At 54.1% G+C, this 69,213-nt stretch overlaps 2 protein-coding genes across 2 annotated transcripts in view; both read left to right on the forward strand.

Moving 5' to 3' along the window:
• The first annotated feature begins 4,485 nt into the window (after positions 1 to 4,485).
• PADI1 (peptidyl arginine deiminase 1) lies at positions 4,486 to 43,479 on the forward strand. Its single transcript, XM_044237269.1, has 16 exons — positions 4,486 to 4,577; positions 23,289 to 23,469; positions 24,648 to 24,720; positions 25,317 to 25,378; positions 26,703 to 26,820; positions 26,937 to 27,062; positions 28,808 to 28,980; positions 29,136 to 29,239; positions 30,224 to 30,347; positions 30,749 to 30,856; positions 32,178 to 32,329; positions 37,468 to 37,612; positions 38,387 to 38,480; positions 39,504 to 39,583; positions 40,376 to 40,501; positions 43,246 to 43,479. Exons 1-16 carry the CDS (start codon positions 4,486 to 4,488, stop codon positions 43,477 to 43,479), a joined length of 1,992 nt encoding a protein of 663 aa, XP_044093204.1.
• Positions 43,480 to 47,459: 3,980 nt separating this feature from the next.
• Positions 47,460 to 69,213, forward strand: part of PADI3 (peptidyl arginine deiminase 3) — a 29,080-nt gene continuing 7,326 nt past the window's right edge. The window contains exons 1-13 of the mRNA XM_044237268.1: positions 47,460 to 47,568; positions 55,216 to 55,396; positions 57,697 to 57,769; positions 59,132 to 59,193; positions 60,152 to 60,269; positions 61,029 to 61,154; positions 62,821 to 62,999; positions 63,204 to 63,307; positions 63,415 to 63,526; positions 64,825 to 64,932; positions 66,120 to 66,271; positions 67,662 to 67,806; positions 67,915 to 68,017. Coding sequence (XP_044093203.1) covers positions 47,477 to 47,568; positions 55,216 to 55,396; positions 57,697 to 57,769; positions 59,132 to 59,193; positions 60,152 to 60,269; positions 61,029 to 61,154; positions 62,821 to 62,999; positions 63,204 to 63,307; positions 63,415 to 63,526; positions 64,825 to 64,932; positions 66,120 to 66,271; positions 67,662 to 67,806; positions 67,915 to 68,017 — 1,555 coding nt within the window. The 5' untranslated portion in view covers positions 47,460 to 47,476. The remainder of the gene's footprint in view (positions 47,569 to 55,215; positions 55,397 to 57,696; positions 57,770 to 59,131; positions 59,194 to 60,151; positions 60,270 to 61,028; positions 61,155 to 62,820; positions 63,000 to 63,203; positions 63,308 to 63,414; positions 63,527 to 64,824; positions 64,933 to 66,119; positions 66,272 to 67,661; positions 67,807 to 67,914; positions 68,018 to 69,213) is intronic.

Below are 69,213 nucleotides of genomic sequence, written 5' to 3' on the forward strand. Positions count from 1 at the left end.
GTGAGCCCTCCGATGCTCAGAGCAGCACCTGTACACAGAACACCCAGGGCACGTCGTCTCCAGTGAATGACTGAGAACCTGGGACCCGGACTTGGCTTCCCGTGACTCTGCTGCGTTGTCTTGTGTATGTCAAAGCTCTTCTTGGAGCCCTGGTTTCCCCGACTGGAAAATTAAGGGACTCTAGGGGCTTTTCCAGGTGGAAATGGGAAGATCGTGGGAGGCAGGAGGAGCTGAGCCTGTGGTGCTCGGCGGGGGGGGGGGGGGCGCTGGAAGTGGAGAAAGGCCACATCTGGGGCTCCAGAGAGCTGGGCTCTGCTGCCCCCACCCCCGCGGCCATCCTACGCAAGCTCAGGCACAGGCGGCACATGGTGGCTGAAGAGGACCCCTCCCCCGGAGGAGAGGAGCCCACAGCTGATGTCCGCAATCAAACAACCCAGAACCCATTCTGACGGCTCGCAAGGCTGGAGGCGGCAGATTCCTTGTCTGATCGTGCCAACCAAGGCTTCCCTGGGCCCAGGTAGTTTACCCTCCTCGGCATCAAATGACTTCCCCAACTGGAGGGATTCCTTCCCCCACCCTTATCCACCAGTTTTTAAATAGTCCGAGTTGGGGTCTCAAACAGTGGCCCAAGGGCCAGATCTGCTGACACTACGGGCTTGACCTACAGTATTCTGTTTTTAAGAAATATTGAATTTTAATGCATTAGGCAAAGCAACTGTGTTACCTGTGTTACTCCCTTTGCCACAGTTGGCACCCCTCCCTGGGTGCTACAGCTGGCGGCTTCCCACATTTATTATCTACCCAGCCTCTGAAGGCATCTCGGTCTGGATGCTCGGCGCTGGCTCCAGAGCCCTGTCTGGTGAATGGGGAAATGGGACGTGGGGGCTCCTGGGTTCACGGGGTCCCAGGTCCCTGAGGTCTGCCCTTCAGAGCTGTGCTCCAACATCATTTCCCCAGTGAGCCTTCCCCAATCAGCCGACCCCAACGGCACCCCACCCCTCCGCCCCTCTAAGCTGCTTCGCTGGGTCTCAGCACTTCCTGACGCCCCAGTGTCTGTCCTGCTGTGTCTTCCCTGTCTCTCTTGCTACTCTGTATGTCCCATGAGGGCGGGGACTTGGTCTTATTCACCACTGTATCACCAGCACCAAGAATAATGTCTGGTGCATGGCAGGAGCTCAAAACGACCGTTGGAAAATGGGGAAAATGAGTCCCTGGACATGGTCGCGCCAGCAGCGGACATCCTCTCTGCTGCCGTGCCCCCGGCCCGGGGGCATCCTGGAGTCATGCAAGGGTCCCACGGTCACCCAGCAGCTGGCAGGCCTCTCCCACTGCAAGGGGCTGTGTTTGAGGCTAATCCAGGCACGTCCTCCCCGCTGAAGGTTCTTGCCAGAGGGGAGGGGGGCAGTGATGTCATTCAGCTCCCCTACCCCTGCTCCTCCCAAATTTGACCAATCAGGCCTGATGTTCCAAGTTCAAATAGATGACAGCATGGGTGTACAGCATGTGCCTTTTGTGGGTTGTGGGCAGGGCAGGAACCTGGGCAGGTCATGGTGTCTGAAGGGACATGTTCTTAGAGCCAGAGGAAAGCAGGAGGGGGGCAGGGAAGCCAAGAGCAGGAAACTTATTTTTCCTTCCTTCCTTCCTTCTTTTCAAGATTCATTTATTTAAAAGGGAGCGAGCACGCAGGCACACAGAGACGGAGAGCGAGAAGCAGACTCCCAGCCGAGCAGGGAGCCCGACGAGGGACTCGATCCCAGGACCTGGGATCATGACCTGAGCTGAAGGCAGATGCTTAACCGACTGAGCCACCCGGGGGGCCCGTCTCCTCATTTTTTCTTAAAGACAGACTTCATTTTTTTTCTCTAAAAGTAAAAACATCAGCTTACCAAAATTTTCAAACAATATACAAAAGCATAAGGAAGAAAGTAAAATGAAACAAAATGAAACAAAACATAAGAACCCTGATATTCTATGTCCCAAGGATCCAGTCAACAATTCAGAGCCAATCCAGGGTCCGATGGCCTGGGTTCAAATCCTGCCTCGACCACTGGCCAGGGTCAGATCTTGAGAGGGTCCCTTAGCTTCTCCGCGCCTCACTTTCTTTGTGAAATGGGGATGCACGGGTGTTCCTCTCAGTCTCTGCGCCCACTCTCTGCTACTCCCTCCCTCTTTCCTCCGGCTCTGAGAACATTTCCCTTAAGGGGCTGTGACCTGCCCAAGGCCCCTGCCCCACCCACAACCCGCAAAAGGCACGTCCTGTATACCCAGGCTGTGGTCTGTTTGAACTTGGGTTCCTGGCTTAGCTGTTACCTGCCACCTAATATGTGGCGAGGATTAGGTGGGTGATGACACGGAAGGGGGTGAGGACAGCGCCCAGCACGTGGTCAGAGGCCAACAGGTGTCTGCTAGCAGACACTGTCTGTCATTGTCACCATCATCACCCATATTTTTGCAGACAGCTCTTCATGCACCAACCTGCCTTCTTCCCTTCCTCCCTCTTTCATGTCTGTCCGTCCGTCCGTCCATCCATCCATCCATCCGTCCATCTTCCTTTAACAGGAATATTCCCATGTGCTCTCTGGGAGCCCGCTTTTCCCACTCTGCTTTATATTACGTATGAACAAAATGGCTCGGGTTCTGCTTAGTGGGAGTGGAAACCCCTTGGGTGTTGTGTTGCTAGGCTCTGTGTCCATGGAGGTAAACCTAGACTTTGCATCGGTGCCATTGGGTGTAAAGAACTTTGTAGATGGGGAACATTCGCCGTCGGACGTGTTGGCCCTAAGAAAGACATTTCAGGAAGACCTTCAAAGTGAAAAATAACCACATAAATGCTTATATGATTTTTATGTTTCCCGTCTTCCTCCTTGGACAGGGGGTTCCCGGAGCAGGGACTGTGTCCCCCTCCTGCCTGGTCAGACTGGCAGCTCCCCAGGTGAGGGTGCTGCTCCGTTTCTCTCTTTGGCATCCTCCCACCCCAGACCTGTGGACGGCGCCAGTCCTGGCTGTGCGTCCTTATTCCGCCCCTGCAGTAGCTGCCCGGGAGCAAGAGGACCCTGTGGCCAAGGGGGGGTCCAGTGCCTCTGGAGGAAACTCCCCTCCGCCTCCTTCTCTTTGCCCAGTATGATGGGAGCATGGCGCCTGTAAAGCGTTACCGTCCTTGTGGGCCTTATAGACACTTCCTAACTGGGAGCCCCCGGCCCCCCTGCCCACCCCTAGCCCTCCCTGTCTCTCTGATGACAGCTCTGTCCTTCCAGCTGCTGCGGCCCAAGCACTCCCGTCATCCCCGACTTCCCTCTTTCTCTTGCACCCACCCAGCCTGCCCGCATCCCTTCCCAGCCCTGTCCTCAGGAGACATTCAGAACCCAATGTCTCCTCCCCACGGTCATGGTTGCCCCTAGGACCAAGCCACCATCGTCTCAGAGCTTGCCGTGGCTCCCGGAGTATCAATGCCGTTGGAGCAGGGACTGTGGTCTGTTTGGTTCTTGGCTGCGTCCCCATCACCCAGAGGAGTGCCCACCGCAGAGTAAGGGCTCCGTGAACGCTTGTCAAGGGAGCGGCCGGGGTTCCATGAGCACCCCGAGAACAGGAAGGCTGCAAAGATTGGATTTTGAGGGATGAATCAGGCTCCCCCAGCCCCTTGCTCTGAGTGCCTTGTGAGGTGCCCTCCCCACTGGCTGGCCGTCTCTGGAGTTGGGGTACAAGGCTCTAGTTTCAGCTTCTGGGGGTGGTTTGGTGAGTCAGGAGGACCGGGGTGTCAGCCGTGGCCGTCCTCCTACTGACGGTGGGTCGTCTCCTCCCTGTAAAACGAGGATACCGGGAAGAGTCGTGAGCGTCTCTTTCAGCGAATGCTGGGGGTCAGGCCCTGTGCTAACCCTCGCACGCGTAGCTCCCGCATCCCCACATCCGTCCGATGGAGCAGGCACAGCTGCCGACTCACTCCTGGGAGAGGAAGCCACAGGAGGGTGGAGCGTCTGCCCAAGGTCACAGGTTGTAAGAGGCCAAGCCGGTATTTGAACCCGGAGTCTGACTGCCCCATGCTTTGGATGCATGAGATCGGGATCTGCACCCGGCACGTCATCAGCCCTCAGAAAGTGCTGACGTTGGGACCATGAAGGTTCAAGCGCCGAGGTCTGAGGCTGGAGACAAAGCTAGGGAAGGAGAGACAGGGTCCCCGGGAGCTTCCGGCGACAGCTGAGCCCTGCTCCATCGGGGACCCCGACGGAAGCCCCCATTTCCCATCTCTCTGAGAGACCTGGGGTGCCTCCTCCCCTGGCCTCCTGGATTGGCAGGCCTGAGTGAGAGGGCTGGGCGGGGAGCCAGGAGGTGGGGACTCGGTTTAGGCAGCTAATCAGGTCACAGGGTGAAATTAAAAGGGAGGAGGAAAGCACCGACCCATCAGAACGCAGGCTCCTTCCTGGCGACTTGGTGCCCAGGACAGGAGCCGGGGAGATAGGAAGAGCAGAGCCCGGGAGCCCGGGGCACGGGATGGCCCCGCAGAGATCTGTGAGGCTGTCCCTCAAGAAACCCACCTACGCCGTGTGTGTGGTGGGAGTTGAGACGTCTGTGGACGTTCACAGGTGAGAACTGAGAGGTACCCGTCTGGGTCTAGAGGGCTGGGCTGCACCGGAGGACCCCGAGGCCACGGGGCGGGTGCCCGTTGGACACGTCGAGCATGCTAGAGGGTGCTGGTAGTCGGTCGTTCGGAGTGTGGAGCAGGTGGCCTGGATGGAGAGCCTGGGTATCAGGGAGGAGCTAGGGTATCAGGCCCATCTTGGGGCTCCGTCTCTCCTGGGCACCTGGGGTCGGGTCTTTGGTCTCAGGGTTCTAGGTGTGAGCCCCGGGCTCTGAGTTCTGACATCAGAGAGGCGCTGGTGTGCGGCGCCAGAATGAACTGGTACTCAAGACGGGAGCGGGACCAGGCCGCCCTGAATTTCTCTCTCTTTCTTGCCAACAGCCCTTCTGTCGGAGGTGGAAGTGTGGGGTGTGTGGCGGCTTGATCCTTGGAGGCGGGCCAGGGTGATTGGGATCAGGAGGGAGTGTCAGAGGGATGATTCAAGGAGTTAATAAAGGACGAGAACCTAGAATAAGACCCGGGCTTGTGCTTGCCGCGATGATGACGGTGCCGGCGGTGATGGGGGCACCTGAGGGGTGACATCTGAGGGGCCCCAGGAGAATCAGCTTCTCCTGTTGGCTCAGGTCTCTGACCTGTCCTGGCTGTGCCCAGACGGGGGCCCAGGGACCTGGTCTGGCTTCAGTTTCCTCACCTGGCCATGGAGGGAGCTGGACTTGGGGGTCTCGGGGGGGCCTTTCCAGCTCTGATACGGTCTGTGGACTCCATTCTGTCTGGAACTATTGAGGGACTCCACTCCTGCTGGATTAGAGGGAGCTGGAGCCCCTGCAGATGCTGGGGAGTCTGTCACAAGGTGGAATCTGAGCTCCCACGGCCTCCTGGGTCTCAGTTCCTGTGCTGTCCCAGTCTGGTTGTGAATGCTGGGTCTGCCTTCCCGCTTGGCCTCCGGTGAGCCTCTGTCCCAGAAACCCTCTGAACCCCACTCAGAGTGGCTTGGGGCCCCAGTGACAGGGCTGAGGAGGGGGAGTCAGGATGCTTGGAGGCCAGACCTTGGCTCTGAGTCCTGTTGGGAGTCCTGGCATGGGGCTGGTTCTCTCGGATCTGGGTGGGTAGCCGAGATCCCATTTTCTCCTGTCCTTTTAACGTAGCATTTCCTCGGCTTAGCAAATGGGAAAACAGGATGCCCAGTTAAGTATGCATTTTAGGTAAACAACAATAATAGTTTTTAGTATATCCTATGGGATCTACTTATGTTTTTAAAAACCGGTGCTTAGCTGAAATTCAAATTTAGCTGGACGCTGACTTTATCTGGCCACCCAGCTCTAACACCAAGGGCAGGGAAGGGATCGCTAGCAGGCCCCCACTGTCCGGATTCCAGACCTCTGCTCTCATCCTGGGGGGTGGTTGTTTCTGGAAGGTCATTTCAGAAACTTGGGCCCTACACAGTGCTGCTGACTAAGGCCGGAAGCATTTTCCTGGGAGCCAGGAGACATGGGTTCTCGTCTGAGCTCAGCAGCTGACTTGCTGTCTGGCGTCAGCCAAGTCACCGGCCCTTGCTGGGCCTCATTCCTTAACTGAGCCCCAACAGAGTGAACTGAGTCCTGTCTTGAGTTCAGCGTGGAGGTCAAGGGCCCCGATTCTGGACAGACTTGGCTTCTCATCCTAGCTCCATTTGTGGCTGTGTGACCCTGGGCAAGCCGCTGTCCTTCTCTGGGCCCTGGTGTTCTCATCTGACAATGGAGTGGGAGGGGGGATAAACCAGACCCTGCGTGTTTAGGGCCCCTGGAAGCTGGAGGAGTTGCTCACAGCTCCTCCGGTCCCTCTTCCTGTCACGTCTCCGAGAGTGGGAGGAACAGGGGACGGGTTAGGCTGTGTGTGGGGTGGGAACGGAGGGAGGTTCCCCTTTGGGATCACCAAGCACCCCAGCACCCTCAAATTCGGGCCCTGGCCTAGCGGTGGAGCACAAGGAAGCTGCCTGGGTTGGCCACAGCTGCTGCGCTCTGGTTGACTCTGGGAGGAGGGGGGCACTACTTGGGGCCCTGAAGTAAGCACTTTTAATTATTTTATTTTGAATGTGGTGCTCGGGCCCATGACCGTGAGATCAAGACCTGGGCCGAGATGAAGAGTCAAGCACTTCACCAACTGAGCCACCCAGGTGCCCCCTGAGTGAGCATTTTGAGAGACCCCCCCGCAACAGCCCTTAGGGAGCCTTCATCCTGGGCGTTGGTCTTGACCAGGGGTGTAAATACTGAGGGTCTCTAAGTTAGAAAACGGAAGTTTATTTGCAGCAAGTTGGTTTAAAAGGAGACGAAAGGAAGACCTCCCCTCCCATTCCCCGCCGTCTGGCCGTCTGGTCTAAGATAGGTAGCGAAGCGGGCATGGCCTTTTCAGCCTGGGAAGGTTTGAAGAGGAGCCTGAAGCTCACCCAGGGCCCGGGCTGTCTAGGATGATGAACTTGGGGCTCCTCCACGCCCATTGGTGTCCTGCTCCAGCTGAGGCCAGGCAGCAGGTTTCTACTTAGCCTTGCCGATTGAAGGGGAAAGCCCCCCCAACCCCAAAGAAGACGTTTGCCCATCACCTGAGCTGCCAGGAGGCTAAGCCTCCCAGGAGAGCCAATGGAGGTGGAAATGCGGGGTGATGAGTTCCCAGGTGCTGTGTGGACCTTGTAGAGAAATATTTGTCTTTGGGGTAATTGTGTGCCCCAGCCCAAGGAACCCTTGAAACCCTCTCAGGATGTGCTATAGAAACCCCCCACTCCAAAGGACTAGCTCCCCACCCTGAACCATCGCCCCAGCAGACTTGCTCCCCACCCCCCACTCCCCACCCCCTGGTTGTCCCTGTCCATCCTTGGAGGTGGCCCCCAGAGGACACATGCCAAAAAAGGGGAGGGTGGGGAGTGTGGGGAGTCCATCCGTGGTGCGGTCTGGCCCTCCTTGTCCGCCCAGAGGCCAGAATGAGAGCCCTAGGCTGGAGGCTGTAATGAATGTTTACTCTCTGGCCCGGAGAAGCTGGCTGTGGGGGGAGGGGGAAGAGACAGCCTCCTGGATCTCTCCAAAGCCTCCCCCAGCCCTGCAAAAGCTTCAGAGCAAAATAGACTCTTCAGAACAGATGGGTAACATTCGAGGTGCCCAGGAAAGAGGGACTCCGGGTCGGGGGGGGGCCTCTCCAAGGAGCTGGAGAGAGGCCCCAGGCTGCTGCTTTTTCCTGGAGTTCTGTGTATTTCAAAAAATGAAAATGCCAAAACAGAGTTATAAAACCTGTGGTATATATATTCTTAATGTTTACATTGAGTAAATTGATGCTTTTAACGTGCGCAGAAGTACAGTGAGGTATAATTGTGCGGCTCACGGGGTCATTACCGGATTGCCGTAGACACTAATTCGTAATGACGGACAGACTCGGAGAGCCGGGCTGGACCAGGGTTGGAAAGTTGGGTGAGGACCGTCTCTCTTCCTGGCTCCATCCCGGACCGCACCGCATTCCTTTGTTAGAAGTAATGTTGTAGCTTGAACGTGAGGTGCCTGGAGACTCTGGGGCCGGGGTCCTCCCTGCCCTCCGCGGGGTCCGGACATGGAACATGCGCTGTGTGTTCTTGGGATGGAAAATGTTGGCATCGGGGCAGACCTCTGAGGTCGGTCACTGTTTAATCCTTCAGGTGTCCCTGCCTCCCTGGTCCCCCTGGCCACCTGCCATTTAAGACCATGGGCCCCTCCCCGTCGGTCTCTCTGTCCTCCCCTCCCTGCCCCTCCCATCATTTCCCGGTTGGTTTCCCTTCCAGCTTCCATCACTGCCGACCCCCGCAGTCCTGTCTCCTCCCAGTCCCTGCCCTTCCTCGATCGGTGGGCCCACCCTCTAGGGACCCCGAGAGAACACTTGAGACACCAGGAATGGGAGGGTCGCTCCCAGGTGAGGTAGATTCCTCCCGAACCCAAAATGCTCTCTGTGTCACATGTTCTCAGCTTTGCTCGGTCCAGAGAAGGTTCTACTCCCTTTTTGGGGGCTGCTAAGCAGCTGTTTAGCTCTGCCAAGGGGTCCTGAGGCTCGAAGATGTTGTGGGTGGTATGTGGGGCTAGAAGGAGCTGGCAAATCCCCAACCAGCTGAGGACGTCAGCTACCGGGGAGCCCGGGACGTGGGCCTCAGCTGTGGGACCGGACAGGTGCCATCGAGACCGTGTGTGGGCGCCCGGCTCTCGGGGCCAGGGCCGAGGGAGCTGGGACGCACTGGCTCTTGTCAGGGTCCTGCCCTCACAGGAGGTGCAGAGCGGTGTTTGGCCCTCCAAATGCTCCAGAGAAGCCAGTCACCCTGCATTGGAACCCAAGGCCACTTGAAGCCCTTAAAGTGCTCCAGTCACAATTTACGACCCCGCCTACCCCCACCTGGGTCACAGGCACTGTGCTGGGAGAGGTAGGCTAAGGCAGGGTTGAAAACTCCACAGTCGGACCCGGCAGTGGGTACAGCTGTGTGGTCTGAGCCGAGCCGAGCCGAGGTGGCTGGGCTCAAGTTCCTCACCTGGGATGGAAGGCCGGCCACCATCCTCACTGGGTCCCTCACGGTGGGGCTGCGGCCACCCGAGAGTCAGTGCACTGACTGCGCCGGAGTTGTGACCTCTGGCGGGGGGGTCAGGCACATACTTGCAGGCGTGTGACCTTGGGCCCATCTCTTAGCCTCGCCTGCTCCGCCCCTGCACGGCGGGGATGACGTTGCTTGTTGTTCCTACCTGTGGCTTTGGCCCCCATTTTACAGATGAGGAATTTCATCTCGCATGAAATGTGTACGCACAGGCATGCTTTTCTTTCTGCAGTCGGGGAGCCCGTGGGTGAGAGGGAAGAAGTGACTCACCTGTGACTTCCCATCCATAGCTCTTGGCTTCTCTCAGGGAGGGGAGGGGGGGAGGTTCTGGTCCCCAGCGCCCATGTGGCTCTGCTGGGGGCGCCTTCGGCTGAGAGCCCTGTCCTCTCCTCTCCAGCCCGCACTCCCAGGAAGGCAGGGGTCTGCTTGAAAGGAGGCGGCCCGGGCCTGGCCCCTCCTTCCAGGTCCTGGGTGTGCCCCTCCCTGAGCAATGTCAGGGCATAAGTTACCCATGATTGTTATCACGGGGAAGGAAGGAAAGAGAGAACACAGCCACACCCTGCACCCTTCTAGATTTAGGAGAAAGTGTCTGCCTGTGATGTGGGGTCTGCAAGGGGCCAGCCACAGCCAGCACCCAGGGAGGTCCGAGGAGAAAGCCTCACTGGGGTGGGGAAGTTGGGGGACCTTCTGGGGCCTTTGCCCAATGGAGGGCATTTAACAGATCCTACTGAAACCTACCTTGTGTCCAGGTCCCTGCCAGGCTTGGCACTGGGAGGTGATACAGCCTGTACCCGCCGGTGAGGGACTCTGGTCTTCGTCCGGGAGCAAAAGGAACTTCAGGATGTGGATGTTAATCACCCACATTTTTGGTCAAGTTGGGTAGGGAAGGGAGGTACAAGGATCCTCTTATCTACCAGCCTTCTCTCCAGGATCTGCTCTCTCTCCATGTCCTTTGTGACCATAATGACAGGGGGTGGCAGTGTAGCAAGGGCTCACGGCCTTAGCTCAATGAAGTGTCCCAACAACCCCACAAGGTGTGGACAACTCTGGTCCATATTTTGCAGACAAAGACATGGAGACCCAGAGAGGTTGAGACACTTGCCCCAACTCCCACAGGAGCTGAGATTTGAGCTCAGGTCTACCTCATCCCAAATGCCATGAGTTCAACCCCCAAACACCTCGAGGTCTGGGAATCTTCTGTGTTGCTCGTCAGTTCAAGGGGAGGAGTGAGATCGAAGGTAGAGGCTGAACTTTGGAGTCTGCCCCAAGTGGGGGCAAATCCTGGCTCTGCCACTGTGTCCCTATGTGTGATCTCCCTTTGAATTTTAATGTCTTCTATAAAATGGGGAGAGGAATCCTGACTTCCCTGCTCAGCAGGCAGAGGTCAAGGGGGATGGTATTAGAATGGAATAGCAGTGTGGTGCAGACCATGGTGTACCTGCCCCGTGTGGACCCATGAGGGCAGGGCCGGGGTGACTCACCCCTGCCCTCCCCATGCCCGGTGTGGTGCCCAGGGAATGCTTGTTGAGGCAGGGCAGCCAGCAGCACTAACTGGGAGCTTCCTGGGCCCCTGGGCAGCTGCTGTCCTTTAGGACTGGAGCCTGGAGGGGCTGCCCAGCTCTCTGGGACCATCGGCTATGTTAGGTCTTAGCACCCAGCTGAAGCATCCACGGGGCTGGCTATACCAGAGAGGACTTACTGGGTCCTGCTGGCTGGTGCTATGTCATTTCTTGTGGCTGTGGCTGGAAGGTGGCACCTTGGGGGCAGCCAGGGGGCAGGTGTCTGGCCAGGTGTGAGGGCGGCTGTAGGCATGGTTGGCCCCATTTGCTCGAGAGCTGCTCGCTGGCTCGTTCCTCGGCCTTTCCATCCAATTCTGCATTATTCTGCCTTTGCCTCTCCCCAGCACGGTGCCCTGAGCAATCCTCCGGAGCATGCTTGTCCTTTGCCACCATGCCCCCATCCCCACCCAGCCAGCTGGAGGCTAGGTCAGGACCATTCTGCCCTCCTTGCCCAGGCCCTAGGCTGGGCTCAACTCTATCCTCTGGGGGGCTGGTGACATCCAAGCAGCAGCTATGATGAAGGGCACGGGAGGGACTTCTCCAGGACTGTTGTGTTTCTCCTCTCCTTAGAGACCAGTGGTAAGTTTCTGAGTAGTTGGGGTAAGGTGTGGCCTGCTGAACCCCAGTAGGAGGAAGCTTCTGGGAAGGTGCAGCTGAGCAAAAGGAAAAGCTTTCTAATTACCTGAGCTGTCAAAGCACAAAGGGATGTGTGGTAGTGAGCTGTCTGGCCGAGGAAGTGTTCAAGCACAGAGCCCTGTGATGGGCTGGAGGCAGGCCAAGATGATCTCTGAGACCTTTCTCTGACCCAGGGCCTGGGCAGATACTCAACAGACTTACTGTTTTGGGGGAAGCAGGAGCCAGGAGGTCATGGGCACTGTCCTCTTGGCCTGCACCAGCCTCACTCCTGCGAAGTTCAGGTGCTTGTGTGGGGAAGAGGGGACATGGCTTTCCTGACTCGGTACCCCACACACTGCCTTGGGTTCCATGCCAACGCCCTCCCCCCCAGTCCCAAGGAATCATGTTTAGGAGCTTGTGTTGCAAAGTTCCATTTTCCCTTTTTCCTTCCTACGTCTTCCCCAACTAACTCACCCTTCCAATCCCCCTGGGGGCGTGCTCAGGGAACACACGTTCATTTTCATGTCAATCAGTACAGCATATGATGGGAGATAAACCTGCTGCTCCCTCCTCCCTTTGCCAGCTGTGTGACCCCAAGAAAGTTACTTAACCTTTCTGAGATTTCTTCATGGGCTAGATGAGGACAGCAACACATACCTGTGAGGGTAGCTGTGAGTGCAGATGACATCATGGGTGTCAAAACCTGAGCAGGTACCTGGCACATGGTAGGTGCTGGGAAAAGCCACCCCAGTGTCTTCCTCCCCACTGTTACCCGCGGAACACGCTGTCCTTCTGCGGGGAAAGGTCACAGGAAGCTGGCCCTTATGGGCTGGGCTATTTGGGGGGCTCTGGGCTGAGTGATAGTAATAGTGGCAGCGGCACCTAATGCCTTTTAAGCACCTACTGTATGCCAAGCACTTTAAATCATCATCTCCTGGAATCCTCCCCCACCCCCCGCACAGCCCTAGGAAGTAGCTCTTTGGATTATACCCATTTCCAAGAGGAGGAAAACAGAGGCTCAGAGCAGGTGAGCGACCGGGTTTGGGCCCACACTCTGCACAGAACCCACACTTCTGTCCGCAGAGAGATGGCATCTGAAGTGGGTCTTCAAGCATACAGATTTCTTCTCGCCCATCCCCTTCCTCACCCCGCACCCCTGCAGAGGTGGGAGAAGGGCCCTAGCTCATTGGCATCAGCATGGACACGATGATAAAGACACAATGCTGACACGTGTGGTAATGACTTACACCCTCTCATCTGACGGGTGATTTCAAGTCTGTTATTTTATTTGCCTGTGCGTCTGGGTTGGGTCTGGGGGTTGCTCTGTGAGACTCCGCCGCAGGGCTGCCGGCCAGCAGGGGTCAGCTGGAGGCTCCAACCGAGCTGCCCTCAACCTCCTACCCCTGCTGGTTACACCCCCAGCCCTTCATCCACGGCCCCAGCCACAGATCCGGGACCTTGAGAGATGACGGGGTGGACCCCCTCTTCGAGGCCTGGGCACGGTCCAGGGGAGGACACCAAGCGAAGGAGGCTCTGAGATGGTGAGGGCCTATTGGGCATAACCTGCCAAGCGTGGGCACCAGTGGGAAGCAGCGGCCCCCTTCCTCTCCCTCCCAGTCTGCAAAGCTCCTGCTTGGGAGAGCCTTGGCTCTTTTGCACCTTTTCTACCCCGAGAGGCAGCCCAAGGGAAACCACCTGGGTTGGCATGATGGAACAGGGAAGGCAGTGGGGGCCAGAGGGCAGGAGAGACCAGCAGAGGATGGAGGCAGCGGCCCGGGGGGTCAGCCCGGCCCATTGTGGTCCTCCTGCACATCATCCCCTCTCCCTGAGGCCCGGCCTTGGAGGGACTGTCCTGGCACCTGCCAGGTAGAAGCCGGGAGCGGACTCCCAGCACCCCAGAGGCAGCAGCGCTGGGCTTGGAAGGGCTGGACAGCCCCAGAGCCTCTGTTCCTGCTCTTCCCCCCTCTTCTTTTACCACCGTCGTTGTTATTACTGTTCCTATTATTTCTTACCCCGAATAGGGAGTTGCATGCCAGGGCTGTGACTTGGAAATGTCAACTTCTGCCCAAAGCTGGGGATTGGCTTCATAGAACCCCACTCTCCTTGAAAGGGCTGTGTCTGGTGATGGCAGTCCCTGGCTGGGGCAGGGCAGGTGTCTCCCAGGAGCTGGGAACCTTTCTGCCACCAGCTGGGGCTCGTGCCTGCTTGCTTTTGGGATGTGTGGGGAAAGACTCTGGGGCTGGGCAGGTTGGATTCAAGTCCAGCAGGGCCACCTGCCAGCTGGGCAGTCCTGGGTTTCTGGGTTTCCCTGTCCTCATCCATAACACAAAGGTTTACTGTCCTCCTGGTCTGTGCCAGACACTGAGCTGGGCACTCAGATGACAGTAGGTTTAGAGAGTAAAGTGGAAAAAATGCCTGCATTCTAGAGGGAGAAACAGGGGGGATAGGCAATAAGCAAATATGTCAAAATAAGCAGAATATGTCAGGTGAAATGAAGCTGGCTCATGGGGTAAGAGAGTGTGGTGTTCATGGTGTCTTCTTATCACACTGTCCTGAATTGGGCAGGGAAGACTTTTCTAAGAAGGAAATGAGGGGTAAGGACCCAGCAGATATCTGTGAGCTGAACATCCTGAGCAAGAACTTCAGGTGCAAAGGGCCTGAGGTAGGAGTGAGATGAGCGTGCTAGAGGGAGAGCAAGGAGCTGAGTCTGGGAAAAGGGGGAAAGGGAAGCCACATGGTCTGGAAGCCAGTTTGACTCTGTGGAAGGGTTACAAGCAGGAGGGACACCAGAGGGTTTTGTTTTTTGTTTAAATAAAGAGGACGCTTTTGCAGTTAGGTCCAGAACAGACTGAGGGCAACAGGAGAGGAGGCAGGAGACCAGCTTGTTGTAAAAATTCATGTGAAAGTGATTGGTGATCTGCTCTGGGGTGTTAACTATTGGCAAGGTGAGAGTGTCTGCCCCGGGCATGACATGAAGGTGGAGTCCTTAGGGTTTGCTGGGCTCTGGGTGCAAGGGAGGGAGAGGACCCCAGGGTGAACCTGAGGATGGAGAGGCAGGAGAAGGTCTTGGGCAGGTCTAGGAAGGGGTGGGGAGGTAGGAGTTTGATTTTGGACACTATAAATTTATTTATTTACATTATTGCTTTTAGAGTAGAACTTCTTTTAAAAAAATTATTCCAGTATAGTTAACATACAGTGTTACACTGGTTTCAGGTACACAATATAGTGATTCAAGAATTCTATATATTAACCAGTGCTCATCATGGAAGTGTACTCATTAGTGTGTGTGTGTATATATATATATATAAAACATATCTTTTTATATGTTATATATATAAAACATATCTTTTTTATCCATTTGTCTATCAATGGACACTTGGGCTGCTTCCATAATTTGGCTGTTGTCGGTAAGCTGCAGTAAACTTAGAGATGCATATATCTTTTCAAATTAGTGTTTTTGTGTGGCTTGGGTAAACACTCAGTAGGGGAATTATTGGATTATAGGGTAGTTCTACTGTTAATTTTTTGAGGACCCTCTGTACTGTTTTCCAGAGTGGCTGCACCAGTTTGCATTCCCACCAACAGTGCGTGAAGATTCCTTTTTCTCTACATCCTCTCTGACACTTGTTGTTTCTTGGGTTTTGGGTTTTAGCCATTCTGACAGGTGTGAGGTGATGTCTCATTGTGGTTCTGATTTGCATTTCCCTGATGATGAGTGATGTTGAACACCTTTTCATGTGTCTGTTGGCCATTTGGATGTCTTCTTTGGAGAGATGTCTGTTCATGTCTTCTTCCCATTTTTTAAAATTTGTTTTTTGTGAGGTTTGAGTTGTATCTGTTCTTTATATATTTTGGATATTAACCCTTTATTGGACTTGTCACTTGCAAATATCTTCTCCCATCCCGTAGGTTGCCTAGTTCTGTTGATTGGTTCCTTCACTGTGCAGACGCTATTTTGATGTAGTCCCCATAATTCACTTTTGCTTCTGTTTCCCTTGCCTCAAGAGACATATCTAGAAAAATGTTGCTACAGTGGATGTCAGAGAGATTACTGCCTATACTCTCAAAATGAATTATGGACCTAATTGTGGGATCTTTTTATGGTTTCAGGTCTCATATTTAGGTTCTTAATTCATTTTGAGTTTATTTTTGTATATGGTAAAAGTAGTCCGGTTTCATTCTTTTACATGTAGCTATCCCATTTTCCCAATACCATTTGTTGAAGAGACTGTCTTTTTCACAATGGATATTCTTGCCTCCTTTGTTGAAGATTAATTGACTGTATAATTGTGGGTTTATTCCTGTGTTCTCTACTCTTTTCCATTGGTCAATGTATCTATTTTTGAGTGAGGAGCATACTGTTTTGATTACTATAGGTTGGTAGCATATCCTGATATCTGAAATTACGATATCTCCAGTTTTGTTCTTTTTTTTCAAGATTGCTTTGGCTTTTCAGGATCTGTTGTAGTCCATACAAATTTTAGGATTCTTTGTTATAGTTCTGTGAAAAATGTTGTTGGTATTTGATAGAGTTTGCATTAAATCTGTAGACTGCTTTGGGTAGTATGGACATTTTAACAATATTTGTTGTTCTAATCCATGAGCATGGAACATCTTTATGTTTGTGTCATTTTCGATTTCTTTCATGTTTTATAGTTTTCAGCATACAAGTCTTTCACCACCTTGGTTAAGTTTATTCCTCGATATTTTATTATTTATGGTACAATTGTAAATGGGATTATTTTCTTAATTTTTCTTTCTTTTGGTACATAGAACTGCAACAGATTTCTGTACATTGATTTTGTATCCTGGGATACAATTCTTTTCCTGTGATACTGAATTCACATATCAGTTCTAGTAGTTTCTTTAGGGTTTTCTATATATAGTATCATGTGATCTGCAAATAGTGAGAGTTTTATTTCTTCCTTACCAATTTGGATGCCTTTTACTTCTTTTTCTTGTCTGATTGCTGTGGCTGTGACTTCCAGGACTATGTTGAATAAAATCACGAAAGTGGACATCTGTATCTTGTTCCTGTTCTTAGGGGAAGAGCTCTCAGTTTTTTTACCATTGAATATGATGTGTTGTTTTTATTTAAGGCCTTTATTATGTTGAGGTGTGTTTGTGTTCCCTCTGAACCTACTTTGTTGAGGATTTTTATCATAAAGGAATGTTGTACTTTGTTGAATGCTTTTTCTGCATCTACTGAAACGATCATATGGTTTAATCCTTCCTCTTGTTGATGTGATATATCATGATGATTGATTTGTGAATATTAAACCATCCTTGTATCCCAGGAATAATATCCCAGGAATGCCTCTTGATCGCAGTACATGATTTTTTTTTAAAAATAGATTGTTAGATTCAGTTTGCTAATATTTTGTTGAGGATTTTTGTATCTGTGTTTATGAGAGCTATTGACCTGTAGTTCTCTCTCTATCTATCTATCTCTTTTTAGTGTCTTTATCTGGTTTTGATATCATGGTCATGCTGCCCTCATAGAATGAATTTGGAAGCTTTCCTCTTCTGTTTTTTGGAACAGTTTGAGAAGAATAGGTATTAACTCTTCTTTTAACATTTGGTAGAATTCACCTGTGAAATCATCTGGTCCTGGACTTTTCTTTGTTGGGAGTTTTTTGATTACTGATTCAATTTTATTGCTGGTAATCAGTCTGTTCAAGTTTTCTATTTCTTTCTGATTCACTTTTGGTAGGTATATGTTTCTGGGAATTTATCCATTTCTTCTAGGTTGCCCAGTTTGTTGGCATGTAATTTTTCATATTATTCTCTTACAACCCTTTGTATTTCTGTTGGGTCTGTTGTTGTTTCTCCTCTTTCATTTCTGATTTTGTTTATTTGCATCCTCTCTTTCTCTCTCTCTCTCTCTCTCTCTCTCTCGGAGTCTGGTTAGAGGTATATCAATTTTGTTGATCTTTTTAAAGAACCAGCTCCTGGTTTCATTGATCTGTTCTATTTGTTTTTTGTTTGTTTGTTTGTTCTTTAAAGATTTATTTATTTATTTAACAGACAGAGATCACAAGTAGGCAGAGAGGCAGGCAGAGAGAGGAGGAAGCAGGCTCGCTGCTGAGCAGAAAGTCCTATGCGGGGCTCAATCCCAGGACTCTGGGATCATGACCTGAGCTGAAGGCAGAGGCTTTAACCCACTGAGCCACCCAGGCGCCCCTGGTTGTTTGTTTTTATTTCATTTATTTCTGTGCTGATCTTTATCATTTCCTTCCTTATACTGGTTTTGAGTTTTGTTTGTTGTTCTTTTTCTAGCTTCTTTAGATGTAAGATTAGGTTGTTTGAGATTTTCTTTTTTCTTGTGCTAGGACTGTATTGGCATAAACTGCCCTATTAGAATAGCTTTTGCTGCTATCCAAAGATTTTGGACCATTTTATTTTCATTTGTCTCCATGTACTTTTAAATTTCCTCTTTGATCTTGTTTCATTAATTGAAACATTCATTGTTTAGAGTAGCATGTTATTTAACTTCCATGTATTTGTGTACTTTCCAGATTTTTTCTTGTGGTTGAATTCCAATTTCATAGTGTTATAATCAGAAAAGATGCATGGTATGACTTCAGTATTTTTGAATTTGTTGAGACTTGTTTTGTGGCCTAATATGTGATCTCTTCTGGAGAATGTTCTGTGTGCACTTGAAAAGAACATATAGTCTGCTGTCTTAGGGTGGAATGTTGAATATATCTGTTATTTCCATCTGGTCCAGTGTGTCGTTCAAAGCCACTGTTGCCTTGTTGATTTTCTGTTTGGATGATCTATCCATTGATATAATTGGGTTGTTAAAGTTCCCTACAATCATTGTATTACTATCAATTACTTCCTATATGTTTGTTATTAGCTGCTTTATGTATTTGGGTGCATAAATATTTACAATTGTTATGTCTTCTTGTTGGATTGTTTCCTTTATGATTCTATATGGACATGTTACATTTAAAGTGCCTGTTAGACATCCAAGGGAGATGTTCAAAAAGCAATTAGCTATAAGGGTCTGAAGATGAAAAGTAGGGGTTCTATGCATATCATCATGGCAGGTGGAGATCATCAAGGTGGTGAATGTCACCAGACAATAGGACTGAGCACTAAGCCCTGGGGCCAGGTGGGCGGGAGCCAACTGGGACAACCTCACAGGAGTACCTATGAGGTGACCCTGCCGGTTGCTGAGTTCTGTTCCAACTATGCATTCTGGAATGGAGGGGGAAAAAAATCACAGAATGGGAGCTAGACCTGAGCTAAACCCACTGGCCACCTGACCACTGAAAACCTCTACTCTGACTGGCAGGTGGCCATGACATGTGCATCTCCTGGAATTAGCCTCAGTTCAGAGCCAGTGTCCAATAAAGCTGGAAAAGTCTGATCATTTCCTTTTCCCCAGTGTACAGTCACTTGGTTAAAGGCTGTGAATTCCTCTGGAGAAGGCTGGGAGAGAGGGGAATAGTACCTATTTTTAGCAGTACAGGAGGGTCCTTCTCCAAGAGGACCTGATTGTCCATTTTTTAGGAAGTTTATGAGCCTGTTGGCAAACACAGCCATAATAGTATTTATTTTTTTTTTAATTTTAAAAAATATTCATTCACTGGGGCCCCTGTGTGGCTCAGTGGGTTAAAGCCTCTGCCTTTGGCTCAGGTCATAATCCCAGGGTCCTGGGATCGAGCCCCGCATTGGGCTCTCTGCTTAGCAGGGAGCCTGCTTCCTCCTCTCTCTCTCTCTCTGCCTGCCTCTCTGCCTACTAGTGATCTCTGTCTGTCAAATAAATAAATAAAATCTTTAAAAAATATTCATTCATTTATTTTTGAGAGAAAGAAGAGAGAGAGAGAGCACACACATGTGCGCACACACATGTAAGGGGATGGGGGAAAGGGGGAGAGAGTCTCATGCAGACTCCACACTGAGTGTGGAGCCCTATGGAGGGCTCAATCTCATGATCTTGAGATCATGACCTGAACCAAAACCAAGAGTTGGTCACTCAGCTGTCTGCATCACCCAGGTATTCCTCCATGACAGTATTTAAAATTAAATTCTATATGCTTACAAGTAAATAAATTATATTTAAAACAAAGGTGATAATCAAAATTATCTCCATTTCCTTACTATTTTGTTATACTCTACCAAGATCTATGCTCTGTGATCATTTACCTCTATCTGGTAGAAATAGTGAGGTAGAGGGTGCCATTGTGCATTTCTTTGCAACTCTTGAGTTCAAGGATGTTGCATTGGAAACTTGATATTGGCCATTGGTGGAAGTCTCTAGGCCATGGAAATTGGCAAAGTCTACAAATCCGACCTCCACTTAACAGCTTTACTGATGAAGAAAAGGGTATTAACGCAGGTTAAATTTAAAAGCGTGTTACATTGTGATTAGCACAAGAAGGAGGGAGGTGTTTGGCATTCACTGGCTCAGCAAAGAGGTTGTTCATATCACGATGGAGTGAGGCTTATCTCCACGGCTTCGCCTTCATTTTATTCTTGAACGCAAATAAAATATTCATCTGCATTTATGTCGCATATCAAATTTCATGACAATGAATTTATTGGGGAAAGAAAGAGCAGGTTGGGAGGCAACTGCGTTTGCGGAGTTGTGGTTGAATGGCCAGCATGGTTGGGCTGTGGTTTTGAGAGGCATTCTGTAAGAATCGAAGGGATTTATGGGATTTCCGAGTAATTTTATAAAGAAGAGTAACATACAGTGTACTTGAGCTGCTGGTGGTTTGGGGGGCAGCCCGCTGCTGCCTGGGGTACGCTTCAGTTAGGAGGACAGAGCAGCGAAGGAGAAGTCAGGTGGAGGAGAGGAGAGCCGTGTGCCCCAGAAGCCAAGCGGAAAGTGTTTGAGGGAGGATAGCCGATCATCTGGGTCAGATGCCCCTGGCGGCTCTCTAGAGGAAGAAGAGAAGGGACCTCTCTCTGGATTTGGCACCCGAGCAGCTTCAGTGGCATGGCAGGGAGGAGAGCCTGACTGGTGACAGGTTACAGGGACAATGGGGAGACAGGACTGGGCAGCCAGCATGCCAACTCCTGAGGTATTCTCCTGTAAAGGAAAGGAGTGGAAGAGACAAAGGTGCGGGTGTCCGAGCTGTCACCTCCTGCCACCTCTCTACTTCAGTCTGATGGGCCATAGGCAAGAAACAGAGGCAGAAATTCAGGGCTGCCCAGTCCTGTCCCTGGTTCATTCTGATGCTGCACACCAGTTCCTCTTGGCCATCAGAACGCACAGCCCAGACCCCAAAGCCTGGAGCCAGGACACCGAGTTGGAGCTCTTCTTTAGACCAAAGACCTGTCCCCAGTGCCCAGGAGATGGAGCCACAAAGGGCCAGATACACTATCCCCTCCCTTCTGGGCTCTCTAGCCCCTAGAAATGTTGTCAGGCTGTGGGCAGTGGCAATGAATCTGGGTGGAACATGGTCAGCTGGTGGGGGTGGGGTGGGGAGGTGCACCTGCAGAGTGGGGAGGGAGGGACTTCCTGGAGGCTGGGGCGGTGCTTAGAGGGTCTGATGGAGGGGAAGGTGTGCAGAGGAGTGGAGAGGTGCTAGGGCGTGACCTCGAGGTGGGCTAGGGACTCTGAGCCTGTGAAGGGAAGAGAGATCAGGAAGGCCGGAGCTGAAGAGAGGGGATAAAGATGGCTCTACTTCAGGGGTTGCTGGTCCCGGCGGAGCTGGGGGCTCAATGGGGTTGGCATGTTAGAGGACTGAGCCAGCAGGTTGGCAGGTGGTATCGCTGGACCGCTGAGAGGGGAGTGTGTGGGGGGTGTAGTTCTTGGTAATGACGAAGTCTGGGGTCTGCGCCCCATCACCCAGGGGGCTGCAGCGCTGGAGATGGTGGCAGGAGCCGGCCCCCTTCAGGAATGAGGGCAAAGTGACAGTGATGTGACAGAGTGACAGAGTGACCAGGAGGAGGGGGACTCCTGCCCACCTCTGGGCCTGGGGGTAGGGGAAGTGAGGGGGGAATGGACACCATGGAGAGGGCTGCAGGGGGTCCCCTGCCTGCTGTGGGAAACAGGTTTCTGAGGCAGTATGAAGGTCAAGGACACACTCCGGGATGTGGCTGAGGCCACCGCGCAGGTGGTGGGGTGTGGGATTGTCCGGGAGTGGGGCGGATGGGAGATGGGGTCCGATTAGAGGACGAGTGTCTGGGGTACTTGGGTTTCTATGGTAACTGATTAGAGAATGACAGAGGGCATGCAGGATGGGGCTTCCTGAAGGTACCATGGGGCCACGAGTGTGGGCTGGCATGGGTGGGTCTTGCCAGCAGCCTCCAGCGCCCCAGGGCCCTTCTCCACCCCGGCCACATCTGTGAAGTGAGGAGTGAAAACTACTTGCTGAGCATCAGAGGGCCAAGCGCTGAGTAGGACTTGGGGTTGTTGTAACCATGATCTCTGTCACCATTGTCATGGGAGGCAGTTTGATGGGCTCTGGTAACCATGTTGGGGGGGGTCTGGTTTCTCTGGAGGGTTTAATATCTGGGTGGGTTCTCAGGGATCCGGGAAAGGATAGAGGCAGGAGGATACATTAAAGGACCCCTCTGGCTCTGGATCTTTGCAGTCAGGTGGATGTCTAATAAGTGGACGTGACCTTTAGTGGCTGATGGCTCTGTCCCCGGGAAGGGCAGGGGAGAGCCCTGACATGCAGGGGAGGGAGAAGCACTGACAGGTAGTTCTGCGGTCCGGCATACCCCTCTAGGGTATGAGCTCCACCTGCGGAGCCTAGGGTCAGAGCAGAGTGAGAGGGATAGGGAAGAGGGGTAGAGGAAGGGGGCAAGGTGCAGCATTCAATGGAGTGATGGGGGTGTTCACTGAGAAGGGCAGCTGGATGACTCAGTCATTAAGTGTCTGCCTTTGGTTCAGGTCATGATCCCAGGGTCCTGGAATCAAGCCCCGCATCGGGGTCCATGCTTGGCGGGAGCCAGTTTCTCCCTCTCCCACTCCCCCTGCTTGTGTTCCCTCTCTCCCTGTCTCTCTCTGTCAAATAAATAAAATCTTAAAAAAAATACTGGAGGGGAGAAAAACCCATACTTAGAGAGAGAGAGAGAGAAGGTGACATTTAAGCAGAGCCTTGAAGAGGGTAAAGGAATGAGCCTTGTGGACACCTGGGGAAGAGCATTCTATGCCGAGGGAACAGCCAGTGCAAAGACCCTGAGCTAGGACAGATTGGCAGCTTCATAGAACAGCAGGAAGCTGAGTGTGGCAGGAGTAGAGTGGGTGAGGGGAGCATCGTGGGGAGGAGAGGTCAGGGAGGTGGCAGGGGGCAGATTACTGGGGCCTTGTAAGCCACTCTGAGGACTTTACCTGTTACTGAGTGTGACAGGAACCACTGCTTTGGGGCAAAGGAATACACAATCTGCCTAAGTGTGCCGTGTGCGGAAGAGACTGGAGGGGGGCACAGGTGGGTCCAGGGAGACCAGTGAGGAGGTTGCCCAGCCATCAGGTAGTGATGGGGGGGTTGGTGAGAGGCAGATGACCCAGTGCGTTTCCTCTTGGGTTGGAGAATTTGGAAGTATGGGCACGGGAAACTTTGGGGTGGGGGTGGGAGGTTGTGCCGGGGTTTGCTATCTCTGCTCTCTGGAGCCTCGGGGATCGCTCTTGGGCGGGGGTATTAAGTGCCATGGTTTGGGCCCATGTCCTGCTCTTGTGTCTGTCTTAGGTCCTGGGTTCCACAGGAGGTCCGCCAAAAGGGCCCTGCCACTAGAGCAAAGCCCCATGTTACAGATGGGGAGACCGAGGCCAGAGGACAAGATGAGCTGCCCAGGGTGGGTCCCATGGGTATCAGTACAGAGCTGGGTTGGAGCCCAGGCTGCCTGGTGCCCAGTCGGGCTGGTCTCCTGGCCAGTGGCAGTTCCCCTTCCACTCCCCAGTCCAGCTCTTAGGGGGTGCTGTTTGTATAGCTTGGTGACCTGAGCCCGCTACCCCGCTGTGGTCTCTCTCCTGCGCTCCCTGGAAACTCACCTCTCTCCTTTCTGTCAGTGATGTGCCCAAGGGGGCCGAGAGCTTCGGCATCTCTGGGAGCCCCGGAGTGGAGGTCTTCGTGGTCTACGACCCAGCTCGGGTGACGGGGCCCACAGGCAAGTCCCGCTGGCCCCTGGACGTCAGTGTGGAGGTGACCATATCCGTGGACGCGGCCAGTAAGGACTTAAATGATCTCAAGGTAAGAGGCCACGTCTCCACAGTCAGGGGCCGTGTTCCCCCCCCCACCCAAGCATAACCCCATTCACACATCACCCTCACTCCACCAAACCCCACAAGACTTAGACATCTGCCTCCGCGCAGCACATCTCGATGCCACAGACACCCCAGACATGCACGCCCCCCCCATGGCAGCAACATCACCCATACACGCACGAATGGATACGCTCATAAAAACAGCCTGCCTACTCGCCCCTCCCGTTCATAGGCACCCTCACATGAATACCTGTGTTCACCCTACACACAGACCCCAAAATACGCCCCGTAGCAGGGAGGACTTGAGTAACAGCCGGGGCACACGCATATGCGCATGCACGGAGACACAGGTGCCCACCCAGATGTGCCCCTGTCCCCATATCCAAGGAAGGGAAAGGCTTTGCTTTCATGGGCAGCCCCCTCATCACTTATCCCCAGGAACCCTCCACACACACACAGTGGCCCACTGGTTCACTGCCATGGCCCTTTCTCCCCAAAAGGCAGAGACTGTGTAGCTGTTGAGAGCAGGAGTCCTGGGGCCTGACATGGGTTCAAATCCTCCCCCCTCTGCTTACAAGCCTACAGGGAGGGCTGGGAGTGGCCTCATTAGGAATGGGCTCAGTCTCCTGGGGCCATCTTGGGAGCTCACTGAGATGACCTGGGTAGAGCACTTGGCATGGGATCTGGACCACGGGAAAAGCTCTGTGACCACTGGCTCTTTTGGGGAGTGGGGTGTGCGGGAGCGTGTGGCCATTGCTCCCATTTTACAGATGAAGGAATAGAAGACACATGGGCTGAGTAGCTGGCTCATGTCGATGGCATCTGCCGTCCCTCCCCTCATTCTTCCTCTCTGACATCTGCATGGATTCCTGAGGGTCCAGCGGCTCCCCCCGGGACCCGCCCCACCCTCCTCAGCCCTCCTTGCTCCTCAGCCCAGCCCTGGAGCCCGGGAGGCATCCACAGCCTCTCGAGCTGGGGAAGGCAGATCTGAGCCCAAGCCAGGAGCCTGGGCATCTTGGACCGTAGGCAGTGGGGAGACTCTAGGGATGCCCAGGCCTCCCCTGCCTCGAAGCGGGACTGTTAGGGTGTCCCCCACCACGCCCCCTGCCCCTGCCATCTCTGAAGGGTGACTGTGCTCACTTAGGGCTGACAATATCCCCGCAGGTGAAGGTGTCCTACTTCGGGCAGCATCAGGATGGGGCCCTAGGCCACAGCCTGCTCTATCTCACCGGCGTCGGTAAGTACCGGCTCCTGGCTCCCGGGATGTCCCCCCGCCCCTCCGTGTTGCCCTCTGGAGGGTGTTAGTTGCCCCCTGAGTCCCAGGACCAGGCCCTCTTCCTCGACCTCCAGGAGCTTCTTCAGAGACCTTTAGCTCACTCGGGGTTGGAGACTCAGCAGTACTCAGGGCCACCAGAATCTAGAAACTGTCCATGCCCACAGCTAGACCCACCCTAGGCCTCCTTCCTCCGGAGGCCACCTGTCACACCACTGGAACTCAGGATTCCTTGCTAAGATTCAGGGAGCCGTGAACCACCTTCCGCCAGAGCCCTGGCCGCTGGTCCTGAGAACTGCGGATCCAGCACCGACAGGCAGGGCCACCAAGAGCTAGCAATTCAGCAAGCATAGACCGGCAATGAATTCAAGAGTCCCGGAGACTGGGTCCCTCCAACATCCAGAACCGCAGGGGGTGGCCACACGGCCTCCCGGGTGCTTGGTGTGGTCCCCAGAACAGGTCTTCCTGGGTCTCATGGGCAAAGCTTGCCTCGGCCTAGACCTCATGGGCGTGGAGGCGGGATGCATGAGCCTCTGGTGCCCCTCTCCACTCCTTTACAGACATCTCCCTCGATGTTGACACGCATCGCACGGGCAAGGTGAAGAGGAGCCACGGCGACAAGGTAACGCTCTCCTGTCCACCCTGGGCTGGCAGAGTTGACAGACAAAACCAGGGGTGATGGATCCCAGGGTCTGTGGGATCCGATCATGTAGGGAACCCATCTGGAGGCTGTCAGGTTGGCCCAGGTAGGCGTAACTTGCACCGTGCGATCACTGTGCTGCGTGACTCCTGTGTGAGCCCTCTCTGAGCCTATCTTGTACCACTTAGGGATTAGAATTGGTTCTTTTGCTTGACACATCTTTTCTTTCCTTAGCTGTATTTGAACCTGAAACATGATAAGTGCTTCATAAAAGGTTGCCGAGGGACTGACTGAAGGCTGGGAGAAGGCAAGGCTTCTGATAGAGGAGGCTGGGTGGACAGCTTCAGTTGGATCCTAAAAAGTGAGGAGGAAGGTGGGGTGGTCCTGAGACATTATGGGGATTCCAGATAGAAGTATCTGGAAACCATCCTGGAGGGGGTAGAAGGTGTAATTTGTAGGGAGAGATCCTGGAGAGAAAGCATGGGCCCCAAGGACAGGTTTTGAGGACAAGAGGGGGTTAGGGCAGCCATGGTGGTTGTACAGGTTGTTCACTGCACAAGGTTGCTTGGCTAAGGTAGTGAGTGGGGCTATGATACAAGTCATGTCTTGCATCCTGGCATAGGGCAGCATTTACCAAGAAAGGTGGACAGGTATGTCATATAGGCTAGCAGTGACCCTGTGGAGTCCCCCAGGTCTCCCAACTAGTTGAATCCCAGCTAGAGGACTGAGGCCTTCCTTCCCATAGCCTTCCTTTCCATTTTCCAGAGCCTTCCTTTCCTCTTCTGTGAAATGAGGCAAGTGAGCCCTGACTTGTAGGGTCTGGTAGGGATTAATTGAAGGTGTATAAGGGAGAGCTGCAATCTGATCTCCAGCCATCTTTCCCACCTTGGCTTAGACCTCCTTGCAGGACCTGTAGGACTGAGGGTAGATGCTGGGACCCAGAGAGTTGGGAGAAAGGCAGCCTCTGTCCCCTAGGTAGGGCCAAAGCTCAGTGGGCTGGTGAAGGTCGTTTCTGCAACAGCCTTCCTCCTGAGGGAGTGACACTACCCTTCCTCCTCCAGTGCCATGGCTGGGTGTGGCCACCATGTATGGTTGCATAGGTTGTTCACTGCACAAGTGTGGGGTGGCTCTGGATCTAAAGACCTGGAACTCCAGTCCCCAAATCTGATTCTTCTTTAAATCCTGAAGTAAAGCCAGAAAACCGAAGTCTCCATGTTAACAAAATAGCCCTAGCCAACTCCAGATCCCCTTCCAGACCCAGGCTCTCTGGGTCCCACTGACCCCAAAGCTTCTTGTTTTGCCACAGAAAACCTGGCGCTGGGGCCCTGAGGGCTATGGCGCTGTCCTGTTGGTGAACTGTGACCGGGACAGTATCACGTCCAGAGGGCCTGACCTTACCAACAGCCAGCTGGCATCACTGGACGGTGTGTGATAGAAGGGTGTGTGGGGACATCCAGGGCAGTGGCGTGGGGCAGTACAGGCTGGGGGAGGTGGGAGGAGGGTGCAGGGAGAGTTGTCTCAAGGGCGCTATTCTCTCCAGACCTACAGGACATGTCCCCCATGGTGCTGAGCTGTGATGGCCCAGACAGACTCTTCGACAACCACAAGCTCGTCCTGAATGTGCCCTTCTCGGATTCCAAACGAGTCGGGGTCTTCTGTGCTAGGGGTGAGTGGCCTGCTGGGGCTGTTTTCCTCCCTGCTCTGCTTTCCAAACTCTTCTCTTACACACATCCCTCCTCCCCAGCAGCATCTTCTATACCTCCCTCTACCTCTGACCAACAGCCCCCCCCAGCAGCTCACAGCATATTACCTAAGAAGGGGGTTCGAAAATGAGTCCCATTTTATAGAGGAGGCCACTGAGGCTCAGGGGCAGGAATCCAGGGTCTCTAAGTCATATAACCAAGTGGGGGCAGGGAGCAGGCATTCGGACCCAGGTCTCTCAACTGCCCAAACCCCTTCTCTTTCCACTTTCCACCCCACTCCCTGGTCAGGCAGCACGGGGCGAGCTCTTGAAACATCCCAGCTCTGTGCAGGCTGGGTGAGGTGGGAGCGGGAACTAGCAAAGCTGAGGCCCAGGCCGGCCCTTGGAACCTGGCTGTTCTGCCAGAGATTTTTATTAATCAAACTCTGTGGCTGACAAAAAATATATACCCATCCTTAACCCTCAGCTGCCTTCACTTATTTTTATAAGTAGCAAGAGGCTTCTCCTGCTCCTTTGTTTCTTCCCCCCTTACCTCCTTTTGTTCAGACTGACCCAGAACTTGTCCTGGCCACCTGAACCTGGCAGAGGTCAGCACTTTCCTCCTCATGCACCCATGGTCGAAGTTTAGGCCGAGGACCCTGCTTGGAAACGCTTCCTAGGACACCAGAACATAAACAAAATCTCAATAAGTGAACAGATAACCTTTCCCCACTGCGAATAAGAGCATGCCAGGGTGACCTTTCCCAGACAAGCCTCAGGCGAGGACGGAAGGGGGCAGCGCCGAACCACTACAGGCCAGGCGCTTTCGTGGCTCAGTGGGTTGAGCCGCTGCCTTCGGCTCAGGTCATGATCTCGCGTCCCGGGATCAGGTCCCGCATCGGGCTCTCTGCTCAGCGGGGAGCCTGCTTCCTCCTCTCTCTCTCTCTGCCTGCCTCTCTGCCTACTTGTGATCTCTCTCTGTCAAATAAATAAATAAAATCTTAAAAAAAAAAAAAGAAATTGAGGTGAAATTCACATAACAGGAAATTAACCATTTGAAAGTGGACAGTTCCCTGGCACTTAGTAGGTCCTTGCTGCTGTGTGACCACCGCCTCTATCTAGTTGCAAGATCGTTTCCTCACCCCCACATAAAGCCCCGTACCCATCAGTGGCCACTCCCCATTCCCCTCTTCCCCCACCACCAGTCCTAGGCAACCCATAATCTGCTTTCTGTCCCTATGGATTTACCTGGTTCGGATACTTCCCTGCAAATAGAATCATGCAATATGTGGCCTTCTGTGCCTGGCTTCTTCAGCTTGCATACTATTTGCAGGGTTCGTGCCCACTGTAGCACACATCAGCCCCTCATTCCTTCTGATGGGTGAAAAAGGTTCCATTATATGGACACACTACTGTTTGTTTATCCATTCATCGGTCGATGGCTGTTTGAGTATTTTTCACCTTTTATGCCAGCAGCTTTTATCTTTTGATCTGATTTAAAGCTTTATACTGACCTCATGAGATACTGTTGGCCCACTTTTACAGATGAGGAATGGAGGCTCAGAGAGGCTGAGTCACTGAGCCAGGGTCACACAGCTTGCACGTGGCAAGGCTCGAGGGGAGTCCCAGGAGATCTAACACGAGGTGGCTCTGCCCTGGATCCCTGGCCTCTGGTTTCTTCCCTCCCGTCCTTCGTCCCAGCACTGGCCCCTGCCTCTGGTTTCCCCTAGGCGGGCATTCCCTCGAGCACTACAAGCAGGTGCTGGGACCTCAGCGCCTGTCCTACGAAGTTGAGCGGCAGCAGGGAGAGCGGAAAATCAGCTTCTTTGTGGAGGGACTCACCTTCCCTGACGCTGATTTCTTGGGGCTGGTCTCCCTTAGTGTCAGCCTGGTGGACACAGGGGTATGTACAGTGTTGGGGGCTGGCATGGCGGCCGAGGGTGTGGGGGAACCCGTTGGGAATCTCCGGGGCTGGGCAGGCTGGGGGGCTGTAGCAGTCTTGGGGCCTGATGGGGCTTCCTGCAGGACCCATGTAGTCCTCATTTCCCCCCCCCCCAGACCCTGCCTGAGGTGCCCCTCTTCACAGACACCGTGGCCTTCCGCATGGCCCCCTGGATCATGACCCCCAACACCCAGCCCCCCCTGGAGCTGTATGCGTGCAGGTGAGGCCTCACTCCTCCTGCAGGAACCCCACCATCTCTGGACTGATAGAGATAGGAATGGAATGCTGGGTCCAGCGTTGGGCCCTCACTCAGTGGACAGATGCCTCAAGGTCACCCATGGGTGCAGGCTAGGCAGGGGAGAGCACCAGGCTGGCTTGGGTCGGTCAGCCCCATCTTGTTCTGAGCAGCGAAGGCCCCAGCTAAGGTCACTGGCGCCAGCGTCGGTGTCCCTGCCTCTCCCGTGTCCTGCTGGTGGGACAGCTTGGATCCTGTCTGGGCAGCAAGGCTAGGCTCTGTTTAGGCAGCTGGTGGTCGCAGGACACCTAGCCTCGCTCTGGCGTGGACATGCTGCTAGGCCTGCCCAGAACACGGGAGCCCAGCCAGCCTCTTGCACCAGCTGTGAGCCCCAGCCCAGCCTGGGACCCTAGTCCTTCTGCCGTCTCCCAGAATCCTTGGCAGGCGCCGTGATGGACAGGGGAGCCTTGATTGGCAAGGCCACTCCAGGCCCGTGTGTCAGAGATCAGAGCAGCGGATAGACCCGCCACGGACTTGGAACCTAAGTCAAAAGGCCGGGAAGGTGTGGAGAAATAGGTTTGCTCTGCACTTGTTCGGAAGGGAATTCTTTCTTTCTGTTTGCTCACTAAGCCCACCCTGACGCCTTTGTGTGGGCCGGAGGAGCGGGAGCGGATGGGGCTGCCTGCCCCTCACTGCCACCTTCCCCCAGTCTCCAGGCCTCCTTCTCCACAGCTGCCCCTGCTAGCCTAGGTGCCCTGCCTTTGGGCTCCATACACCTGGGCTTGCTCCTGACCTTGCAGGGACAGATAATGTCTCCTATGACCTGGGGACATTATCTGTCTCTGTCTTCTCTAGGGCAGGGATGTGTTTGAACCCCTCAACCCAGGGGCCACATGGGGCCCAGCACAGATGGCACCAAGGCCCCAGTCAGAGGTCACTATTACGTTCCTCTCTCCCTATGTTTTGCAGTGTGGTAGACTCTCATGGCCCAAATAAGAAATTTCTGGAAGACATGTCGGACCTAGCGTTGAAAACCAACTGCAAGCTGATCATCTGCCCTCAGATTGAAAATCGAAATGACCGCTGGATCCAGGTGGGCGCAGGAGCCGGGGGGAGGGGTGGCCTGGGACGCCTGGGTCCCCGTCCTTTACCCTGACTTTGGGAAATGGGGCCCGCACAGGTTCCTAAGCAGTTTTGGTATCCCAAGAAAAGCCAGGACTCGGTCGGGATGGGGAGCGAGGCGCCGGCAACTTAGGGGAACACATTTCCGCTGCCCCATCACCCCAGTCTCTTCTGTTTCCCCCACGTGCTTGGGTCCCAGACAGAGTCCTCTCCCAGTGGCCTCCCAGAGGCCTCACCTGTACCTCTGATCCAGGCACCTCCAGGTCTTAGGAAGCATCTGAGGCCCCGCCTTGGCCCAGGTATGAGGGGATCACCCCGTTCAGAAAATCACACCTGGGGACACCACCAAGATCTCTTCTTCTCCCCTCCTAGGACGAGATGGAGTTTGGCTACACCGAGGCCCCTCACAAGTCCTTCCCAGTGGTCTTCGACTCTCCCCGAAACAGAGGTCTGAAGCATTTCCCCTATAAGCGGATCCTGGTATGTGGCAAAGGGCCAAGTGGAGGTCCTTGGGGGGCTCCTCCTATAGGACTTTGCTGGTTCTGGTCCTTGTCCTTTAGGGGGAGCTAAAGGACACAAATGGAGAAATGGGGAGTCAGTGGGGGGGGAGATTGGACCAGAACATGCAAATGACATGCAAATAGCATGCAAATTAACCCCCATTCTGGGAAGGGCAGGCCAGTCAAGTCCTCCTGGGGAGCCCTTCTCCCCTATGTGAATGGGAGTCAACAGTGGGGCCAGCCCTGGGGAGACCAAACTGCCTTGTGGGAGAACGCACCATTAGCGAGCTCTCATGACTCTTGCTTTTACGAGGTGGGACCTCTTTTGAGGTAACAAATGTTTTCTGAACCCCTGCTGCAGGCCAGGCCCCACGCTGCCTCTCGTGCCCAGGATGGGGACGAGAACAGCCCCAGCAACTGTGCACTGCATTCCAGGCACCCGGCCCTCTGGTCACAGGGTCACTCCTCAAATCCACAGTTCTGTGTTCAGTCCCTCTTTCCAGAGGCTCAGCGAGGTTAAGTAACTTACCCTAGGCCATGCAGCTAGTGGTACCAAGAGGCCAAACCAGAGCGACTGCCTCTACAGCCCTACCACTAGGCTGAACTGCCTTTGGAGGTGGGCCTGAGCCCTACAGCTCACCATCTCTGCCTGTTTCCCGGCTCCCACACCCCCATGCAGGGACTGTCCCTCTGTCCAGGTGGGGGCTGGGAGGGAGAAGTCCAGGAGCTCCTGGTCACGTGGAGCAGGGTGTTTACCACAGCCTGGAGGGGCCGGGGCAACAGTACAGGCAACAGTAAGCCCCACAGGGTGAGTTCCGCATCAACCAAGGGCCTGCCCCCAAGCCCGGGCCTGACCCTGCCGGGGCGCTCCCTGCTCATCTCTGCCCCCCGTCTTTACTCTGGCCTCCCTTCCACTTGCTCTGCATCTAATTTGCTGTTCTTTTCCTAGCTGGAAATGGAAACAGGATTTTCCAACCCTCTCTCTTCCTGATATGTGTGTTTGGAGCTACAGCTGCTCCTAGCTGCAGCCTCATGAACGCCCAAGTTCTGGTGGGCTGCATGCTTATTACCTTACACTTCAAAATATTGTCTAGTTTCCACTTGGATTTCTTCTTTGACCTAAGGATTCTTCAGAAGGGTATTGCCTGATTTCCCAGCATTTGGGGATTTTTCTCATTATTGTCCTGCTGCAGACTTGGACTTTAATCGCATACCTCCACCCCCCCCACCCAAGAGTTGTCACTTCCTGTCCTAACTGACCCCTCCTTCTGGGGTGGGGGGACTTGCTGGTCCTCCCCTAGGGTCCTGACTTCGGATATGTAACCCGGGAGATCCTGTTTGCTGGCGCCTCCAGCCTTGACTCCTTCGGCAACCTGGACGTCAGCCCCCCCGTGACAGTGGGTGGCAAGGAATATCCCCTGGGCCGGATCCTCATCGGCAGCAGCTTCCCCAAGTGAGAGGCTGGGCGGGAGGCGGGAGGGCATGGGGACCCCCACAGCACGCACACTCCAGCTCCCTCACCCCAAACTGAGAAGTGGTCTTTATTCCTGCGTGTGGTCCTGGAGTCAAAGACTCGGAATCCTAGAATCTTCGATTTAAAAGCTCATTTCTCATTGGAGAAAACTCACGAGCTAGCGACCCACGGTCTTGGGGCCTGCCGAGTATTTCATGAGCTTCATTAGTCACCAACTCGTATATAGGGGGAGCTGCCAGATTTCCAGCTTCTTTTGAAACACGGAAGTTGTTGGAGAGGTGATGCGCCATCTGGCCCAGAGGCGGGAGATGGACCTGGTGCCCTCTCCCAGAAGGTCAAAATGGCTATTGTTCTAGCAACAGCTTAAAGGGCCCAGGGGTCACGAAGGTGGTTGCCGATGAATGAGTGGCTGGCCAGGACACGAGCGTGGCAGAGGTGACCTGGTGGGTCCCACCCTGGACAGCTGTCATCAGGTGATAAATAAGGTTTATAGGGGTTAGTGCTGAGACAGGTGACAGCGTCTGCTAAATTCTGCTGGCCGAAGAGTGGAGTGCGCTGTCCCGGGATTCTGGTGGGGTCCTTGGCTTCCGGCCTGGACATTAAGCCCACCACGGGCGCCAGAGGCCACCTTCTCCTTTGTGTGTGTGGGTGGCCTGGAAACCCGGTGAAAACCCCACGGCCTGACTGACACCCAGAGCAGCCAGGCAGTCACAGGAAGGTCACCCAGACTCAGGTGGTGACCCTGGCAGTCTCAGGGCTATGGATCTGGTGAGGTAAGGTTTCCTGGCACTAACCCCAAGCACGTAGCCGGGTGCCCAAGCTGGGTGCCCGGGGCTGAGGTTGGCTAGAGGGAGGAGTGCTCACCTTGCTGGTGACTCACGCTCAGACACTACTCTGGGACCGGATCCCGCCCACAGCCCTGGAGGCGGAAGGACCATGAAGCCTCCAGGTAGTCCTGGGCTTCAGGGAGGGAGCCAGGAGGAAGGAGCACAGGCTTTGGGGCACAGATGGGCTTGGGTTCAAGTCCTACCTACTTCTGCCATATAATAGTCACACGTTTTGGGGTAAACCACCTAAGCAGCACTTACTATAGTCCCTGACGCATAGTAGGTGCTCAGTTAACTCATTTGAAGCTATTTATTTCATGCCTACTGTGTGCCAGGCACGGCTGATACTAGGGATTTATCAGTGTGCAACAGATACATTAGAAAAGGAACAAATTATTTTCTACTCCATGCCTTAGTTCCCTGTCTGTGAAATGGGTCTATTAAAAATCTCTGTGCTAGCTATATCATCCGCACTAGTGGGGATAAAGAATTCGTGTTAACTGTCTTCTGGATGCTTCGGTATTGTTTAGCTGGGTCCCCGGCAGTGGGTCTGCTATGAAGCAGGTTGGAACTCATTGGACAAAAGTTATTAATCAACTACTATGTGCCACGAACATAATGGTTTACCCATTACCTCATTTAATTCTTAGAACAGCCCTATGAGGTTATGATGATTATTATCCCCATTTCATTTGACGAAGCTGAGACTCAGAAAGGGGAACGGAATGCACTCATTCATGCATTCATTTGTTGATTCCATAAATATTTATTGAAACTTCCCATTTGCCAAGTCTGTGGCCCTGAATAAAAGAAATGTTTTGGAAGCTCCCAGGCTCAGAGCAAGGACTGGGGTTAGGGAGGTGAGGATCCCCAGTGCAGCTGAGACCCAGTCCACTGACTATTGTGTAGATAACCAGAAACAAACTCCTTGGTAAACAGAAGGGGTCCCTGAAACTCAGAGAGAGACACCTACTACTTAGGATCACACAGTAAATTAGCAATATGGACAGAATCCAGATCTCCTCCTTGGGCCCCAGACTAAAATTCAACACTCAGGCTGCTGTCCTGTGTTCTGGTCTTTCCTTCTTTTGGACCTCAGTAGTGAACAAACAGACAACCTACATTCATTCTAGCAGGGAGAATGTTAGGTAAAGTGCACCCTGCAGAGAAACTTGACATTTAAACAAAGCCCTGGAGGAAAGATGTGGGTATTTGGGAGGGGCTGTGAGGAAGTGGAAATGGTCAGTGCAAAGGCCCTGAGGCAGGAGTGTGTCAGAGACATTAGAGGAGCAGCAAGGAGACCCATGAGCTGGAGCTGAGTGAGTAAGGAGGGGCTCTATCAGGGATGAGGTCAGAGAGCATAGCCGGGCAGAGTTCAGATCATGACTGCACGTTATTTGTACGTACAGCATAGGGGAATCGTGGACAGTAAGCAAGATACTTAGGGGGCACCTGGGTGGCTCAGTGGGTTAAAGCCTCTGCCTTTGGCTCAGGTCATGGTTCCGGGGTCCTGGGATCGAGCCCCACATCGAGCTCTCTGCTTGGCAGGGAACCTGCTTCCCTTCCTCTCTCTCTGCCTGCCTCTCTGCCTACTTGTGATCTCTGTCTGTCGAATAAATAAATAAAATCTTTTTTTTAAGAAAGCAAGATACTTAGTACTAGGAGCCTCAAGCAGGCACACACTCAGTAAGTGTCCTGTCCATTCTCTGGTTTCTCCACCCCTGCACTGCGTATTTAAAATCATCTTTGAGCAATTCTGCCCCCTGGTGGTGGCTTTGATGTGACGTGCAGAGCAGGTCTGACGCTCCCCAGGCTGGCTTGGGAAGACGGGGCCCTTGCCGCAACCTCGCGTTCCTCATTCCTCCACTTTCTGCTCAGGAGCAGGTTCCAGAGTCTCGCTCTTCTCCATTATCTCACTCTGTTTAGGAAGTCTTTTAAATCAGCAGCACTATCTTAAAATAACAGAAATACAAGAAAAATATTTTCCACAATCTTATCCCCCAGATCAAATCAGTGTTGTCATTTGTCACTGCTTGTCGAGTCTATGACATATTTGAATGATAGAGACCATGGACTATCACACAGTTGTTCAAAAGCATATCATTTACAAACAGTTTTTAGTTTTTGAGCATCTAGTACATAAGAGGTGCTAGAACCCCAGAAGTGAATGTGGACAAAATCCCAGCCCTTCTGGAGCTTAAGTTCTGGTGGGATGCCAGGCAATACATGAGATAGAAAGTACACCAAATAGTGCCAAAGAAAAATAAATCTGGAAGGGGATTGAGGGACTGTTGTAATTTTCAAAGTCCTCACAGAGAAAGAAGATGACATTTGAGTTAAATCCGAAGATGGAAGGGAGCCATGGGGAGAGGGGAGGTGGGCAGTAATTCCTGGTACAGAGAACGGCATGTGCAAAGGTCCTGAGACAGGACTGTCCCTGTACCTGGTATGTTCAAGGGGCAGCAGTAGGCCAGCGTGGCCAGAACTGAGCAGATGAAGAGGAGAGTGGAAGGCGGGAAGTTGTCGGGATTGGTAGGGGCTGTGCGGGTCATCGTGAGGACTTTGCATGTACAACGAGGGAGACAGGGGTGGTGGGAGGATTTTGTCTGGAGGATGGAGGGATCCTTCATCTGGTTAGACTGCAGGGGAGCAAGGGTGAAAGCAGAGAGACCAGGGAAAGAAGCAAGCCACTAGAATTCTTTCTCTCTTTCTTCCTTTCTTCTTTCTGCCCTCCCTCACTTCCTCTCTCTCTCTCTCTTTCTTTTTTAAGATTTTATTTATTTGAGAGAGAGAGTAGGGGAAGGGGCAAAGTGAGAGGCAGACCTCCCACTGAGCAGGGGGAGTCCCATCCCAGGACTCCTGGATCATGACCTGAGCTGAAGGCAGAGGTTTAACCCAGTGAGTGGCCCAGGAGCCGCTGCCACTAGAATTATTTAGATGAGGGAGGTGTGCGGGCCAGATGGTGGCAGAAGAGGAGAGGGGAGGGCTGGATTGTGTTCGGCTTAAGGGAGAAGCACCAGATTCAATGTAGGCTGGGGAGCTTGTCCATGATAGGTCCTTAAGCCAGGCAAGCAAAGCCATATTAAAAAATATTAACATATTAAAACATATAACATATTTAAAAATGTCTCTCTATATGTGTGTGTTTGCACATGGTTACCTGTGCTAGGGAAAGGTGGAGAGAGCCCGGAGTATATCAGACGTGGCTCTGACTTTGGCCAAGTCCTCCCTTGACCTTGCTAGGTCTCAGCTTCCCCATCTGTGAAATGGGGACATGGCCATGCTGGAGGCAGTATGGAAATCCCCCCAGGCCCAGGCAGCTTTTGGTAATGTCTCCTCCCACAGCCCTGGGACTCCAGCTCCCAAGACCTGCTCCCTGGTTTGGGCCACCTCAGCCCCTCCCTCTGCTACTAAAGGGTGGTGTGAAACTGCCCAGAGCTCATTTCAGGAACTGCTAGACAGTCCGTGTTGAGCACAAGGTGACCAGGGCAGTGGTTCTCTGGTGCGTGAATCAGCCGAGGGGCTTGTTGGAATGCAGACCCCACATCCTTGGATGTGCCACCTTCTTTAAGACTCTGAGATATGGAGGAGGTCAGGGCCCAGGAACTCTCTGTTGAAACAAGCAGCTGCCCCCACCAGAGTCTGACTTCCAGGTGGTCCAGACCTCACGCTTCGAGAAACACTGGGCCGGGGGGAGGGGCTGGCCAGCTCCTGGTCATCTTTGGAACCTGAGGCTGGGCACCTTAGGTAAAGAGTCAGCCTCTCCGAGTCGTGGGATGTGAGGTCAGGGTCTTTAGTTCCCTTTGGCAGGTGGAGCTCTCTTGTTTGACTCTTTTTAAGATTTTTTTTTTTTTTTTTGACAGACAGAGATCACAAGTAGGCAGAGAGGCAGGCAGAGAGAGAGAGAGAGGAGGAAGCAGGCTCCCCGCTGAGCAGAGAGCCCGATGCGGGCCTCGATCCCAGGACCCTGAGATCATGACCCGAGCCGAAGGCAGCGGCTCAACCCACTGAGCCACCCAGGCGCCCTGTTTGACTCTTTTTAGTGGGAGGGGCTGGCAGGGCCTTCCTGGCCTTGGGGAGGATGCTTTGTGTATGGGAGGGCTAGAGTCTCTGGGATAATGGTCAGGATGGACAGGGAGTTCTGCGGAGCCCCTGGGAGCCGGAGCCAGGAAGTGGGGACGAAAGGAGACATCATGAGGCCTGGACAGAGGTGGGAGGCTCAGGGAGTGCCTGCAGGGAGCCGGCGGATGGTAGGCATGAAATGACCCCACTCTTTCCCTCCTGGGCCAGGTCCGGTGGGAGGCGGATGGCCAAGGTGGTCCGGGACTTCCTGCAGGCCCAGCAGGTGCAGGCACCCGTGGAGCTCTACTCTGATTGGCTCTCCGTGGGCCACGTGGATGAGTTCCTGAGCTTTGTGCCCACCTCTGACCGAAAGGTAGGTCCCCTCTCCTCCTGCCTGAGCCACCCCTCCCCCTCCCCAACCTGATGGGAAAGGATAGGGCAAAGCTGCCTGGAACCAGCTCACTGCCTATGTCCTTAGGGAGCTCAGAATCAGGGCACCTTGGGAACAAGATGGTGTTCATCCGGGGGGCTTCCTGGAGAAGGTCAAGCTCAGATCAGGAGGGTGCTGGTTGGCTCCACCGCTCATACACTCATTCTCGCACTTGTTGGGTATTTGCTCTGATCCAGACCTCTCAGCCTAGACCCAGGGATGACACTGATAATGATAACTGGTAACGTTTAGTGAGCACCTATGATGTGCGTGTGTTTTAAGTCATCTAATCTTCCAGCAATTCCGTAAGGTGGGTAGTATTATCATTGTCCCCATTTTATGGATGGGAAAACTGAGGTTCAGAAGGGCAATTACTGGTAGGGTAAGATTCAAACCCAGACAGGGGACTCGGGACCAGCCTCTTAACCGCTCAGCTCCACCGCCTTGCAGAGAGGGCCCCTTGCTCAGAGAGTGAGCAGCCTGGGAGGGGAGGCTGACCAGTGGCCAGTGGCTGAGTTCCCTGATCGACTAGGGCATCCAGGCAGAGAATGTCTTGGACAAAGGCTTGGGGGTGCGAACAAGCTTAGAGGATTAGGGGACTTGCTGAGAGTTTTTTGTGGCTGGTAGGTGGCACCCCTGCATGGTCTGGCGAGTTTGGGGTCTCCTGCACCTAGGGGGACCCCATCCACTGAGACATTCTTCCTCCCTCTGTGCTAGGGTTTCCGGCTGCTCCTGGCGAGCCCTAGCGCTTGCCTCAGACTGTTCCAAGAGAAGAAAGAGGAGGGGTACGGGGAGGCCGCCCAGTTTGATGGTGAGTGCCAATGACCCAGTCCCCCTGCGGGGATCCTGCCCTCTCACTGCCAGCCCTGGGCACCGGGGATGCCTTTTGTGGCTATGCCTTTGCCTTGCTCCGATCCCTCCGCTTAGAGCTGAACATCACTAATTCTTCTGACACCCTCCCCTGGGAGCAGGGCTGTTAGTCCTCCCTTTATTGGGCCAAGGCAGGGAAGCCAAGAGGCCAGTGGACTGTCCCAGGCACACACAGGGGGTGACCTCCACAGTAAGAGTGGGTAGCTCCTGGCCACACCCCAGGAGAGGAAAGCCACCGGAAACAATGTGCACCCTGCTGATTTGCATCCTTCCCCTTATCCCTTTCCTGGGAGGCTCAGGGAGGAGTGCCTGGCTGAGGGCTGTCCCCAGGATGAGGCAGGGCTTGGGGCTCGCTCAAGAGTGGGGGATTGGGGGAGAAGCCAGGTGCATGGTCAGGGCCACTCTGCAGACCTGCCTCTGGGAGTTGACAGACTGTCCAAGGATCTGGCTGGGCCCCCTTGAGCACCTCCCCCTTCCCACCGACACATTTCTCAGTGTTCCCACCTGAGAAATGGAGCACTGAAAGGGGTGTGGCAGAGCTTCAGGACCTGGGTTCAAATCCTGGGCTGGGAGATCAAACTTATGTTCCAAACCGCTCAGTGCCTCAGTTTCCTGTGCTCTGAGTTGGGGGTGATAATTAACCCCTCTAGCATTGTTTTAAAGATTAATCGTAAATTTAGGAGGGTGCCAGAGCATGATGGGTGTTCAGTAATGGTAGCTGCACCTTAATGACACAGCACTGAGCCAGAAGTCTCTTCCCCAGGAGGCTGTGCTCCATCCCCAGGACGCACTTGCAGCCAGAGCCTGGGCCCTGTAGGGTCTCCTGGGTCTGACATTCTCTGTCCTAGCTTCAGCCCCTGGCCCTGAGGTAGGAGAAAAATCCTGGCCTGGATTCTACAGCCCCAGGCCCGAGATAGCCCTGGGCAGTCTGACCTGAACCCCCATCCTGCCTTCTTTCTCTCAGGGTTAAGTCACCAGGTGAATAGAAGCATTAATGAGATGCTGGCCGACCGTCGACTCAGGAGCGACAGTCTCTATGTACAGGTGAGGGTTCTTGGGGGTCCCCCCATTCCCAGGAGAAGCAACCCCAGGAATTGCTGTGTTGGGGATTAGGGGCTCAGCCCCAGAGCCTCTGACTGTCCTGGGGGGGGAGGGCTGCCAAACCTGTGGGTAAGGTAGGACCTCTGCAGTGGGAAACCCAGGGTCTGATGGAGGAGACATAGCAGTCCCTCAGGGAGCTTCCAGTCTGATGAGGGAGATCTAGCTCTGCTCTGAGGAAGTGAGATTCCACGTTCCGGGGAGCGGAGTGAGAGGAGAGAGATGTGGAGAAATGGGGCCCCGTGGGGGTGAGGGGTGGGGCAGGTGGGAGTCAAGGGGACAGTGGGTGAGGGCGGGAGGAGGTCTCTGGGAGGGGCGGGGCTAATGCCAGCCAAGTGCAAGGTGCAGGACCTCATGGCAGCTGTGCTCCGTAAATGGAGGAGGCCCTTCCCTTCTCCTGAGTGGAGCCTGGCACTCTCTCCCTCACTGCTGAGATGCACAGGGGTACGGCTCACGCTGCGGCTGGGGCAGTGTGGTGTAGCGGCAGGCACTTTCAGAACCAAAACTGCCTGGATCCAAATCCCAGCTCCACTGCGTCCTAGCTCTGTGCCCTTGGGCAGGTCCCTGGAGCCTCAGTTTCTCTATCTGGGAGTGGCAGGGGCCCACACTGTTGGGAGGATTGGAGGAGTGCAGGGGTGCCCAGCGCTGTGCGCTGGGCCTGACACGCAGTTGGCATTCAGCAAGTGTTAGAGCCTCCCCGGCTCCCTGGGTGCCCGCTGCCTCTCCCCCTGCCCCCAGAAATGCATCGACTGGAACCGGGAGGTGCTGAAGCGGGAGCTGGGCCTGACCGAGCGGGACATCATCGACATCCCCCAACTCTTCTCCCTGAAGGGCTCCTATGCAGAAGCCTTCTTCCCTGACATGGTGAGAGCGCAGAAGGTCATTTCCTTTCCCTGGGGCCCGGCAGGGTCCAGAGGGGTGTCATTTGGGGTTCCGGAGGAGAAGCACTTCCTGTCATCTGAGGGCCGCTGGGCAGAGACGGGGGCGGGTGGGCGGCTTGTGGACCTCTCCGGCGTATGTTTGCTTTTCGTGCAAAGCATCTCCATCGATGGTTGTCAACCAGGGCGAATTTGCCCCTCAAGGTCATTTTCTCATTGCTACAAGGATGGGGGAGCTGTGGGCATCTCGTGGATGTGGGCCAGGGTGCTGCTAAACCTCTTTCCGTGCACGGGCCAGTCCTGAGCGAAGGGAATTTTTTTTTCTCCCAAGTGGAAAAAGGAAGCATCTTCTGGTTCCAGTGTTTCAGGCGTCCTTTCCTGGGCCTCGGCTGCTGACTCTGCCCTGCACCGTGGCCCCCAACAGGCTGCTCCACAGTGCAACTCCCCAGGCGAGCAGGCCGGCCCAAGGTGGCTGCCTCCCCGCTGTCATTAAGTCAGCAGCTGACAAGCAGATGCCCAGGTGTGATCTCACCGGGGTGGCCTCTGGGAGGGGCCCAGTGATGCTATCAGCACAGCAATGGCTAACCCATTAACACCTTGGGAAAGGATGTCAGGGTGTTGGCGGCTTGGGCTCCCCAGGACAGGAGACCCTCCTTCTTCAGCCCGGGGCCTTTCGCTCCTGTCACTGGACAAGACAAGGGGTGGGAGTGAATCCTGAGGGCCTGCCTGGAGGCACGGGTGTGGGGCGGGGCTTCCTTGCCAGGATGTGTTCTCACTCCTACATCCTCACCTTGAGGTCCTGCCAGAGACCTCTAAGGCAGGGCTTCATGACCTTGGCTCTCCTGATGTTTGGGCCCGAATTCTGCAGCATCCCTGTCCCCTGCCCATAAGATGCCAGTAAGTAGCACTCCCCTTGCTGTGACAACCGGAATGTCCTGGGGGCAAAATCACCTTGGTTGAGAACTAAGGCAGTGTTGTGTGTTAGAACTTTCTCAGGTAATGGAAAGGAAATGTTCTGTGTCTATACAACACAGAGCCACCAAGCCACTGAGCACTTAAAATGTGGCTAGTGTGGCTGAGGAATGAAATTTATACTTTTACTTAATTTCCAACAGCTGCTTGTGGCTGCGTGTGGCCACCATATTGGTCAGGAAGACACTAAGGGACACCCAGGTTCTGGTTCTGGCTGAAGGTTGGGGGAGAGCCTGGGATACAGCCCATGACCTTGGCCAGCCCTCTTTTGGGAGCCCCCACCCCAACACACACCCCTCTGTGAGAATCCCTAAACTTTGGTCCAGACCCTGCTAAACGATCCCAGTATATCCACACTGGAAGAGCCCCATAGGGAACGCTCACTGAACTCCCTCATGTGTTGGATGGGGAAACGGGCCCTCCGAGCCGAGTGGTTGACTTGCCTAAGGTCACCCAGCAAGTGAGGAGCCTTCAGTCTCCTGAATTCTCATCTCCTCTCCAAGCCCTTTGTCCCTTTACTTGCCCCACTTCTACCTGGCATATTCTGGCCCATTCGTGGGCAATGGGGTAGCTCAGGGCCAAGGCCATAGCATGGACCCTCCAGCTTCATACTGTTCCCAGCTGCAGGGATGGCCCTGCAGGGTAGACTTGAGGCCAAGGGGCCATGGCAGGGAAAATGTGAGAGCGCGGAGTCCGGGGTGGTCCGTCCCATGCTGAGATGACCCAGCACCAGCCTCCAGCAGCAGGGCCCCAAAGAGTCCCCTTGGAACACCAAGGACAGCTCTTCTGGCCATCAGTATGGGGCCGAGGTTTTCTCTGAATCCTCTCCATACCCTGTCCTAGGGAAGCTTCCCTTGCCCAGAGTTAGGGCCCTCAGCCAGGGAAGCGGAAGTGCCCTAGAGACTGAGAAGCCCCCAGGGGCCCCTAGCCCCTTGCCCTGACTCTTCAGACCCCCAGCCAGCCACAGTGCTACCAACTCTGGCAGAAGATAATGAGCATGAGTTTGGGTGTGAGTTACATCCACATCAAATTTTAGTCTCTCTGTTCTCTTTTTTTAAAAGATTTTTAAAAATTTATTCACAAGAGACAGAGAGAGAGGCAGAGGGAGAAGCAGACTCCCCGAGGAGCTGGGAGCCCAATGCAGGACTCAATCCTGTGACCCTGGGATCATGACCTGAGTCAGAGGCGGACGCTTAACCGGCAGAGCTACCCAGGCGCCCTCATCTTTCCGTTCTCTGATTGTGTGGCCTGGATTATGTTACTTAACCTTCCCCAGCCGCTGACTCAGAGGGAGGCTGTGAAGTTTAGTGATGCTGTATCTGGCACACAGGGGATGTTCAAAAAACCATAACACTTATCAGGGTTTCCAGGGAGAGTTGAGCAAGCTGTGCACTGCACAAGGATACCACACCAGAAGGACATTCACACCCTGGACCTTGTAAAAAGTTTCTGGCCGATGATGGTGAAGGCTTGCTCTAACTAAACTGTTAGAATCTGACAATATTTTGAGAGGAAGTATTGGAGGAATACTCCCATTCATATAAAGGCACCACGTATGTTCTTGGCAGCCCTACTTGGTATTAATTTTCTCTTCCAACCACGAATCCATTTCTTCTTTCCATGGACCCTAGTTTTTGTGCAAGCGCCTGTCCTAGCAGCCCAGAGATGCTGATGAGAACGGGATGGACCTGGGGACGGGGCCCCGTGTGGGGGGCGTCCCCTGGTAGCAAGGCTTCCCTCGTCTTCTCTCTTCTGCAGGTCAATATGGTGGTCTTAGGCAAGCACCTGGGCATCCCCAAGCCCTTCGGACCCATCATCAACGGCCGCTGCTGCCTGGAGGAGAAGGTGCGTGCCCTGCTCGAGCCGCTGGGCCTGCACTGCATCTTCATCGACGACTATCTGTCCTACCACGAGCTGCTCGGGGAGATCCACTGCGGCACCAACGTGCGTCGGCAGCCCTTCTCCTTCAAGTGGTGGCACATGGTGCCCTGAGTCTGCCTCCGCCCGCCATCCCCTCCGCCCACCTGCCAGGGAGCCACACCAGGGTGATGGCAAAGACCCTCCACCCGGCCTCCGGCCTCTGAGAGGAGCCCCTGGCGCTTCTTCCCGAGTGCCTGCAAACGTGCTAGCCACTGCGGGCTCGGGGATCTGGGGATACGACAGTGGACACCACACACACACACACCTCCCTCTGGAGGGGCCTCCCTGGCCCAGGGAGGACTGTCCTCATGCCTCCCTCCCCCTTCCTGATCTACCACTCCTAGAGGTTCTAGAAAAGAGCAATGGCCTTAATGTGTTCATGGCCGGCTGTGCCTGGTCACGCTAAGTAGCTCCCCCTCTGTTCTGCTGTTCCTCCCGTGTCAGCACCAGGAAGGGGTCCCAGAGGGCCTGGGCTCTGGGGTGGGGGCTTGGGCCGCAGGCATCCGTGGTTCTTGTACAGGCAGAAGCAGGGGGGTGAGGCACCTTCTTTTCTCTACTAGCTGTCCTGGGACCTCCTGGGACCTCTCAGCCACGTTTATAGAGACAAATAAGGACAGGAAAACCTGGCATCTGAGGGCCTGTTTAAAAAGGAAAAGGCAACAAAACCCCTTTAATACCTGACTCCGTCCTTAGAAGGGTGCTTGTTACCTGGTTAGAAAGCCTTTAATTACGAGTGCTGGCTGCTTCCGGCCCCCAAACACTGTGAGGCTGGAGAGAGGCCTCAGGGGGACACACAGAGGCAAGCTGGCAGGAGGCCAGGGTGGCAGAGGAGGCCGACGCCTGAGGACGAGCCACGGGGCCTGGTCCCCACTTCGGATTTTGGACTCTGGATGCAAAAGGGGGGGACGGACCGTTCCAGATGTCACAGGGGGCAGGGGCCCAGATGTTAAGAGAGGGTGGGGGGCCATTAGGTTATCTCTGAAGGTGGGGTTTAATTTCCTTTAATTGTCTTTAATTATTCCCCTTGGTCCCGCAGGCAGTGGGAGGGAAGGCTCGCCCCGTCTCTCTTGGCAGCTCGGAGACCCTGCAGGTAGCCTGGGTTTCCGCTGTGAAATCAACCCCATAGCAAGCCTATATCCGCCCCCATCCCCCCCAAAGAAGGCAAGAGAACTGCCATGGGAGTGGGGGGTTGGTTAAGAGGCCGGTGAGGTCACCAGGACGTGCACAAGCAGGCAGGCTTGGCCAGTGCTGGGCGAGCGGTGGCCCCTGCCCCAGGCAGGCACAGGCACGAGGGAGCCAGCCTGCCCCGCCCCCCCCGCCATTGCCAGGGGCTCTCAGCCCCGGGCCTCCACCAGCGGGGTTTTCAGTGGCCCCTGCTAAGACCAAGACCAGGCCAGCCAGCCACTGTTAAACTCCGTGAGCCATAGAACACTTAGCAACCAGAAACTTCCATGGAAACCGGACATATGAAGTGGATGAAACAGAACTGCTCTGGTTTAGATGTCAGGGGTGGTGTACCTGGGTTCTCCCCTTCCAGAAGATTCTGGGGACCCCATTTGGAAGCCCCTGGTCGAACCTTTGCACTTTCTGCTCATAACCATGATGCAGCCTACACTGAGCCAAGGAGAGAAGGGAAGCTCTTCGGGGGCCAAGGGCGTGCAGCCAGGGTTGAGATTCCCCAGGGAAAGGCTGTGGGTGGAGGGGAATGGGCATTACGGAGGGATCGGGAGGGTGGGGAGCAGGCCTTCTCAAGCTACCCTGAGCGTGGGCAGCTCTGGAATTAATGCTAGAGTTGTCCGAGGGCCCTGATGACCCCCACTGAGGATGTTCCGGGTGACCAATCATCTCCTACGTGATTAATAAAAATGTCAATATGCATTTCTTCAAGTGGCTGCCTCCTTAGTTTCTATTCGTTGGGCTGCAGGGAGGAGGGAAGGAGGCGGGGGAGAACCTTCCTTCCAGTTCCACCCACCATGCCCCAGCTCCTTGGCTCAACTGCGGGCCGTGGGCAGCTCCTGCCTGGCTGAGAGAGCCCCCAGGGCCGGTGCCACGCAGGCAGGCGGGCGGGCTGATTCAGCGGGATGACTGGCACAGGCCCATGGCTCTGAGGCCAACTGCCCTGCTGAGATGGGTATCAGAGGAGAGGTGGGTCCTAACTCTTCCTTCCCTGGGCTATCTCTCTCTCCCATCTCTCAGATGCAGGTGGGCTGGGCCCTACTGGCAGAGGCAGGAGACTCTTCAGTGGGACTGGTGCCAGGGCCAAAGGCCGCTGTGATCCCCTTTCATTCCTGCCTCTAAAGTGACTGGGTTACCCAGCCTCCCTGTTCTGGTTTCAGGAGCCTGAAAATATCACCCCTCTCACCCTATACACAGGCTGCTGCCTCAGGTGGCCCCCTTTATTCTATCACTCACTCACTCACTTTATTCTATCTTTTCTGGCGGGCTAAAAGGCAAAACGTTGCTGCCCATCAGTCACTGACACTTTAGTCTGAACGAACCGCAGATGTATTTCTACAAGCTGGTATCAACCGGGTAGAGGTGAAGGCCTGGCTCTACTTCCAAAGGGAGATTACAGGGCTCTAAGTCGGAAGCTGGTCCTGCCCCAGCACAGTGGGCCAGTGCCCAAGGGAAGCCCTTACTTCCTGCACCGATTCCCCTGCTGTGTTCATAAGCAGGTAGGGAGACTGTCTGGACTTCCTTCTGAGTCCTGACTCTTACCCAGAGTTGAGTCAGCCATCACACCATTTTCCAGCCCAAAAAAGTAAAGCTGTCATTGAATCTAGCAGCCTAGCGGCTCTCCTTGAGAACATCCTTCCCAGACTCTGGGAGAGAAGGGCATCAGCCTTGGAGACCCGCCTAGATCCTTGAACTGCTGGGAGTTCACGCACTGGGAACTCTGGGGAGCAGGTCCCAGTCTCTCCCTTGCCTCAGACTGGCAGCATCACTAGAGAGAAGAGAAGAAGCTTCATCTATCCAGCATCTTTAGAGCCTGGCTGGGTAGGGTGTGTCCCCGCCATTATCTCTGCCCGGGTGGTGATGCGCCACATTTTCTACAGGTGAAGAAACCAAGGCTCGGAGAGAGGGAACGTAACCACCCAAGGTCACGTAGCTGGTGCATGGCGGAGTTGGGATCTGAACCCAAGACCCCTCTCCCCAGAGCCCTTGCTGCTTCAGGTGGCTGAATACCCCCTCTGGCCTCAGTTTCCCCACCTGACAAGTGAGCCTTCCTACCCTGATGTTCTAAGCTCTTTCTAGCCGGAAAGGGTTTAACTCGCACCACCTGCCCCTTCCACAGGCAGGAAATAAGACACAACGCCAGTAATAAAATAATGCCGAGCTCCACACTACAACTCTGCCCACGTCGTCCCATGGAAGCCCTGCAACAGCATTTTCAGAAGCGACACGTGAGGGACACAGCAATGAAGTGACTCGCCCACTCCGCGCAGCCAGGATGTGGTTGAGTCAGGGCTGAATCCAGTCCTGCTTCTACACTCCATGCTCTTAGGAAAAAGTCTGCTGTTCCTCAAAGTTTCTCAAAATGCTCTGGGGTGCTTATTAAAAAAAAAAAAAATCCACATGCCAGGCGGCACCCCCTTCCTGGCGCATCAGACTGGAGGCGGGACCTGGGAATCTGCATTTTCACCGGTTCCTTCAGCAGGGTAGAGAAGCTCCCCACCAAACCAGATCATCTCTGAAAATGCAGGAAAAAGGGTGAGGAGGAGTGTGGAACAGGAAGGAGGCGCCCAGGTCAATAACCCACATCTTTGCCTCCTCCACCTCTCAAAGCCCTGGTGGCCCAGCCAGAAGCCTGTGGGGACTTGCTCCCTTCGAGGGAGAAACTGACTCCCTCCATGCTGGGGGCGGAGCAACAGGTTTGTATGCAAATGATGGGTTCCTTCCGGCCAATTCTGAGCTCCCTGCTCTGGGAAAGGGCTGGGCTTCCAGGACTAGAACCAATGAGCTAGCACCCCGGGCTGAAGAGGCGGGGTCGGTGTCCTTTAAACCACAAGTCAAGGGATCTGTGGGGCAGTGTTGGGTTTGGTGGCCCAGGCCCAGTCCCAAGGCCAGCATGTCACTGCAGAGAATCGTGCGTGTGTCCCTGGAGCATCCCACCAGCGCCGTGTGTGTTGCTGGCGTGGAGACCCTCGTGGACATTTATGGGTAAGAGCCAGAGGCCTGGGGGTCTGCGGGCCGTTGGTGCTGAACCCCTTGATCTCTTCCCACAAGCTGTGCAGGGCTTCCTCGGGACGCAGGCCTGGCTTCGCTGCCCTCCCCCGAGTCAGGGGACTTGCAGTGGTTGAGCTCTAGTCCAGGGCCTTGGAGGGTGCTGGTGTCATGGGGGTTTGGGCACAGTGGAGGACCCTTGTAGGCTGGGTACATAAGAGTAGGAAGAGGTGTGTACCCCAGCCATGGTCCCCAAAGAGCATCAGTCATTTCTTTAGAAATCATTTATGCTTAGGTAGCACTTCCTGTGTGCCAGACACTGTTCGAGGCGTGGCAATCTCCTTGAATTTAATCCTTGAACTTAAACGCTTCAGTTTAACCTCACAACAACCTCTGAGCTAAGTTTGTTGTCAGCTTCATCTCATTTGATGGATGAGGAAACTGGCACAGAGAGGGCAAGCCATTTGCTCAGGTCACATAGTCACTAAGTGTCAGTGCCAAGATTCAAACCCATTCATGGTCAAGTGTCTTATGATTTTAGCTGTGTGCCACTTGAAGAGGAAGGATCTGGTTTCCTCCAGCCATTCAGAGCCCACCTGATAATGGCCCTATTGTATGCCCTGGCCATGTCTTTAAAGCCAGTGGCTGGAGGTAAGGCCCCACCTTCTCTCTCTCCCAGGAAGAAAAGGAGAGTTTGGGCAGGGTTTTAGGAACTGGGCTCTGGGAACCACTGGGGAGCTGGCTACGTAGCTTTTTGGGGAGACTCCAGGGTCCCAGCTCCAAGGCTGAGGATGCAGGTAGGAAGGGGATGGGGAAGAGAGAAGGCAGAACTGTGTCACCCTTCCCTTGTCACTGGTCTTGCACCCTCTCTGCAGACCAGGTTTTGAAACCTCAGCAGTACTGACGTGATAATTCCCAGCTGCAGAGGGTGTCCTATGCACTGGGAGATGCTGAGCAGTGCCCTCAACTTCTATGGACCAGATGCCCACGGCACATCCCCACTAGTGATAACCAAAAATGTCTCCAGACATTGCCAGTTGTGTCCTGTAAGGGGTGGGGAGAATCACACCCAGTTGAGAGCCAGTAACCTAGACTAAGACTTTAAACATTGGAGCAAACTTAGTCGGAAACAGAGATGGGGTTGGCCTCAGAGGGTTAGATGAGAAGGGGTGAGGGGCTGGTTATGGGAGGGAACCAAGTCTGGAGCAGACCTGGCCGAGCTAGGCATGGGGAGCTAAAGCTTGGCTGATGGTGGGTGGGCAGTGAGAAGTAGGAAGGGGATTTGGAGGAGGGGACAGCCACAGAGGCTGTACCAGGAGGAGTGACAAGGGAGGAAGGTGTCTGGCGCCACCCCCTCCTGTAGCACTGCGTGCCCATGGCCGTGACTCACCTGCGTTGGCTGCCTCATGCCCGTCGGGCAGATGTGCCTCCAGTTTGACCTGCCCGGGAGGCTCAGGGCCAGCTCCTCCCCTGCAGAGCTTCCTTAGACGTTGGAGGACGAATTGGGGCCACCAGAGGCAAAGGCAGCAGTGTCTTGCGGGTATGAGAATGGATGGGCCGTGTTGGGGTTCTCAGAGGAGACTGGGGGGGGACAGCCACAGAGTGCAGAGCAGAGCCTCAGGCACCCTCAGATGAAGGATTCTTGGACCGCTATGACCAGACCATCCTGGGGGAGGGGGAAGAGCTGCTGGTCCATTCATTCACACATTCATCAAGTATTTCTTTGAGGTCTAGCGTGGGCTGGGCACGGGGACACAGCGGTGAACAAGGAGCCGTGGTCCCTGCTCTCTGAAAATCCTGTCCCTTCAGAGTCCTATCAGAGGCTGGACCACCTTACGCTTGGTGGAAGGATTCCTGTCTTGCTAGGGGAGAGGGACTGGGTCAGCTCTATAGTCCCTCCCAGCTTGGAGATGTCGCAGCAATCCTGGTGCTCACACGGTGGGCCAAGGAAGGAAAGGGCAGTGGGTGTGCTGGCTCAGTCCTGGCTCTTCGATGACTTAGCAGCTGTCTGACTTCGGGAAAGTCACTTAACTTCTTGGAGTCTGTTTCTTCACCTGTAGGATGGACATGGTCCTATCAGCGATGATACTTAGAGACGACTCTGTACCAGGCACTGCCCGAAGTGCTTGGTGTTTAGTAACGAATTCTCCCAGTTCCATGAGGGGGGACTATCATCATCCCTGTTCTGTAGATGAGGAAACAGAGCCACAGAGAGGTTGAGTAACTCGCCCCATGTCACACAGCCTGTGAGGGGTGGTGGAGCCAGGCTGCAACCCAAACACGTTGACCTTCACTAAAGAGGACTCCGGGAAGGATTGAATGAGACTGTATGTTTGTGGAGCACATAGGTGATGCCGGGCCCGTGGTGGGCAGTCTATTATGGTGACTGCCACCACCTCCTCCATTACCACCACCTTCCCGTCCACCTCCTCCTCCTCCCCCTCCCTCTTCCCCTCCTTCTTTTTCTCCTTCCTCAACTTCTTCTCCTCCTCCTCCTCCTTCTTCATCATCATTTTAAGGCTCTGTCCCAGCCCTTCGGACAGCGGACAGCCTCAAGTGTCTCCACACCCGCCATCCACAAGATGGGTACAACCTCTAAACCCTACTGGGAGGAGGAGGCAATGAGAAAAGAGAAATGAACATAAGCCAAGCAGTCAGGGCAGGTTTTCTGGAGGAAGGGCCCCAACCAGAGCCTTGAAGGATGAGCACAGGCAAGACCATTGGGGTACTCTGTCTGTGGCAATGGACTGAACCCTGTCTTCTTGCCTTCCGTTGAGTGGGAACATGACCCTGACTTGTTAAGGGGGTTTTGGCTTCCTGAGCAGAGATTTCTAGGGGGAAAGGGAAGGGAGGTGTGCTGAACCTCTCTGGGGACACATGTGTAGCCAGGGTTGAAAACCACTGCCCTGGTTGGACAAGCTAACAACTCCTGTCCCCTCTTGCTCAGCAGAGACAGGTCAATGGAGTGAAAAGGCAGAGGGCACCTGGGGGCCAGGATTCCTGCATTTTAATCCTAGCTCAGTCATCCTTTGCTACCTCATCTTGAGCCACCTTCTGTTCTTCCTGGGCCTCAGTTTCCCCTCATGGCCCTGATGAGGCTGACATTGAACACTGGGTTGCATGCTTTGCTTATGGAGGTGTCTGAGCCCCCTCCCCAGTTTGACAAAGTGGCTCTCCATCTGCTACCCCCAGCTCGTGCTGTGTGAGAGCGCTGACCTGCCTGGGCAGAGCGGGGCCCTGGGAGGCTGGTGCATCGCCAAATCTCCCAATGACCTGGGCTTTAGGAAAAGGGTTCATGGGGCCACCATTTCTCAGGGGTACATTTTATCAGTGGAAGAATGTGAGACTAAGGAGGGGCCGTGGTCTTCTGACCCTGGTGATGGTGAGGCCAGAGGACTTGGGACCTGAGAACCTCGCTGAACAGGGAGGGGCCATGAGTACTGCCACCCAGAGCCCGAGCTGTCTGGGCCTTGATGTTCTCTACCCCGTGGGCCACGTCAGTGGGGACCATGGTGGTCATCTCGTCAACCTGTCTGTTTCAGCCACAAAGACCTTTCCCATCATTTTTGAAATGTCTGGTTTCGTTTTCCCAGAGGCCAAGACCCTGAGCCCATGAAAGGGGAGGATGGGTTTGGGTTTGGAGAGGAGCGGGAGTTGAGTCCCAGCTCCATCACCGACCCGCTGTGTGACTCTGGCCAGTCACCTGTCATCACTGGCCTTGTTCCCTCACCTGTACAGTGGGGATAATAGGACCGACAGTGTGTGGCTGTGGGGATACCTCTGTCACCATTGTCACCATCATCGTCCTCACCATTGAGGGATGACATAGAGCAAAAAGGAAGACCTGACTTGTCTTGATTTCCTAGGACAAGGTGGGCTCACCCTGAGACCTTCCCATGCTGCCCAGGGAGACAGCCCACCCTTAGCCATGGTTCTCAGACGTCACAGGGCATCAGTGTGGCTTGAAGGACAGGTTCTGGGGACCCTGCCAACAGCATAGCTGGGTCTGGACTGTGCATTTTCAATGGATAGGTCTGAGGTTGGCTACCGTGATGGTGACTAGTTGTCCTGGTTTGCCCAAGACCTTCTAGGCCTTCGCACTGGAAATCCTACTCTGCAGGACACACACGGTCTCTGACAAAACAGATCTGTTGGTCACAGTAGCATGCTTCCCCTCCCCCTTTGTCAAGTGGGCTTGTAGGGCCTGCAGGTGGGCCCCTGGGCTGGCCAGAGCTGCTCAGTGCGGCGAAGGGCCTCAGCCCGTCCCGTGTGTGGACAGCCTCAGTGAGGGAAAGCTGGGCTGGGCCTGGGGCACGGTCTAGAGCAGCACGCTGGCAGCCCGGGGTGGACAGGCTGGAGGAAATTTTGTCCTGCTGAGCCTCTGGCTTCTTCCCCTGCCCTCCACAAGATGGGAAATCCAGACCCTCCTGTACCTGATGCAGGCTCTTCTCTCAGACGCCACCGTTTTGATCTTCTTAACAGCTTCCCTGATGGGGCATGAGCACTGGACTGGGGGAGTCTGGAGCCCTACCTTCTAGTCCCTTCTCTTCTGGGCCTCAGTTTCCCTGGAGTGAAGTAAGGCATGGGTTCATGTGCCTTTAACTTTCACTTGTCTCAAGTGTTTTACATGCACTGACTCCTTTAATCTCTACTTTATAGACGGAGACACTGAGGCAGAGGGAGACCAAGCCTCTCCCTCAAGGTCACATACCTAGTGGGTGGTAGGGCGGATTTGGACCCAGCTCGCCCACGCCCACAGGCTTAACCCCCTCACCTCAGCTCCAAGGTGTTGCCCCTCCTGATCAAGAACTTTTGCTGGCTCCCCATGATAGCCTGAGTTTACCCTTGACCTCCTAAGGCTTCACTGTGAAAGTAATTCCCCTCAGATGTTTCTCCTCCTTGTCGTTGGTTCCCCTGCCTCTCTCCAGGAAGCTGCCCCCCAGGCCCCCCAGTCCACCCTCTCAACCTGCCTCTGTCTGCTCATTTCCCGTTTCATAATTTACTTGACTATCACTCTTCCCCCATCTCGGATGGGCGTTTTTCCAAGCCTTTCCCATTATCTCATCTGAGCCTTGCAATTGCCTGTGAGGTTGACCAAATGGGTGTCATCATTCCACTTTGTACGGAGGCTGGGTAATTTCTCAGGGTCACCTGGCTTATGTGCGACCCAGCCCAGTCTAGAATCTGACTCTTGACTCTGGTCCTGGCACCACTGGGCTCTCAGCATCTTCCCCCCAGGCCTGGCAGGATCTTCATCGGATCCCTGGTGCCTCATACAGGGAGGTACCCCAAACCCAGGGGCTGGGGCGGGGGAGCTGGGTGGGGTCCCATACCAGAAGGATCATCAAGCTGTTCATCTCAAGCTCACGGGCACCCAGGGTCGAAGCAGCAGTTTGGGTGGGGTTGGGAGGGTTTCATGGAGAGTGTATAAGCCTCCTGGGGAGCTGGAGGCCAGGTGACTCAGGGAGTGGGGCTGAGGGTGCCCCCTGTAGTGGGGTGGGGGGCCCTTCATACCCAGTCTGTCTCCATGCGTCTCTGTCTTTCTGGCTCTCCATCTCTCTGGGTTTTTCTACATCTCTTTGTCTTTCTCTGTCTCTGTCTTTCTCTGTCTCTGTGCCCCCATGCCTCTCTGTCCAGATTCTTTATGTCCCATGATGGGCCTGGCTCCCACACCCAGGGCACAACAGGACCCAGGGTACCACCAGCCCTGGAAATTACAGGCTTTGGGAATAGGGTTGCCAGATAAAATCCAGGATGCCTAGTTAAATCTGAAATTCAGATAATTAATATTTTTTTATTGTAAGCTTGTCCCAAATATCGCATGGGACGTCCTTAGACTAAAATAACTATTCGTTGTTTATCTGAAATCTGGGTTCTGCTGGGTGTTCTCTATTTATGTTTGCTAAATCTAGCAGCCCTCCTTGGGCGGAGAAGCAGGTGTGCTGGCCCCGCCTCGCTGGTGAGGACACCTGGGAGGGACGCGCACTGGGCTGGGACCCGCCTCATGAAGTGGAACTTGGGCTTGGCTTATTTCTAGTGAAGAGGGTGTATTGAAGGAGGTCTTCTCTCCTCCCAGTGGGGCAGAGAAGGGGAAAGGGCCTGGAGTCGAATCGCTGGCTGTGCTAATGTGGGGAAGTCTCTTGCTCGTCCTGAGCCTCTATTTCCCCAGGTGTAAGTGGGAGTAATAATCCCTCCTCCCAGGGCCACAGTGAGGATGAAATAAATGCTGGTTGGAAGGGATCAGCCAGGCCTGCCCCGGTGAGCGTGCTGGGTATGGGGGCCTCGGGGGCTAGGGTTATCGTGATTACTCTTGGGGAGGTGGTGGGTGAGAATATGGATTCAGGAACCAGAAGGCTTGGGCCTTGCCACTTACTAGCTCCATGACCTTGGACGGTTTACTTAACCTCAGTTTCCCTATCTGTAAAGTGGGAGACAATGGTAGTCTGCGTCTCCTAGGTTTATTGAAAGGATTACGTGATGTAATAGACCTAAGAACCTGGCACCGGGCTAGCATATAGCCAGAGCTCAACAAATGTCCGCTCCTGTTATCCCCCAAGCACATGTGTATGCTGCTTCCTCCAGGAAGCCTTCTGGTCCCTCTGGCTCATAGTGGCCTGTCCCTACATGGGATTCCACTGACCACTAACTTCCTGGCCATAAGCCCCATCTGGCTGCCCCGGACAGGCCTGTTTTTAACTCCCCGATGGGATGGAAGTTTCTGGGGCAGTGGGGAGAGCAGTGGGTCTATCTGCCTCAGTCCGGCAATGCCTCTGGGCACGGTGGGCACCCCAGGCACCCCACAGACAATCAGAGGGTGAACAGACTGATTCCAAACAGGACTCCGGACTAGCTGGAGGTGGGGTGGGGGACATGCAGTCCCAGGGCCAAATGACATAGACTTTTTAACTGTGCAGATAATGACTGGTTGTTTGACTGAATCTGGCCCAGTTTCCCAGGTGACACTGCAGCGCCACGGAGAAGCAGGGGCTCTGGGTCAGAGACGCAAGGCAAACCTGGCTGTGCCATTCAATGTTGTGTGATCTTGGGCTCGGTACTTGATCTCTCTGAGCCTCAGTTTCTAACCTTTGCATTGGAGATGGTACCACTCACTTTGCAGACTTGTAAGAATAAAAGGAGCCAGGAACTACAAGGCACTTGGCACATGGTGGGCACGCCACAAGATTTACTGCCCTTCCCTAGAGAACACCCAGAGGACATCTCACCCGCTAAAGAGGGATGCATTGGGACCTCGAGGGGGAGACTTCTCTTAAAGCCATGGTCTTAGAGTTGCACTGGGGTCCATTTGCTGACTGGTGTCCCCTGAGCTCCTCGTGCCCAGCTTGGCACCGGGGGATTATAAAGTACTCAATTGGGTCCTAACTTTCAAAAAGCTTGTGGTTTTGTTGGGAGTTAAAATAACTCACAAGGGAAATGTTAATGAACACAGAACCTGGGAATTGGAGATTGTGAATGCATTCGTGCGGGGTCCAGGCTTCACTCCCAGGAGCTTGCTGTGGGGATCTGAGAAGATTGGGGCAGTCAGGGAGGGCTTCCTGGAGGAAGCAAGAGTTTGAGCCAAAGCTCAAGCATCTGAAGAGCTATTGCATCCCTCTAGAACTTCCCATGGCTTCTTGTCCTTCCCAGGTCGGTACCTGAGGGCACAGAGATGTTCGAGGTCTATGGGACCCCCGGCGTGGACATCTACATCTCTCCTAGTGTGGAGAGGGGCCGGGAACGTGCGGACACCAGGCGGTGGCATTTTGATACGGGGTTGGAGATCATCGTGGTCATGAACTCACCCAGCAACGACCTCAATGACAGTCATGTGAGCAGGACCCCTGGTCCAAGATGGGGGGGATGGGACCATGATCTAGCTCCACAAGGGCCAGCACCCTCTATTTACCCAGATGGCAGGGTAGCGTGATGGGTAAGTACCTGCCCCTGGAACTAGCCAGCCCTGCAGCTTACAGACATAAACTGTGTGTCTGCTGGCAAGGCACATCAGCCCTCTGGACCTCGGTTTCCCCCTCTGTAAAATGGGGATGATCACAGCACCTTTCCTCCTGCTGTTGGTGTAGGGTGGAACATGAGTCAACATGGGCTCCTTTTCTTGTTTCCCAAGACTCCGGTGAAGGGAGGTGTCCCCATTTCTCTGGGTCAGGCTTCAGTTTCCCTATCTACAGGCTGAGGGTTGATTAGGAGATCTCTGCCACCCTGAATGAAGGAGAGAAAGCAGAAATGGGGGATACCAGTGACGGGGAGACTCCCTTCTACAAGGTGCCTCACCTCCTAATCCACCTGCTCCCTGACTTCCTTCCCTGCTCAGGCAGGTAACTTCCCTTCCTCTCCTCATTCAGCCACCAAAGGTGAGTTTAACAAGCCCCAGCTGTAGGCAGGGTTCTGGCCTCAGGGCAGGGGGCATTTAAAAGAGGAAAGAAATGGGGTGGCCCTGGAGCTTGGCCCAGGTGATGCCCCCTTAAAGGGGTCATGGGAAGTAGCTTGTTACGCAGGAGTGACAGGTTTCCACTCCACGTCAGGGGCGGTGTTGCAAAAAACTGACCTTTTAACGACCACTGACCTTATGCCACACCCTGGACAGCCATGACCTCACACAGGCCTCACAGCAGCTGCGAGAGGCAGGGTCTGATCTCCTTCCCATCGGTGGGGCCGCCAAGGTTCCGAGTAGCTGTGTTCTGCACAGAACTGCCTGGTATCTGGGGGGCAGGTTCCCTTCATCACCCCCTCGTCTTTTCCCACCCACGTATCTGAGATGAGCCCCTCCACGGAGCTCTGTGATGCAGGTGGACAGGTAAATGAACTCATTTTACAGATAAGGAAACCAAAACCACTTACCCAAAGTCAGCAGATCTAGTGAGTAGCAAAGTTGGTGAGCTTCAGGATAGAGTCCCTGGGGCAGGGCAAGAGAACCAGCCAGCCAGTGAGCGGCCCCTCCTGGGAACCCTGCCAAGCTGGGGCCCATGTGGATGCCAAAGACCAAAGGAACTGAGGAGGGTCGGAGAGTCCTGCCCCTCCCCTCCCCCCATCTTTGTCCTGGATCCAGGTAACTGTGTGCCTGAGACCACTGAGCCCCAACTCAGGCTTGACAGTTGGGGGTCAGTGATTGCAGGATTTAGGGGTTCGCAGCACTGAGGGGTGAATGGTCCCTGTAAGATCCTGAGCCTTCTGACAGAGCTGAGGGACCCCCATCAGGAGCGACCGTGCAAGCAGAGAACAGTGGGTTGAAGGATCTTTGACACGTGGGCCTGAAGCTGTGTTCTCATCAGTCATTGTCAGACCAGCCTTTAACAGCTATCGGGGCTTGCCGTGGCCAAGCACGGCGCCGAGCATGTCACCCACCTTCCTTCTTTGATGGTCACAGCCTACAATCAACCCTCTGCGGTAGGGACTATTATTATCCCTACTTTACAGCAGGGGACATTGAGGCCCGGAGAGGGCTAGTGACTCTTCCCAGGATAGTCACAAGTGGTGGATCCGGAATCCGAGCCCAGAGCTTTGGAGCAGCTCACACGATGCCGCCTGCCCTCTATGAACAGTAGCAGGCATGTCTGGGGCCCTTCCTATGGGGTCAGTCTGGTACGTGCATTGTTTCTAAGCGGCACTATAATCCTCTGTGGGCAGCAGGGACCCATATGCTTGCTGTTCTGCAGATGAGGAAAAGAGACAGCTCAGAAAGGTGAGGGACCTCAGCCAAAGTCAAAGAACCCAGAGGTGCTGGGCTCAAGACCAAGCCTATCTGAATCCCCCAGATAAGAGAGGGTCCCTAAACCCTACCCAGTCAGAGACCTCCTCAGTTTATGAGCAGCAAAACAGAAATCCAAAGGGGAGCAGGGGCTTGTCCAAGACACACGGTAGTCATTGGCAGCACTAGGGCCCGGGTCTCCAGGGAATCCCTCAAAAATGGTCCCATTTTACAGATGGGCCAAACAAGGCATGGAAAAATAAATGGCACAGAGATTAACAGAAGAGTTGGGTTGGTAAACTCAATTTCAGTGCACAGAGCTTCCTGAGACCCTCTTTCTGTCCTGCCAGATCCCCCAAGACCTATCCTTTGGGGTGGGAGATATTGGCTTCTGCCAGCTTGACTCTAAGCCCATTTCTCTACAGGTTCAGATTTCCTACCATTCCAGCCATGAGCCCCTGCCCCTGGCCTATGCGGTGCTCTACCTCACCTGTGTTGGTAAGTTGGGGCCCATGCAAGGGCCTGGGCCAAGGGTGGGGGGTGGCTGGGAATGACAAGGAACAGGGGTCTTTTTACAAACATCAGCTCATTTTATTTTAAAAATTCAAATAAGGGTATATTTTTAAAAATTCTAATGGGATAAAAGAGTATATATATGGAAAAGTAAGCTTCCCTTTCTCCCGAACTAAGACTTCCAGTTCCCCAAGCCCAGCATCCTTCTAGAGATCTTCTGTGCTTGTGCAGGTGGACACAGGCATGCCTATACACTCCCTCCTTTTGGAAGCAAAGGGAGACATAGTCCAGGCCTGGACCTTGCTTTTCCACCTTAAAATTTTTGTGCCAGTTGAACACAAATTGACACGTAAACTCTGTGCATAGTAACTCAAATTGATTAAACAATAAAGGAAAAGGTAGATAACATGAATGAACAGGTGGGGAATTTCAACAGAGAGATAAAAACTATAAGGTGTCAAATTGAAATGCTAGAACTAAAAATCATGGTAACAGATTTTTTAAAAAATGCTCCTGATGGTAGACTTGACACAGCTGGAGAGAGGATCAGTGAACTTGAAGATAGGGCAATGATAAATTAGACTGTACTAAATTTTAAAACTTTTACACAACAGAAGACAAGCAAAAAGTCAAACTTTTTGGGGTGCTTAGGTGGCTCAGTGGATTGGGCCGCTGCCTTCGGCTCAGGTCATGGTCCCAGGGTTCTGGGATTGAGCCCTGCATCGGGCTCTCTGTTTGGCGGGGAGCCTGCTTCCTCCTCTCTGCCTGCCTCTCTGCCTGCTTGTGATCTCTCTCTGTCAAATAAATAAATAAAATCTTTAAAAAAAAAAAAAAGTCAAACTATGGTGCTGCCTGGATAGCTCAGTCCATAGAGCACATGAATCTTGAACTCAGGGTTGTGAGTTCAAGCGACACCTTGGGCACAGAGCTTACATTAAACCAAAAGGGGGGGAAAGTCCGATTATGGACTGCAAGAAGAAATTTGCAATGCATACAGCTGATTTGGTACACATAGATTATGGAGTACTCCAATCAATAGGAAAAAAACATGAACTAACAAAACAGGCAAAGACTATGAACAAACAATTCACAGAAGAGAAAGTCTCAGTGACCAGAACCAAAATAGAAAGATGCTTAATACTTAGCATTGCCAAGGATGTGGAATTGGGAGCTCCTGGATGGTGGGTGGGAGTTTGCATGGGTACGAGCACCTGCAAAGCACTTAGCAAGAAAGCTGAAAATGCTCTGTCTGCAGAAGGCATTGTTAGAGGCAAAATATGCATTATTGGACTTGTGCCAGACTCCTGGGAACCCCATAGTGACTCACGCTCTGTCTTCCCCTTACAGACATCGCTCTGGATTGTGACCTGAACTGTGAGGGCAGGCAGAATAGGAGCTTTGTGGACAAGGTAGGGTGACTCAACCTGGACCCAGAAAGGGGCATGGAGATTAGCATTGACCTAGGCTGGGTTAGGAGGGGCAAAGCCATTACAGGTATCCCCCTGCCTCCTACCTGGTGCCAAGGTCGGAAATGGGAAGCAGGCATGGCTGGGGGTATTCTTTCACCAGGAGGAAAATCATTACCAAGAATTATCAAGCATATACATGCCCAGGACTGGGCTACGCCTTGCTTTATGGGGAAAGTCCTTCTGGAATGTCAGTCTAGCTCAGGGGTCGCAAACTTTTTCTATAAAAGTGAGATAGTAAATATCTTAGGCATTGCAAAGTGTCTCTGTTGCAAATCTTCAGTTCTGCCATTGTAGTGTGAAAGAGCTGTAGTCAATTCAATGGATCTGACTATTCCAATAAAACTTTATTTAGAAAAACTGGCACCGGGCCAGAGGTGGCCCCTGTCCTGGCATGCCAATCTTCTGATCTAGGCGAAAGGGGAACTCTGCCAAATATGAGGCTGTGGGCTGAACTGTTGTGGCACTCAACGCATTGGGAGATCTTAGCAGAAGGTCCAAGTGGGCTGTGTGAACAAGGAAGACTTCCTTTGAAGTCTGCTTGAACTAGGCTCTAAAGCGATGCAAGAGGGAGGGGATTCCAGGTGGAGGGACGAGCGGGAGCCAAGGCCTGGAGCCGGGAACAGATCTGTAATCAGGGAGTTGCTGAGAAATAGGACATGGGCCCAAGACACACTGCATTTGGCCATGAAAGACCTCTCTGTAGTTTGGAAATGCTGGTGTGGGCAGTCTGGGGCCACAGCCGTGTCTGGTGCAGGAAGTGCATCCGTGGGCATGTACCTGTCCTCACAGGGAGGGCAAGGAGGAGGAGACCGGGGTCAGGAGGCTGGCCAGCAGGTTGCTGGGCGGGGGCAGAGGACAGTTGTCAGCCCCATCACAAATTATGCTTTGCCATTGGCAGCGGGATTGGGTCTGGGGGCCTGGCGGGTACGGAGCCATCCTGCTGGTGAACTGCGACAGGGACAATCTGAACTGTTACGACCAGGACAACCGAGACCAGCAGGTGCGCTGCCTGCAAGGTAAGGGGGTGCCCCGGGTCACTGCTCAGTTACCCCGTAGGTCGCACTGGAGGGAGCACCGGGGGCCAGAGTTCCAGCTCCCAGACACACTTTGATGTCACTCAAAACCTGCCTCACGCTGGCAGCTAACCCCTCCCAGCCTGTCTGTGGTGGATCCAAAGCTTCCTATCCGCACCCCAAATCCAGCCTCCCCACCAGGCACCCCAGGCCTGCATTTCAGGATGCCCCACGTCCTAAGTCAGTCCCGCACTGCGCACAGCAGCCCCGTGAGGAAGACCACAATAGTGGCCTGGAGAGCGGGCAGTCACAGTTTCTCTGGAATGTGGGCACATCTGTCCCTCCTTTCAGACTGGGGAGCACTGAGGCTTGGGGAGGGAGGGGCCTGCCTGGTTTCAGCAGGGAGTGATGCTTGGACTGAGACCAGACTCTCGGCTGCCTGCCACCCGGGTGGCCTACCTACCGCACGCTTCTCACCTGTCCCCGGGCTCAGGGCAGGCCGCTCTGCACTTGCCGTTGCTCTGGGCAGGTGAGGGAGCGGAGGCCCAGAGAGGATCAGACACATTCGCGTGGCACACGCTTCAGATGTCCTCATGGTTTGCTCTTGACGGTTTCTAGCATTTTCACAGGCTGGGCAGAGCCGGGGCTCAGAGACCCAAATCTTGGCACCCTCTGCCCCGGGAGGGGGGTGTGTGGTGGGCAGGAGGAGAAGACACGGAGTGTCAGGGCCCCATGGAGTTGCTGCCCTCTCTGGTTCCACAGACCTGGAAGACATGTCCGTCATGGTCCTGAGGACCCAAGGCCCTGCTGCCCTCTTCGATGACCACAGACTCATCCTCCACACTTCCAGCTATGATGCCAAGTGGGCACGGGTCTTCCATGCCTGCGGTGAGTTCATGCCCATCCTCTCCCCCTGTGCCCACTGCCTGGGGTGGGGGGGTGTCTCAGTTTCCCCACCTTGGACAAGAGGGCAGGCTCTGCTCTGGCTTCCAGCCTGCCCTGGAGGGCAAGGAAACATGGTCAGATGGGGAAACTCTGAAACAGGTGGGCTGGTGTCCCCACACAGCTATGGCCCAGGGTCGTTTGATTGGATAAATTAAAATACATTCAGGGGCACCTGGGTGGCTCAGTCAGTTAAGCCCCTGCCCTTAGCTCAGGTCATGATCTCAGGGTCCTGGGATCAAGCCCCAAGTCATGCACCCTGCTTAGCGGGGAGTCTGCTTCTGCCTCTCCCTATGCCCCTCCCCCTCAAATAAATAAATAATATCTTAAATAGACATATTTTAAAATATAATTTAAGCCTGTTTGGTAATTCTTATCAAAACTTTCAAACACACAGAAAAGTAGAGAGAACAGTGATGATCCCTTGGACGTCAGTCACTCAGATTCAATAGTTACCACTGTTCGCTGCTCTTGCTTTCTCTGTATTGTAAAGCCACTCCCTGACACCATGGCTATTGTCCCTGCAGCATTTAGCATGCATCTCCCCCCAAAACCAATGACCATTGTTCTACAGAGCCACAGTATGAGCAAGGACATAAAATCCCTTTTAAAGATACAAATGCATACAAGTAATAAAATGCTCGTTTTTGAAAAGCTCAAAGAAGGGGCGCCTGGGTGGTGCAGTGGGGTGGGCGTCGACTCTTGGTTTGGGCTCCGGTCGTGACCTCAGTGTCCTGAGATCAAGCCCCACATCTGGCTCCACGTTCAGTGAGGAGCTTGCTTGTGATTCTCTCTCTCCCTCTGCTCTCTGCCCCTCCCCCCACTCACACACGTGGACTCTCTCTAAAATAAATCTTTTTAAAAAATTTAAAAGACCAAACAAGATAGAAGCATATAAGGTAAAAAATGAGAGTTCCTCATCCCTACCCCTAAACCTGACTTTTGAAAATGCGTTCACTGTTAACGATTCGCTATGTGTTCTTCCTGACTTTTCTCCGTAGGCATCAAACGTGCATGCGTGTGTGTGCACGTGTGTGTGCATGTGTATGTGTGGTGGACATTCCTTTCTGAACAAACGCAGCTCTGCCTCGGTCTTTTGCACAGCTGCGTGGTATTCTGGAGCACGGGCGTGCTGTCGCTCACCCGCTCCCCTGAGCACACGGCGGTTCTCGGTGTTCTGATTTGACCACAGCATAGGTTCCTCAAGGGCAGGGGTCTTGCTCCCGGCTGTATCCTGAGCCTGGAACTGGCCTCCTAGGTGCACAGTAGGTGCTCAGTAAATACTTGTTCAATGACTAAACAGCATGAATACCCTTATTCATGTATTTGTAGCAAAGACACCTAGAAGTGGGATTGCTCATTAGGAGTAGAGGTTCCTTTGCAAGACGCTGCTGGGCTGTCCTCCAGAAGGTCTGAACAGGCATCTTAGAAAGGAATGGCCTTTCCACTGGCTCGCCCACACTGGGGATCAAGAATCTTCTCTCCTTCGCTGATGGGAGGGCAGAGATGGGGGCTGCTCTCTGGCATGTGAGGTTGGCCCAGCTCCTCCTGCGTCCCTCGTGCTCTGTGGGCCCACCTAGAGGTCACAGCCATCCCTCCTGTCCTCTCCCAGGTCCTGAAGACTCGTGCGAGGCCTACAGGCATGTGCTGGGCCAGGATAAGGTGTCCTACGAGGTGCCCCGCTCCCATGGGGACGAGGAACGCTTCTTTGTGGAGGGCCTCTCGTTCCCCGACGCCAGGTTCACGGGGCTCCTCTCCTTCCACATCACCCTGTTAGATGATTCCAACGAGGTGAGGGCTGGCCGGGGCAGAGAGGGTGAGAGAGGGCTCCATCCCCAGGAGAGATGGGCACCAAGGGTGTGGAGGACCCCAGACCTCTTGACCTCCCCAACCCCTGCTGCAGCCCCTCTGGAAAGGAAGAGATGCCAGGGGCATCAGCCAGGCCTCTGGACTCCAAGGTCAGTGCTCTTCCCCATCTGCCATCTTCTGCTGTAGGATTTCTCTGAATCCCCGATCTTCACGGACACCGCGGTCTTCCGCGTGGCGCCCTGGATTATGACGCCCAGCACCCTGCCGCCGCTGGAGGTGTACGTGTGCCGGTGAGTGTGGGAGGCAGGTGTGAGTGGGTGTCCTTCGGAGGCTGGCGGTCCCTCCTGTCTCCACACCTGGCTCGGTCCTGAGCCGTGCTGCCTGGGCTCGTCCGCAGTGTGAGGAACAACACGTGTTTCGTGGACGCGGTGGCGGAGCTGGCCAGGAAGGCTGGCTGCAAGCTGACCATCTGCCCACAGGACGAGAACCGCAATGACCGCTGGATCCAGGTACCGGGACTGCCGGGCAGTGTCCAGCTAGGACGCTGTTGGCACCGTGGAGGGAGAGGCTGGCCCAGCCTAACTGGGGGCGGGGCTGGGGGGTAGGGTTGCTTGTGGATATCTAGAAGGACCTGGGGGCTGTGACTGTCCTCCCCAGGGCACTCCTTTTTCTTACTATAGACCTAGAGCTCCCTCCCTCTCCCTAGAACTTTCTAGAGACCCAGGCACACACTGACACTGGATTGAACCTGCATTCACCCACAGGATCTGGGTTAGGCACGGGGCTGGCCCTGAATGGGATGGTGGAGGTGTGGGACACAATCCCTGCCCTCAGCAGCCCAGCCCTATGGTTCCCCATGGAAGGCAACTTTGTCCTCCAAGGGACGTTTAGCAGTACCTGCATAAATGGCTGTCACCCTGACGATGCTACTGGCTTCTAGTGGGTAGAGCTCGGAGCTGCTGCTATGTGTCCTACAGTGAATGCACAGCCCCACAGCAAAGAATTGTCCGGCCCCAAGGACCATGAGTACTAAGGCTGAGAAGCCCTAGTGTGGCGAACTATTGCAACACCCCCCCTGCCCCTGCCCCTGCGATTGAAAATGTCGTAGGGGTGCTGGGCCATCTTTGCCTCCAGGACCAGAGAGGTCAGGATGAAGCTGGGCTAGATGTTGAGAGATCTGAGAAGGAGGCAGACCTATACCTCCTTTGGTCCCCTCAGCCCTGCCCTTGACCAGGTGTGGAGGCCAGAGGTGCCGGCTGATGTCTAGAGATTTGTTTGTCCAACTCAGGCCACCCCGAGCCCCTCCCTGTGGCCACTGTCCTTGATCTGGCATGGGGACACCCCCCAGGGTCACATTTACGTTCTAGTTATTCCCCACCTGTCTTGCTGTGTGACCAGAGGTGAGAGCACACCATCTCTGAGCCTCCAGCACCTCCTCCAGCCAGCAGGCGTCAAGAACCCCTGTCTTCTTCAGCCCAAAGGGCAAAGCTGGCCTGAAACAAAGAACCCACAAGAACAGTCCTCCCCAGGGCACCTGGGTGGCTCAGTGGGTTAAGCTGCTGCCTTCGGCTCAGGTCATGATCTCAGAGTCCTGGGATCGAGTCCCACATCGGGCTCTCTGCTCAGCAGGGGGCCTGCTTCCCTTCCTCTCTATCTGCCTGCCTCTCTGCCTACTTGTGATCTCTGTCTGTCAAATAAATAAATAAAATCTTAAAAAAAAAAAAAAAAGAAAAAAGAACAGTCCTTCCCAAAGCACTCAGTCCCAAAGGAGGCTTCGTTGTCTACAGGGTGTCTCTCTCGTTTGCAGGATGAGATGGAGCTGGGCTATGTTCAGGCGCCACACAAGACCTTCCCAGTGGTCTTTGACTCCCCCAGGAACGGGGAGCTGCAGGACTTCCCTTACAAAAGAATCCTGGTGAGTGGTCGGGGGCCTCGGGCTATAGCCTGGCTCGGAGGGCAGAGGAATGTTTTTCAAAGCCCCACCGGGGTGTAGATTCTAGGGCGCAGTACTGGGGACCACATTCTTTAGGGACAGGAGCGACCAGATAAAATACAGGAGATACCTAGTTACCTTCAAATTTCAGGTCAGCGATGAGGAACTTTTGGTATAAGTATGTTCCCAATCGTGCAAGGGACATAGTTATACTAAAAATATCTTTGTGCTTTATCCGAAATTCAAATGTAAGTGGGCATCCTATACTTTTTATTTATCGAATTTGGTAGCCCTAGGTAAGGGCGGGGTGAGGCCTGGCGGCTGCTAAGAACACAGGCTTAGGAGGCGGAACAACCGGGCTCTGTTACTCAGATGCTGTGTGGCCTGGCGTGAGTCACTTCCCCTCTCTGAGCCGCGGTTTCTTCATCAGCAAAAATGATGTGATAGCCCTGGCCTCACAGGTGTTTCTGAAGCTTCTTTGTCCTGGGCAGAGGGAGCACACAGCGCTTAGCTGAGATTAATACCGGTAATAAGAAGTACTGTGAAGATGGTCCTTGGGGACCAGGACCTCCTAGAGGAGAGAGGGGAGACTCCCTTGATGCTGGAGAGACCATGAGGCCCTTCCAACCCCTGCTGGATCACAGAGGTGGTGGTAGAAGCTCTTGCCTGGGCCCCAGTGTTGTTTGAGTTGCTTCTAAGAGATGGCCCTGGGGAGCTCTCCCATTTTTCTGACTTGAAAGACTGAGGGTCCATCTCCAGCCACTTGGCCCCCAGGAACAGGCTGCTCTAGAACAGCCAGGTACTTGCCCTTGGGCTGCACTTGGCAGGAAGTCTGCTCAGAGAGAAAGGGGCAGGGGCCATAGCCTCAGGCTCCATGTCTAATGGGGAATATAGGCAACGGCAGCCCTGTCCACTGTCTCCCTGTGACCATGGAGATAACGTGCTTTCATGTGGCAGCAGGCCCAGAGTGCCTGTGTGTTTCACAACTTTAGCCCCTATGCATGCATGAAATATTGAATAGGTCAGATCCCTGTCTTTGACTCAATATTTTCATCTGAAGAATGGACAGCCACCCCTCCCCCATCCTGAAGGAGCTCAGAGCCCAGCAAGTTGGTTCAAGCTCTTTCTGGTGACCCCCACCCCTAGCCTGACTCAGTTTCCCCTGCCAGGGTCCAGATTTCGGCTATGTGACTCGGGAACCACTAGACAGCTCTGTGAGTGGCCTGGACTCCTTCGGGAACCTGGAGGTCAGCCCCCCAGTGGTGGCCAATGGGAAAGAGTACCCCTTGGGGAGGATCCTCATCGGGGGCAACCTGCCTGGGTGAGAGAGGGGCAGGGAGAGGTGTTCCTTCTGTGGAGGGTGGTGATGGTGGCAGGGGTGGTGGGGGTGAGGGATCATTCCACTCCTGGGAGGGAACCCACGAGGAGTGATAAATTCCTAGTTCTAGATGAGGTAGGGGAGGCAGTGGGCTGATGACCAGACACTGTCCATTGACCTTGGTGAATTTTGAGAAGGCCATGGTGAGCAGAAACCTAAGAGATGATTCAGTCCAGCCTTTTCATGTCACAAGTGAGCCCAGAGAGGGTGAAGTGGCCTGGTACAGGTCACACGGAATCCAAAGTTGTGACTAAACTTAGGTCTTCTGTTTCCAAAAAGAAATGATATTGCTAATAACAGTCTATTAATTAATAGTTCCAGAAGAAAAAGCTTCAAGTCTCAACAGTGCTAGAGCAATTACATTTCAAGAGCTTATTCATACTATAATGTAAATGACTACCATCAGATATTTTCCTGAGAACAGGAGAAGGAAGGTATAGGACATGAAAAATGAGATGTCATAACACACACACACACACACACACACACACACACAGAATAATAGACTATTTGTTGTTCAACATGTGACACAGAGATACTGATGCAAAAGAAAAGGAATTATATGGTGATGGTTTTTTGTTGTGGAATAGACCAGGGCGTTGAGGCATCCAAATTCAACAAAGCAGTTAGAACAAACTTGCAGTCAAATAAAAGTGAATCTAGAGGCTTTGGAGGGGATTCACTGCCCTCAACATGTGATCCCACAGAAAGAGGAAGTTCAAGGTGTCTGGGTGACTCAGTCAGTTAAACATCCAACTCTTAATCTCAGCTCAGGTCTTAATCTCAGGGTCCTGAGTTCAAGCCCTACCTTGGGCTCCAACAGGATGTGGATCCTGTTTTTAAAAAGACAAAAAAGAAAGAGGAAATTTGGGCCGTGCCATTAGATACTTATGTGGAAGTCCAAAGAAGAATGGGGGTTAAGTTCACGAGCATAAAATGCTGGGGCTCTGTGTTCCTTGGGGTGATCTTGTCCACCTCTCTCCCCACTGATGAACAGAAGGTGAGGCCACAGCAAGAGAGACACAAGTTAAACTCCCAGAAGAGCCGCCTGGCCCCAGGGGATGGAATAAGGTGGCGAATGTCTCTGGGAGCCAGTGAAGATGGTCGGAGGGCGGCTCTGAGCGTTTGCTGGGATGGCAAGACCTGGGGGTCACCGACTGGGTGGGGTTGAGCTGTCCTGCCTCCAACTGTTCAAGAGCTCAGCCTGAGCAGAATTTAAAGGACACAGTGCATGTTTTTGGTTTTAAAAAAAAATTGGATATTGCAGAAACTCAAACTTTGTCATTCCATTTCTGCACAGACATTTTTAAGCTAAGCCATGTTTTTGACCCAGGTCCAGCGGCCGCCGGGTCACCCAGGTGGTGCGGGACTTCCTCTATGCACAGCGGGTGCAGCCCCCCGTGGAGCTCTTTGTGGACTGGTTGGCCGTGGGCCATGTGGATGAGTTTCTGAGCTTCGTCCCTGCCCCTGATGAGAAGGTAAGGACGGTGGTGACCTGCCTGTCCCTGGTGTCTGGGTCAGAGGATGAGCTCCAGGGGGCCGGGCTGAGGCCGGGGAACTCAGGCGGTTCTGTCCTCTCCACACAGGGCTTCCGGATGCTCCTGGCCAGCCCTAGCGCCTGCTTCAAGCTCTTCCAGGAAAAGCAGAAGTGGGGCCATGGCAGGGCCCTCCTGTTCCAAGGGGTTGTTGGTGGGTACCCACGCTGTGTCCCTCATCCCAGGCTTCCCCACCCCCCCCATCTAAAGCAGGACACATCATGACTTGAGAGAGAGATGGCCAAGTCTATCCAGCAGGGTGGTCCCCCCAAAGAGCCTCACTGTTGCTGTATGCCTTGACCCCACGGGCCCCCGCTGTCTGCAGCTGGGGGCAGGGACATGACAAACCGCTTGGGCCTGTGACCTGTGTCATCAGACCACGCCCTCACCTTAGAAGGTTTGATGCTCTGCCATCACTGTCTTGAAGTTCTTAACCATTTGGGCTTCGTGAGTGAAACCTCTTGCGGCCTCCCAGGGGTGAGATCCCTTATGTACCCCCCGAATCCCTGAAGCCTCAGCCATGGGCAGTGGGAGCTGGTGGGGCCTCCCCTCTCTGCCTCCCCTTCTCAAACCCCTCCCCACTGTGGTGGTGGTTGTAGCAGGAGCCTGGGCTTGGGGAGGCCTGGGTACATGGGCCCCTCGGCATCCCCAGGAATGGGGGGTGTGTCCTGGCATTAACTGTCCCTGTCGTGGACTGGCAGTGCCCCAGGTCATGGGGTGGGCACCTCGCAAGGGGTGAGCCTCTTGCGCCCCACCCCCACCGAGCAAGGGAGCTAGCACACCCCTGTGTGGATTCTGCCTGTTTACCGTGGCTCGGGATGGCAGGCCTGGGGGAAGGGGAGACATCTGGCCTCATGTGGGTCCTGTGGCTCATGGGCTGGGATGCCGGGCAGCTGGTGGGCTGTGCACATGCGCCAAGTTTCAGCTGGGGCTCCCAGCCCTGCGGGGGTCTGGGTTCACCAAGTGGGTGTCCTGTGACCAAGGGAGCATAACATCCAAGAGGAAGTAAAACACCAACATGACAGGGAGGGAGGGAGACCCTGGAGGAAAGAAAAGTCCTTTTATTTTTGTACGTTCATTGAAACTTTTTTTTTCCTGTTCTTTGAACAATGAGTCCCACATTCTCATTATGCTTGGAAAGAATTCTGAGAGCCATCGCTGGCTGGGGCTGGGGGCGGGGCGCCTGCTTGCTGGGATCGCCCTATCCCCACCAAAAGTGTGTGAATCAGAGAGGACTGGTCCTCTCCGACAGGGACCCTGGCGGTCTCAGGGCAAAAACCTTTGGCTGGGGGGGGGGGGACTATAGCTTTTCTTGGCCTCATGGGAGATAAATAATGTCCTGGACCAAAC

Source organism: Neovison vison, chromosome 2, assembly GCF_020171115.1.
Source record: "Neovison vison isolate M4711 chromosome 2, ASM_NN_V1, whole genome shotgun sequence".
Lineage (NCBI taxonomy): Eukaryota > Metazoa > Chordata > Mammalia > Carnivora > Mustelidae > Neogale > Neogale vison.

What these genes read in the sequence shown, in the direction of transcription:
- PADI1 (XM_044237269.1), top strand. Translation starts at nt 4,486, where the DNA reads ATGGCCCCGCAGAGATCTGTGAGGCTGTCCCTCAAGAAACCCACCTAC. An exon ending in CCAGCTGGCATCACTGGACG is followed by an intron (nt 26,821 to 26,936) that starts GTGTGTGATAGA and finishes TATTCTCTCCAG; the next exon opens with ACCTACAGGACATGTCCCCC. An exon ending in GAAATGACCGCTGGATCCAG is followed by an intron (nt 30,348 to 30,748) that starts GTGGGCGCAGGA and finishes CTCCCCTCCTAG; the next exon opens with GACGAGATGGAGTTTGGCTA.